This window comes from Tripterygium wilfordii, chromosome 9 (assembly GCF_013401445.1).
Source record: "Tripterygium wilfordii isolate XIE 37 chromosome 9, ASM1340144v1, whole genome shotgun sequence".
Taxonomy (NCBI): Eukaryota; Viridiplantae; Streptophyta; class Magnoliopsida; order Celastrales; family Celastraceae; genus Tripterygium; species Tripterygium wilfordii.
The window spans coordinates 10,399,497-10,471,585 of NC_052240.1; the positions used below are offsets into that span (position 1 = coordinate 10,399,497).

The 72,089-nt window shown below is 36.3% G+C and overlaps 5 protein-coding genes, 1 long non-coding RNA gene and 1 pseudogene across 7 annotated transcripts; 4 read left to right on the forward strand and 3 right to left on the reverse strand.

Annotated features, from left to right (window-relative positions):
• Positions 1-21,496: 21,496 nt before the first annotated feature.
• On the reverse strand, positions 21,497-27,616 carry LOC120006017. The gene is made up of 5 exons (XM_038855896.1): positions 27,534-27,616; positions 26,916-26,985; positions 24,651-24,750; positions 24,220-24,308; positions 21,497-21,945 (listed from the first exon to the last, which is right to left on the reverse strand). Exons 1-5 carry the CDS (start codon positions 27,614-27,616, stop codon positions 21,517-21,519), a joined length of 771 nt encoding a protein of 256 aa, XP_038711824.1. The 3' UTR covers positions 21,497-21,516.
• Positions 27,617-31,362: 3,746 nt separating this feature from the next.
• On the forward strand, positions 31,363-34,842 carry LOC120005722 (U5 small nuclear ribonucleoprotein 40 kDa protein). Its single transcript, XM_038855514.1, has 2 exons — positions 31,363-31,522; positions 33,522-34,842. Exon 2 carries the CDS (start codon positions 33,546-33,548, stop codon positions 34,587-34,589), a length of 1,044 nt encoding a protein of 347 aa, XP_038711442.1. The 5' UTR covers positions 31,363-31,522; positions 33,522-33,545; the 3' UTR covers positions 34,590-34,842.
• A 123-nt stretch (positions 34,843-34,965) lies between these two features.
• Positions 34,966-35,697, forward strand: LOC120005723. Its single transcript, XM_038855515.1, has one exon. It carries the CDS (start codon positions 35,045-35,047, stop codon positions 35,576-35,578), a length of 534 nt encoding a protein of 177 aa, XP_038711443.1. The 5' UTR covers positions 34,966-35,044; the 3' UTR covers positions 35,579-35,697.
• Positions 35,698-37,076: 1,379 nt separating this feature from the next.
• Positions 37,077-41,356, reverse strand: LOC120006018 (annotated as a pseudogene).
• A 5,325-nt stretch (positions 41,357-46,681) lies between these two features.
• Positions 46,682-48,622, forward strand: LOC120005724. Of its 2 annotated transcripts, XR_005469880.1 has the most exons (4): positions 46,682-46,803; positions 46,980-47,054; positions 47,256-47,317; positions 48,178-48,622. It is a non-coding gene; the product is annotated as an uncharacterized LOC120005724 (long non-coding RNA). The 2 variants fall into 2 exon arrangements; XR_005469879.1 differs by lacking the exon at positions 47,256-47,317.
• Positions 48,623-48,798: 176 nt separating this feature from the next.
• On the reverse strand, positions 48,799-53,845 carry LOC120006019 (serine carboxypeptidase-like). The gene is made up of 13 exons (XM_038855897.1): positions 53,819-53,845; positions 53,611-53,663; positions 53,405-53,497; positions 52,885-52,978; positions 51,153-51,436; positions 50,851-51,031; positions 50,283-50,402; positions 50,052-50,195; positions 49,852-49,978; positions 49,550-49,635; positions 49,195-49,447; positions 48,974-49,107; positions 48,799-48,885 (listed from the first exon to the last, which is right to left on the reverse strand). The coding sequence occupies exons 1-13, from the start codon at positions 53,843-53,845 to the stop codon at positions 48,799-48,801; spliced, it is 1,683 nt and encodes a 560-aa protein (XP_038711825.1).
• A 457-nt stretch (positions 53,846-54,302) lies between these two features.
• On the forward strand, positions 54,303-57,237 carry LOC120005721 (disease resistance protein RPM1-like). Its single transcript, XM_038855513.1, has one exon. The coding sequence runs from the start codon at positions 54,303-54,305 to the stop codon at positions 57,051-57,053; it is 2,751 nt and encodes a 916-aa protein (XP_038711441.1). The 3' UTR covers positions 57,054-57,237.
• The last annotated feature ends 14,852 nt before the right edge of the window (positions 57,238-72,089 follow it).

Consider the following 72,089-nt stretch of genomic DNA (forward strand, 5'->3'; position numbering starts at 1 on the left):
ATTAGTTTCTTAGGAGAAAATAAATAGGGTTTGGGGGGACATTTTGGTAAAAGGATGAAATAGGGTTTTATAGGGATATGGTATAAAAGAAAGAGAGATTGTGGGAGAGAGGGGGAGCCGCACAGCACAAAACAAAGAGCAAAAAGAAAAGAAAAAAGTCAAGAGGAAGCAGCGGCACAAAGGAGAAAGAGAGGAAAGAAAAAGGAGAAAGAGAGGTGGCGTGAGAGAAAGAAGAAGGAGGGGGATCGCCAAAGTGAAGAAAAAAATAAAAAGAAAAGAAGGAGAAGAAGGAGTTTCACTCTCTTCGGTTTTGTTCTTCCGAGAAGGTAATAGATCCACTCATATTTGACACTTCTTGTTCCATTTCACTATTTATGTTCCTGTAGTCCTACTTTGCATCTCTTTATTTCTGATTCCTTGGATCTGGCTTTCTTTCTTCGGATTTGATTGTTGGAGGTTTATGTCCTTGTTTGCTCACTATTGAAATAAGGTTTTTACTCACTTATGTTGGTCCGGCGGTAACATATGTTCTCTGGATGTTGTGATGTATTGTGTATATATACGAGTTTATATATATATATATATATATATATATGTGTGTGTGTGTGTGTGTGTGTGTGTGTGTGTGTGTGTATGTATATGTATATATGCTGGGTTTTTGATATCTATATGTATGTGTTTGTATATATACCGGTTTATGTGTGCTTGTATATATGTGTTCATATGTGTTTGTATATGTTTTGTGTGTATATATGGTGTGTCTGTGGGTATATATATATATATGTTGTGTGTGTACGTATAGATTTGTTGTATGTATATATTGTATACAGTGTGTATATGCACATATATATAGTATGTGTATATATGAGTGCAGGGTTTGTATGAGGTATGTGCATTAAGTGGTGTGGGTGTGTGTATATATGTGTACAGTGGGTGTGTGTGTATATATGTGTGGAGGATGTGTGGGTATACATATATAGTATGTATATATATGCGTACGGTGTGTGTGTATATATGTATGTGTTCGCATATATACCAGTTTATGTGTGCTTGTATATATGTGTTTATATATGTTTGTGTGTATATACCGTAGGTTTATGTGTATATTTGTACATGTGTTTATATATGGATTTGGTTTGATATTATATTTGACCTCATTTTTTTTGTGTTTGCTTGTTGGCCTTGGGTCGAGTAATACCACTTGGGCCAAGAGGCAATTTAGAGGACTTGGACTAAAAGACATACTTAGAAGATTTGGACCGGATTTGAGCAACGGGCCCCATGGGCAATATTCCAATTGTTGTATAATATTTGTATTTCTCATTTTATTATTTGTCATGCATAATTGTAAGGTGTAAGCCTTGTAATAGTGTAACAAAAATAGTAGATGTAAAATAGAAAATGCATACATGATATTCTAGGATGCTAGAAGCATATAAGCATTAGGAAATGATTTTTGTGAATGATGATTGCATTAGAATGTATGCTTAGGACTTTGATTTCTCACACTATGCCATGATGCTTAGATGTATGCTAGGATTGTTTGAATGCAATGAAAATGAATGCAACGCGTTAGTCATTAGAATTAATCTAAGCCGTCTCACTTTAATAAACACATCAAGATTAATTTACGGAACCATTATGTTTTCTTTGAATACCAAGGAGCCTTCAAGATATTGGGGTTCCATTGGCATTCATCCAAAACATTTGGATTTCGTGGACCCGGAAAGCGAATATGTTTTTAGGGATTAGGAGAATTTATTTAAGGACCCAAAAGGGGTTTAAAGATATTTGGCCCGTCCGATGGGCCTTAAATGGATTCTTTCTTTTCTCATGAAAAACATAATTGTGAGTAAGGCTTGAATTGAATCTTTTTCATGGATTGTGGGCCTTTTTGGTGCATCGACCAAGTTCCCAAAAAATCTCTTCTCCAAAACCATCAAAACTCATTCCAATGTTCCTATCTAAATAGCCTTTTTTCCAAATCATTCAAAACATCAAAATCCACTCCGATATGGACTTTTTCATCAAAGACCAAGTAAAACGTTTTCGGCCAAGCCGGGAATGGCCGTAGTGATCCCGTGCACCTTTTTATTTCAACAACCACTTCAAGTGGAATTTTTTATTAAATGTTTTCGGCCAAGCCGGGAATGGCCGTAGTGATCCCGTGCATCTTTTTATCCAGAACCACTTCAAGTGGAATTTTTTATTAAATGTTTTCGGCCAAGCCGGGAATGGCCGTAGTGATCCCGTGCACCCTTTTTTTATCAAAGACCACTTCAAGTGGAGTTTTTTAAAACGTTTTCGGCCAAACCGGGAATGGCCGTAGTGATCCCGTGCACCTTTTTCCTTCTTTTTTATCAAAACCCATAAAAATAAGATTTTTAAAGTCAAATCTTGGTCTAACATTAGTGGAATATTTCCACCCATTTGATAATATATGATTTTCCGGGCATATGGAAAACTCATTAAAACATTTGGGACATACAATCATTCCTCAAATCAAAGTAGAGCCAAATAGGAAAACATTTTTGAAGGTAACCGTTTTCGGGAGTTGTGGGGTGCCTAACACCTTCCTCACGCTCAATAGACCCCCTTACCCATTTTTCTCGTAGACCAAAATGGATGTCCAATTGCATCCTAAAAATCAATTGGTGGCGACTTCATTGTTTTTCAAGCCGGTTGCTTCAAGTTACTTACATAAGTTCTACCTTGGATCCATCTATCAAGGTAAAACTAATAGCTTTACTTCACGAGTTTCGTGATTGTTTTGCTTGGGATTACCAGAAAATGCCAGGATTGAATAGAAAGGTGGTAGAACACAGACTGCCTATCAAGTCAGGATACAAACCATACCAGCAACCATCTAGAAGAATGTCTTCAGAAGTGGAGTTGCGTGTCAAAGAAGAAATATAGAAGTTGGTTAAGGCCGGCTTCATACGGCCAACCAGGTATGTTGAATGGTTATCTAATATTGTACCGGTAGTCAAGAAAAATGGCAAAATTCGTATTTGTGTTGATTTTCGTGATTTAAACACTGCTACACCTAAAGATGTGTATATTATGTCAATTGCTGATATGTTGATAGATAGTGTGTCTCAACAGGAGTTGCTATCTATGATGGATGGTTACTCTGGATACAATCAGATATTTATTGCAGAAGAAGATGTTTCAAAAACGACATTTAGATGTCCAGGAGCATTGAGCACATATGAATGGGTAATGATGCCCTTTGGCCTAAAAAATGTCAGAGCCACCTACCAAGGAGCAATGAATGCTATCTTTCATGACATGATAGGCAGGAAACTGGAAGTTTATATTGATGATATCATGTCAAGTCAGTTAAGGCCAATGATCATATGGCCGATCTCAAACTTGCATTTGAAAGGATGAGACAGTACCAATTAAAGCTCAATCCTTTGAAATGTGCATTTGGAGTTAAAGCTGGAAACCTCCTGGGATTTTTGTTCCATCAAAGAGGCATGGAGGTTGACCAAAACAAAGCCAAAGCTATATGCCAAGCTCAACCACCGAAGAGCAAACAACAACTCCAAAGCGTCCTTGGTCAGGTAAATTACCTTAGAAGATTTATTTCTAATCTTGAATGTAAGACCAAGGTGTTCTCAGAATTATTGAAGTTAAAGAAGGAGGAGGCATTCAGATGGGAATCAAAACATGAAGAGGCCTTTCAAACCATCAAGGCCTACCTAAGCAAACCTCCAGTTCTCATGCCACCTACCAGGCATAAACCATTGAAGTTGTATATATCAGCAACTGATGACTCCATTGGGTGCCTACCTGAGTAGATTGCTGATAGATACTAAAGGACGATATTCTGTGGTAGAGAAGCTCTGCCTTGCATTATATTTTGCATGTACCAAGTTGAGGCACTACTTGCTTCAAACTAAGGTGTACGTGATCTCAAAGATGGATTTGATCAAGCACATGCTGACCAAGCCATTGCTAACAGGAAGGATAGGTCGATGGTCATTGGCTTTGACAGAATTCAACCTCAAATGGAGACCACAACAAGCAGTCAAAGGGCAAGCACTTGCTGATTTCCTTGCTGACCACCCATGTCTGGAAATTCCTGAGACTTTACAAGGCATGACAGATGCGCACACTACACCAACCTTTGAAGATGAAGGTGAATGGGTGCTAAAATTCGATGGGTCTAGCACTAAGATGGCTGCTGGAGCTGGGGTAGTCATTCAATCCCCAAGAGGTACAAAAACCACCTTAGCTTTTAATTTGGATTTTGATTGTACTAACAACCAGGCAGAATATGAAGCGCTCATCATTGGCTTGGAGATTTTGGTTGAACTAAAAGCCAAAAATATTCTGGTGGTTGGAGACTCTCAGTTGGTGCTAAAACAACTGGCTGGAGAATACAAATGTGCTAGTTTCACATTGGTGTCATACTACAGTACAGCCTTGCAATTGCTTGATGACTTCCAGGAAGTGGAGTTGAAGTACATTCCACGAGATCAAAATCAAGAGGCCAATGGATTGGCCCAACTAGCTTCTGGTTTAATACTTCCAGAAAGTTTGATACAACAAATCATCACAGTAGAAAGGCGATCTCATCCATCTATCAGGGAAAGAGGCATGGCACTTGAATGCCTAGCTCTTGACAATCATATGGAAGATTGGAGGAGAGATATCATCAACCATCTGTCATATCCCAATAATCCAGCATCCAGAAAGGTCAAAGTGATGGCACAGAGCTATGCAATGATCTAGGGTGAACTCTTCAGAAAAGGGGTTGATGGTTTCTTACTCCGCTGCCCCAGTTTTATTGAAAGTATGAAAATAATGCAACAGGTACATGAAGGTATCTGTGGTGCACATCAAGCTGGTTCAAAGATGAGATGGTTGATAAGAAGACACGGCTATTATTGGCCGACCATCCTGAAAGATTGCATTAAGTATGCAAAAGGCTGTCAACAATGCCAGAGATTTGGCAACATTCAAAAAGCACCAGCAGCAGACATGCAGCCTATCATTAAACCGTGGCCATTCAGAGGGTGAGCGCTTGATATCATTGGAAAGATCTTTCCTGCCTCATCTAAAGGCCATCATTTTATCCTGGTGGCTACTGATTATTTTACAAAATGGGTAGAGGCAATACCCCTGAAGAAGGTCGAGCAAGCAGAGGTGGTAGATTTCATCAAAGAACATCTTATTTTCAGATTTGGCATTCCAAAAACTATCACAACTGACCAAGGGACAATGTTCACTAGAGGGGAAGTCAAAGTATTTCTGGAAGACTATGGAGTCAAATTACTCACATCCACTCCATACTATGCCCAGACCAATAGGCAGGCAGAGGCTTCAAATAAGGTAATCATTTCTATCTTGTAGAAAACTATTGTAGATAATCCTAGAGCATGGCACAAGATACTACAAGAAACATTATGGGCTTACCACATATCCAAGAGAACAAATATTGCAACCAGCCGTTTGCCCTCACTTATGGGCATGATGTAGTACTACCTATGGAGCTGGTAGTTCCATCTTTGAGGATCATGAAACAACATGGTCTATCTGCTGGAGAATATTCAGAAGCCATGAACATGGAGCTGGAACAGTTGGATGAAAGCAGGATGGAGGCTCTGAACAGAATGATAGTACAAAAGAAGAAGATAGCAAAGGCCTACAACAAGAAAGTGAAGATGAAAGTATTTCATGAAGGCCAAATGGTGTGGAAGGTGATCTTACCACCAGGAATCAAGGATAGAGAATTGGGCAAATCGTCTCCAACTTGGGAAGGACCCTTCAAGGTGCACAGAATCCTCAAAGGCAATGCATACTGGTTAGCAGACCTAGATGGTCAGCCACATAAAAGATTTATGAATGGCAAATACTTAAAGCCATATTTCCCAAGCATTTGGGAATCTATATCTGTAATGGCATAAAGAATGTAAAAGCAGGCTATTTAGCCGCAGCCATAAGCTGGCCTTAGCGGCCGCATATTATGAATAAAAATAGTAGATGGCCACAGGCCACACAAAAGAAACTGTAAATAAATGATTAGCAATTATAAAAGATATCCGAAATTAAGGCCAAATAATGGCCAAGGTCAAGTACTAGAAGTCAATACAGATGGCAATAAAATAAACCAACGAAGGCCAAACAATGGCCAAAATTCAACAATTAAGTTAGCATATGCTTCAAGGCCGATCAGGTGTTCTGATGAGCTTGAAGACGTGCTTAAGTTAGCTGCAAATCTAAAGACCAAGCTTGAGCATCAGGTAGTCGTGACTTGATGGAAGAACCCAGAGTATTGAGGTTTTGCTGAGCCTCTTGGAATTTTTCATGCACCTGGCCTCTTGCATCATGTTGCTGCAGAATCTTATCTTTCAAACTTTAGATTTTGAGCTCCAAAGTTTCAATTTCATCTTGAGCAGCAATAACGTCTTTTTGAATACCAAGGTCTTCAACAGCCAGACTTTCAGAATCGGCAAGTAAAATTTCATAAGCAGCTCGCTCTTTAGATAAATCCTCTAACTTGTCAGATAAGGTCTGCTCCAGAGAGTAGTCTTGATGAAAAGCAGTGGGTAGATGATGCAAATCATGCTTCAATCGTATGAGCCTGCTTTTACTCTCTGGAGCTATCTGAGGATCTGCCAGTAAAGCCTTCACATGCTTTAAAGCTTCCTTACCATCTGGTTCTTGAATATCTGGAAGGTTTGTCTCAAAAAGCTAGACCAATCTATTGGTTGCATGCTGTAGTTCTTCTTCAGTTGGCACTTTGCTAGCAAAAGGAGGTGGAGTCAAGAAGGAGAAATCCAGACCTGCTAATGGATTTACTATGCTGGCTGGGAAGATAGAGGTGAGCACTTTAAATGATGTTGCTGCCTGTATACATATAGTATTGGCAGCCACCTGGTTTTCAATCCTTTCTCTGGACTGAACAATGGTCCTCTCCTCTCCAGGAGGGTTGTAATGGAAAAGACGGTTAAGAGGCACATTTTGGGTATAACCAAACTGCCTAGCACAGAGCTGAGGATTGTAGGCCTCAAAGCCATAAGAAGGGTTCATAGGATTATCAATATTGGCACCTTCATGGAGATACCTGGGTGTAACAAGACTAGCCCAGAAATCATGAAGGAGATGGTCCATTACCATAGAGATGGTAATTTTTGAAGACAACAAGGGCATCAAAGGATCACCAGGTAGAGTATCAATAAACAGAAAATATTCAGAATCAGGTCTATCTGAAGGCAGGGATAAGAAGAAATTGAAGATTTCTACAAAAGATCTATCACTAGTGCAAGCTAAGACAAACTGCCCATAGGAAGTGAACTTGGTAGGTAGTTGATAATGAGGAGAACGTAAAGCAGGGAAGTAAGTGAACAGCCAAGGGTGAAGAATCCAAAGGCTGCCAGAAAAACGATGGTAAAAGGGTTTTTCAAAGGTCAGTAAAGAAAGACAGTAATAGATACAGCCTAGCCAAATACTACCCAAAGCTACATTCTGACCTTCTGCTAGGGCACATGCAAGGGGGAGATAATCTTTGGCAGGTTGATTCGCAAAGGTACCAAAGACATACCTGCATAGCAAACACCACAGGAACAGAGTATGCTCTTTGAAGGTAGGTTCCCCAAGATGCCTTGTTGAGCTCAAACCTTGGTAGGAAAAAGTTTTCTTTTCCTCCATTACTCCTACTTCAGTAATCCTGACTGAAGAAAAAAGGCAGGGAGTATCCGGACCTGTGATGGGCAATCCAGTTAGGGCATACATATCCCTCAACGTGATGGTCATATGGCCACCGGGAAAGACAAAAGAGTTTGTTGAACGAGACTAGAAACAGCAGGCCGCTGAAATCAAAGATGGGTCAAAAGGGATTGACTCAAGGGACATGTCTATAAGCCGATCAAGTCCCTGTTTCATCCATTGTACACCGAAGGTAGCTCAAAGTCGACTGACCCAGTCTCTCCATCCTAGAGGAGGTTTGGGCCAGGAACGATGTCATTCCAATAGAGGTAACTCTTTTACATGATTAGCAAGAAGTTCTTCACGAAAGGATGATGAAAAGCTTGTCAGTCTTTCGGGAGAAAGGTGGGAGTCAATAGGAGCAGTATTTGGAAGAAAAGAAGCCATTGTTCAAAGAAAGAAGAAAGCTAGGGATTTCTCAAACAGATGAGGAAGTAAATAAGCGTGCGAGAGTGGGAGAAGCCCTAGAAGCAGCAGCTGATCAAATTAAATGAGGTAAGAGAACAGTTTGAATTTTAAATGGATTTTATTTGATAGTAATTGATATTTGAAGGATTGTTGAAAAGGGCCGAAAAATTAGCTTGAAATCCAACTTTGAACAGTTGAAATTCAAGCTGGGGGGGCAATTGTTGGCATCAAAAAATATCTTGGGCCTAATAAACCTAGTCCATATACAAGGCCCAAGGTGCAGCCCATACGGCCCATCATTAATCACAGCTCATAAGCCCATATTGTTGTAGAAGTGAAGCCCAAGTGGTGAGTAACTGCCAGGAGCAGTTGTGCTGAGAATGGCCCATGAAAAGAGGAAGAAGTGGAGGCAGTTATAACAAGATGGTCCAGGTGGCGGCACATGAGAGAAATGAGGAAAATTGTTGTGAGAAAATGGTAGTAACTTCCAACTTATAGAACATAGAGTAAATCAAGGATAACTGCAGTTTATGGAGAAGATTTTCGTGCAAGACAGAGAGTATATAAGATGGTAGACAGACAGATGCGAGAAGGGAACCAATAAAACAAACTACTCAAGCCCAAAGGCAATTTCAACTTTCAAACTTCCTAGCATCTTAGCATTTCAATTATATTTCCAAATCCTTGTCAATTTCAAGCAAACATTATGTTCATTCCAAATTCTCTTGTACTTATTTCCTATCAAGTTTCAATATCAACCATCGTTGTGTAAATTGTTATTGGTGTCTGTTTATGTTTCTTCATTTCCATCTCAACGAAGTGCACTTCAGTGGAGTTAGGGAACCTAGAACTATTGAGGTCACAAGATAGTTCGTTCAATCGTCTAGATAGAAGTCATATTTACATTCGGTGCAATTCATTCACATTAGTGTAGGAAACTATAATCCTTGGCACACCCGCAAATCATCATCACCTTGGGCCACATTTAGGTGACAACATAAATAAATAATATAAATAAATAATATATTAGTGACGGATTATTCCGTCGCTATGTTCGTGACACTTCAGTGATGGATTATTCCGTCACTAATATAAATTATATTTTTTTCCTCCATTTTTTCGCCGCAATAATTCCGTCACTAATATCTGTCGCAAACGAAGTCCATCGCTAATTAGCGACGAGGGTTTTTGTGACGGAATTATTTCCGTCACAAATTCGTTTTGCGACGGATTTCACTTTGGTCGTGACGGAAATTTCCGTCACAAAAGCAGTGTTTTCTGGTAGTGTATCAAGAAAACGATGATCTTTTCGTAGAGGGAAGAGTAGCCATGGCACTTCACGAGATGATGTAGAACAAGATGTGGATCTTTCGAATATTTGTTCTACATTCTTGTTTCCACCATGAACAAACTGGTTTGATGCGATATACATCCACAAAAGACAATTTTTTGAAGATGCTTTGGAGGAGATCGCCATTCAGATTAGCCCACTCAGGTTGGCTTGTTTTTCTCTTCTTATGGCACGGTGGACTCGCCATTATAGTGAAGAAACAGGAACTGTTCAGGAAGTTTTGAAGTATATATGTCGTAGCGAAGCTATGGCCAAATGCCGATTCTCAGGGCGGCAGGGGTTACTCTTCAAAACCTAATTAGGTTAAAAGAATATATAGAAGAGAAGTAACCGTGCATATATATAGATATAGTTTTTGGGTAATAATTAGGATTTCAAATCCTAATATGAGACTTCCACTGGGATGCCGGGGGTCTGCTGTAAATTTTTTTACAGCAGACCCCACTTTAATAAATAAGAAGTATTTAAAATTTTTTTAAAATAAAATAAAATTATGAATGTATTTTGATCGTATTTACGAATCTAACGGTATAATTTTCATCCCAAACAAAAATCAAATTCATCACAAGATAGACATATAATGTTAAGGGTTTATATTCAACGGTTCACAATTTTCATCTCTTTTTCATGTTCAATTTGATTTTTGTATGGGACAAAAAATATACCATTACACTCATAAACCTGATCAAAACACATCCATAATTTTTTTTAAAATAAATTTTTTTTAATCCCTTTAGATTAATTACAGCGGGACCTGCTGTAAATTTTTTACAGCAGGTCCCAGCCACCCCTTCCACTGCGTATAATGTGGTTTACAAAATATAAAACAGATAGGATTCCAAATATGCCGAGCTAGTCTTCCCCTCCAACAGCGTCTCTCTCCACTATGACCCAAGGCATCCTTCGATGTGAAGGTCTCTCTTGCCCTCTCTCTCTGCGCCTGCGTTTGACTATTTTTGTTTCTTTTTTTTTCAATCCACGAGGACTGGATGACCAAATGGGATTTGAATACATATATATATATATATATATATATATATATGTACGTGTTATCCAGTCATTTGCCTTGGCAAAACAAAGTCTTTCATCGATAAATACATGCATATTGACATTTTCGCTTTGTGTCATGATTCTTGAAGGTGCTTATTTTAATCTAAATCTAAATAGAATCGTGTACTTGTAAATACCAAATTTCGTGTGTCTCCATTTTAGTCATCCAGCAAAGGGCCCAAGCCCAAATCCCTTACTATCCTAGGCCGATTCAGCCTTAAGGCCCATACAAGGACCCAATTACCAAGATCGAAGTCCATGGGACCCACTAGTCATGAAACGACGAACAATGGCCATGACATCACTTCCGACATTGCTGATAGACATCATAGCTAAACATTACTGTTACTATGTGCATGACGTCACTCCCTGACATGTAACTCTTTCCTATCAAGTAATGGCGCCGCCACAACAAAGACACCAAGCTAGTTGTCCAATGTCTCATTCACAGGAGTGCACCTGATCTAGTTCACACCTACATTCTTAGACCTAACAGCTAACATATCTCAAGGTATGATCTTTTGGTCATATGATGTGAGTTCATTTATTTTGCTTACTTTGAACTCCCACTCCTTGACCAACCCATGTCCAATTCCCATCATTCCGAAACACATGCCCTAAAACTCTCTACTATTTTTCGTCTAGCAACCCTGACATTACCGTCTATATTTGACCTTTACTTGCATATACTCGAGGTTTTTACTAGAAAGGACACAAGTTGGTGGCACCTCCCTTGAGACAAACTTTACTCTCATACAAATATCCTTCTCCTATCTGGGGGAAGGGGATCGAAACATCACTAACGAGCCAGACATTTTTTCGACCTCCCACCAAATATCCAGCCAAAAGTGCTTAACCCCACGCTAGTCTTCCAACTCCGATCATTATAGCCACTGAATTGATTGTCGGAGCCTCTAAGACCTACACCCCTCAGTCCGATCTTAGAGCTTTCATGGTTGTTCATGTTATGATGCTTGCAAGATTCAAAGGTACAGACGAGCCTCCACGTAATCGAAATTGACTATTCAACGATTGTAGAAATTGCTCCTACAGTACTCAATTCAAATAATTTCCCTTTAACTTTGTCTTCTAAATTAAATATTGTGACATGATTTTTGTGGATGAGAAAAACCAGTATAGTATTCTGGCATGGTCCTCAGTGTCTATAATGATATCTATGCCTCAAATGGTTTATCAAGGGCTCAAACCGATCCAAAACTGAAAACACCTGTTAATTGCAATACACATCCAGAAAGAAATATTCAAGTGCCTTAAGATATGTAAAAATAATTTAATAATTGGAATAGAACTAATATCTCTCCATATAGAATAACCAATAACGTGCGTAGGTTGTGTATTTTTTAATGTCTGTATTTGTATGCACAAAACATGATACTGCCCTCCAACTTAGCTCAATCTTTTCTTTTTTTTCTTTTTTTTTTTTGAAACGGGATTCGAACCCTGATTAGCAGAGTGATACACATCATCATTTCCATCCCAACTAGTGGCTCGGATAAATCTTTATAATCCAAACTATGACCTTAAATCATAATTTCAGCAATTAATCAAATCCATTGAACTTCAAATTAATTGCAAAAAAATATTTTTTCAAATTTGTCAATACTTAATTAAGTAGTGGGGTATTCTGAATAATGACACATGATGTGGTATTGTACTCATTTTTTTGACTAATATAATTAGGTCTTCTGACCCTTTCCTTCAAAACAAAAGTAAGGTATTTTAGAAAGGTGAACTTTGAAAGACCAATATTTTCCATACACTAAATTACAATTACATTAATTCGTAAAGAACATTACTTTAAATTTTTTAGAAAGAGGTGCTTAAATTCTCTGCCAGTCTTTCCTTTAATATTTTAACACCTAATTAACCTGTCGAATTTTATGTACTTTTGTCTTCAATGATAACGTTGATCATAAATCATTAAGCATTGCTTACATCCAGTATTTAATCATACTAAGATACTTGATAGTGGACCATGCAATATAATTATTGTTCTATACAGTTCTATATACGAATTAATCAATCAATCACACAATCATCAATTGACATTTGGGTGCTGCTATTTAAACTCCTTATTTTTATTATATACACCCCTATTGAAAAGACATAATAGGCATTCTTGCAAAAATATACATATTCAATTGTGGAGGACCCACAGTGTTAATAAAAAGTAATATGGGCCCACATCTGTTACTTTTAACAAAAAGTAATATGGGCCCACAGTATTAATAATACATAAAATTGATGGATGATTTCATAACACACGAGTGTGGCCTTATTTAATAATATATATTTTATAAATTAATTATTAATTATTATTTTATAAATTAATTAATTACCTGTATTTTACAAATTAATTATCTTTATTTTTAATAAATTACCTTTATTTTATAAAAAATCAATTATCTTTATTTTATTTTAATTAATTATCTTCATTTTATAAATTTTTTTATATATACATTTATATGACTATGTTACAACTAAAATGCATAATATCCGTGCATGTAATTTGTCACAAAATATTACACAGCATAAATATTACTTTCAAAAGTTCAACCAAACACTACCAAACATTCATGCGCATATCTACTATTAAAATTGTCCAATTTTTTTGTTACCATTATTTCTGCTGCTAGCATTTCTGCTACTTTGTAAATATTTTATCAAATTAGTTCATGAGTTGGACTTGCTTAGAGGGTGAGTCTCAAAACAATATTTGAATTGACAATAAAAAGTAGTAAATTTAAAATTAACAATCTGACAGTGGGTGTGAAAAGTAACGTCGAAATTTAAAACGAAGGGTCTCTGACCTTTTTTCTTCTTCTTTTTTTTGGTAGTGTTTGAAGAATTTTGTTTTTGCTAGCCTAGTTATACGATTTGTGAATAAATCCTGAAATAGACAGGGTTTACAGTATACTAATTGGTGTAGGTCCGGTGCATCACAGGGCTTCATCATGCGTTTATATGATCTTTCGTATATTTCTTCCAAGGCCATTATTGCTGGCTCACTCTCATCAGTTATAGTTAATTTGATAGTTCTTTATAACATTTTGCACTTACACAACCATTTAAGTTTTTCATGCATCTTCTTTGAAGAATTTAGTTTTTTATTCAACATAAAATACAACATTATATTCAAAATCATTGAAATGTATCATATTTTTGAGAATTTTTTAAAATATTGGCATAAAAGGTAAAGAAAATAAGGAGCTGCAATGCAATATCCTGACCCGATTATACACTATGCATAATATTTTGACACGTTGATCGAGGTGGAGTGAATCTCGGTAATCATGAATCGAGATTTGAGGAGAATAAAAAGTAAATTAAGGTAAAAATATGAATATATTTTTAATAAATGGGGGATTTAAAAAGAAAATTTTTGGCACGAGAATCACTTAAATCGGATTTAAATTGGATTTATAACGAATTTTTGAAGTTAATTGAACATTGTATGTAGGGTGTTTTTGAAAGATGGGTGTTTTTGAAAGATTATATAAAAGTGAGAAAAATAAAAAATAAAAAAAATTTGCAAATATACCCTCACTCTCACACAACTTTCTCTCTCCTATTTCTCTCTCTTCTTACACGGGTTCAACGGCGATCTCTCATTTTCGGTGATGGTGGTGGTCGTGCTTGGTACCAAAAGGAGCGTATGGACGAGACGAGCATAACTCAACTTGAATCAGGTTGAACGGAGCTCCGGTTTGGGAGAAATCGGGGATTGAAGTTCCGGCCACCGTGAACTTCCTTTGGTCGATCCGGCCGATTCCGACGACGGTTTGGCTTGATTTAGGTACCTATGAGTTCATCTCATCGAGCTCTTCAATTTGATATAAGATTTGACAGGTTTGGGTGGCCAGATCGTCGGTGGTGGTGTTGAGTGGGTTTCGGTTGAGTTGACCGAGTCAGGCCAAGTTGACTTGGTTGACTGGTGTGTTGACCGGTCTGACCCGGTTTAACCCATTTGACTCAATTTAATCCGGTCTGACCCATTTCACCCGGTTTTGACCCATTTGACCTGGTTTGATCGTTGACTTTGACCTTTGACCATAGTTGACCGAATGTATTTTAACTGTATTTTCGTATATTGTGTTTCGGAGCGGGTTGACTTTCGGAGTTAGGGGTTTATCGGGGACGCGGGTGTGGTATTTGCTTTCCGATTTTCAGGTAGGAGTTTCTTTGTCTCTTGTTTGTGATTCTAGAGTTCTGGTTTCATTGACTCTTATTGTATTGTGGTTTTGTCGATTTCCGGGGGTGGAAATACGACCTGTTTGTATGATTTATACGTATTCTCTATTGATTATCATTGTTGGTATGTTTTTGGGAGTGGGGTGATTGCAGGTGGTTGATGTACACTGTGGGGCCCATGTAGGAGTCAATCTATTGGATATGGATTTATGATGGATAATATATACATTAGATCGGGTACGTACATGTAGATCGTCTGAGGTGAGGTGCATCACAGGGGACGCTCTCTGGTGTAGGCTATGCTATCGGGATTTTCGATCCCCATCCAGTTTCAGTGTGGACCTGAACTGGGAGACACCCTACGGGGATTAGGGTGGGTCCAGGGGTGGATTACAGATTATGGATTATGAATTATGTATTATCGGAGACCAGTGTTTGTGGTTACAATGCGGTATAGCCTTATCGGCTGTCATGTTACTTGGTTGGATTGCTGATGGTTGTATATTTACTGTACTTCTTATTTGTGTCATATTCATTGATCTCTTATTTCTGGATATCTGTGTTCCCTTTCTATGCCCTACTGAGCTTCTTGGCTCACCCCTCTTCTTGTTTCCCTTTCAAGTGAGTTGGATACAAGTGACGATGGTCAGCGGCGGGACGCATGAGCTTATGTGTAGCTTCGAGCTGTTTCTTTAGCAAGTTTTGAGGATTTTGGGTATTGTATTTGTATATGTGTTATTTATTTACTCAGTTTGATCTCCGGTAGATATGTCTTCTTATTTCCGCTGTTGTATGGATACTCCGACTATTTTGGGTGGGTGTATATATGTGGTATTTTGGAGAGACTGTTTCCACATTATGTTTCAGGAGTTGTTACCATTTTATATAATTTACATATTGGATTAAGGGTTGGTTCGGGGGATGGGGTCCCCTGCTGGTCACGTTCTTATGGATATAGGTACACTTCGATATACCTTAGGAGAAAGGGGCGTGACATGCAACATTTAGCATAAGCCCAATGTAAACAAAATTTTTGTAAAAAAATCACATTAATTGCTTTTGAATGACACATAGATAAAAACACAACAACTGATTTAGGCATGAATATAAAGCTGTAATTATGTAGCTGCTAAAACAAACATCAGGATTTAAAAAGTGTACAATAATATTTCATGAATTCAACCAGGGAAGGGGTCAAAAACTCCAAAAAATCCATAATGCATGGTTATACGAGTTGTTAGTGGCAACTTCGTGATTAAGGCGGCAAAGAAGGCTAGATTACAGGCCAACCTAGGATCACATGTAGTTGACTAATTTGTCATTTTCTCACTCTTTTCACAATCATGATGTGACAAGAGGGGGTGAAAGAAGTAAAAGGAAAAATTGTGGTGAAAATAGCAACGTCATTTTTACCACCGTAAAAGTAAAAGAAAATGTATACGTGTTTACTCGTGATTGAGTTTTAAATAAAATCCCATCAGACTTTCTCATTTTGCGTGTTTGTACATAAAAAGAATTAAAGTTGTTCTTGGGGGTGTAAAAAGAAAAAGGTAATTGCTAAATACACACATTTTTTTACTAAATGCACACAAATGACAAGACTGTTGAGAGAAAAAGACATTTGGTGTGTCATGTCTATGTATGGGTGGATGAAGGGAAGAAAGAGAAAAAGAAAGAATGATAATCATTTTATGGGCCCCACCTGTCTCCTCTGCTCTCCTCATTAATGCGCACCGTTTCCAACCAACCATTCAGGTGTATAATACCAAAAAAATAAATAAATTAAACCTAGCCACCTTAATGAAAACATGGAAATTAATTAGCCTCTACAATGCTATATTTGTTACTATAATTTGATGCAAATTGCATATGATCAACGTGACTACTACGTCTAACATGAAAAAAAAAGTCTATCACTAGGAAAAACATGTATTGTTAATTTGACTTTAGTTATACAATGTTCACATGTGGGAATGCATGTAGTAATATATATATATATATATATTCATAACCGACCTATAATTGAATCGACAATCAATTATTTAAACAACTCACATATTACATTACTAATCTTCTATCATAATGGTTTCAGGAGGAAACCTAAAACGAGTATGATGCATGCATACATCAAGTTATGCTATACATTGCAACATATTCATGTCAGAATGCGCCCAACTCACCTATCAAGTCACGACGGACAGTATCCCATGCATGTTCGCCTAAACCAAGACAAACAGCTATCGTCAGAAAGTCGTAATTTTCATCAAGTAATACATCTTGTACAGACCCAATGTAAGGATGCAATATTGACGGAAACTAACGAACATAAATATGTTCATGCGTAACGTTATTCGATCTGAAACTCTTTTGTGTAGGGAGTGGTGGAGTACTGTAGAAGGATGAGCAACCGTGTCTCCCTAGTTGTAACGAATTGAAACATACGTATGTTGGACTAATATTGTCACCTCCTTACAAGGGGATGATTATTTTGAGTATAGAATGGGTCATTTTGTAAGGGAATCCAAGTCTATAATGGCTAATATTGGGGTCACTTGTTGTCCACTGAGGCATAATTATAGGCATCGGATAACCCCCTATTAAGCTGTGGAAAAAAAAACAAGAGTTGCAAAATACACGTACATATGCTATAGTGGGGGCATGTGATGCCAATAGTGTGTGGGTGTCACATTTGCTATGGTTTATTTGAACCGTGGGATTACGCGTCCGTGAACTTAATTTGTAAACTAGTATGTTACATGTATGCATAAAGTTGTCCATATACGACTGCGCACTCATACATGGTAATTCCACTGCGCACTTATCTCTAATATAACTAACTACAACTGCATTAATTGAAAATTCCATTCTCAAATTACTCTATCATCCCTAAATAATTAAATATTAAGTTATGGGTTATAATGTACCAAAATTTTCAAAACCTAAAAATAAAAAAGAAAACAGAAAACTTGCTTTGGATAGTCCAATTAATTAGTAGAGCGAGTGCGCAGGCTGATGCCCTTGTCCCTCATCAGCTCACGTTAGGCTCCATCACAATTATTCTCAATTATCGAATCTCCAGATAGACCACGATCCCCCACGTGTCAAAATCACATACTTCTCGGCCCCACTGAACATGGCCCTACATTTTAAACACCACCATAGACACCAAAATCAACAAAACGGTCAGATCATCGATCTACGAAGTGGGGCCCGGTAAGAAAAATTGGTCTTAGTGTTTTTACACACAAAAGTTATTGTATGACTGACTGTTTTCAGTCAGGTCAAATCATGAATGACAAAAAATTCAATCATCTGTCCCATCTGTGTGCATTTAGTAAAAAAATTGTGTATTTAGATGCACCCAAAGAAAAAGGGTTGCACTATTCAAACCCTCCCTACTTTCAACCCCCTATACCTTTAATCAATTTTGTCAAATCAATAGCATGTCATGCCATGCATCCCATTATTGTCATTTGTCAGACTCTCTTATATATAAATGATACATTCACGTTTTTGTCTAGTTGTCTTCAGTCTTTGTCCCCGCTATATATATATATATAGGACAGAGAATATATTCTCTGTATAGGACAGAGAATATATTCTCTGTCTGTACATGTGTACACATATATGTCTGTATGTACACGCCAAGCATTATTAAAACCCCCTACTTTAACCCCCTATCTTAGACAGATAATATATTCTCTATATAGGACAGAGAATCTAGACAGAGAATATATTCTCTGTATAGTACAGAGAATATATTCTCTGTCTGTACATGTGTACACATATATGTCTATAAATTGAGAAGAGTTCGTAGAGTATTTGAAGAAGCTGTAAGAGATATCAGTAGTGTGTGAGAAAAAAACGAGAGAGAGTCTTAAAGTAGTTTGTTTTTGAGATAAAAGGAGACTGAACCTATTGTGGATATGGATTACTTTAGTGATATTTTCGACTACCACTTGTCAAGTTGTTCAACTGAACAGGTAAATACATATACTGATGTAAATTATATTGTCGTTTTTTTGTAAATACTCAGTGTAAATTATATTGTTTGTAGGGTGATTTTATCTCAGCCGAAATAAAGCAAGAAGACGAACATGCGGACGAGATGGTCGATAATATCAAAGTTAACAATAGATGTGAATTTGAAACTGATCAAGTGTTCAAATCGCGACAATCGATGATCGAGTGGGTTCAACAAACTGGACACAACTTGGGATATATCATCATCATTAATAGATCAGATATTGGTGGGTTCGGCAAAAAACACAGATTACAATTCAAATGTGATCGCGGTGGCAATTACCAGAGCAAGAAACCATCAACGAAACAGACTGGCACCAAAAAAATAGAATGTCCGTTCAAATTGAGAGGGAGGAAAATGAAGCTAGACGATGATTGGATGTTGGAGGTGGTGTGTGCGGAGCATAATCATGATCCTGCATTATATATGGAGGGACATTCATACCCCGGTCGACTTTCTGAATCTGAAATTCAAATTATGGTTGACATGTCTGCACAAAATGCCAAGTCACGGGACATATTGGCGGAGTTGAAAAAGCGAGATCCGAACAATGTGAGCACCATCAGAACCATATATAATGCACGCAAGAAGCACAGGACCTCTGAGAGATCGGGTCAATCACAAATGCAAGTTGTGTTCTCTTTCCTCAACGATAAACAATACGTTTTCGATTATCGAGCAAACCATGCAACCAATGAGCTCGAAGATTTGTTCTTCGCACATCCTGGCTCGCTAGGTCGATTGAGTGCATTCCCACACGTGTTGTTGATGGATGCGACATATCAGACCAACAGGTATGGGTTGCCTCTCCTTGAAATTGTTAGTGTTACCTCAACTAGTCAGACTTTTTGCATAGCGTTCGCATATTTACACTCAGAAAAAGAGCCCAGTTATACTTGAGCTTTGGAATGTTTACGATCCGCAATGCATGGATGCACTAGCCCACGAGTTATCGTTACAGATAGAGAGTTGGGGCTGATGAAAGCCTGTGCTCGAGTATTTCCAGAGGCTTCGAAACTACTCTGTAGATGGCATATCTATCAAAGCATTTTAACCAAATGCAAGCCATCAATGCAAGACAATAGAGTTTGGAATGCATTTTACCGCATGTGGACTACGGTGATCGAGTCTGAAAATGAAAACGCGTACATGAGTAATATGGCACGCCTTCAAGTAGTCTTACAGAAGTTCCCGGCAGTGATGAAATATCTGAAAGATGTGTGGCTGACACCATATAAAGAGATGTTTGTATCTGCCTGGACAGACATATATCTGCATTTTGGGAACCACACAACTAATAGGGTCGAGAGTCAGCATGCCAAGCTGAAAAGATATTTGTGCTCGTCACAGTCAGATTTGGAGAGATCCATGTCATGGATTCATCAGGTTATCTTGTCTCAGGACATAGCTATCAAAGCTAGCATTGAGAGAAGTCGAACCATCATCCAACACCGATTCAATATACCGCACCTTCGGGATTTATGTGGTTTTGTTTCAATCGAGGCGTTGAATTTGATATTTATTGAGTTTGAGAGATCAAAAGATGTTGGACAGATTGCTTACAAATGCGGATGTCACCTTCGTAGGAGCTATGGACTACCGTGTGCTCACGAACAAGCCATGTACGTGAGCGAAGGTCATACTGTACCGCTTGATGCCATTGATAAATTTTGGAGAAAGCTTGATCTAATGCAATGTCAGTCGATTGAAGAGGATGACATTGACTGTAACGCTGATGTACAAATGTTCACAGAACATTTCAAGCAGCAGCCAAGACATGTAAAAGTCAGTTGGCTAAGGAAATTGAGGGAAATATTCAGACCTTCATCAACTTCTCTTCGTGAACCGGCTGTGAAGATGAATGGCCCAATGTTCGGTATAACCTGATGGCAGAGTTGGAAGCATTTTGAAAACAATATGTTGAAATACTTGGCGGTGAAGAGAGGGCATACAGTGTTAAACACTCACTGAACTTTTTTCAAGATGATGTTGTAGCACCATTTGAGCATTGGATGACAATGCCAGATATGGGTCTATTGATTGCTTCTGCATACAATGTGATATTGCATGTTCTTCATCATGCAAAGAGTTGGACATATCTACCACTACGTACAGCTCCTCCATCACCCTATCTACGCGTTGCCATTGCTATAGGGCACATAAATGGTAATCACTACGTCAAAGTTGGTTTGACAAGGAATTATCCAATGCCTCCCATCACACCCGAATGGGTTCACTGTAGGCATACTTGTGCAGCTGCATGGGCGACTCCGTATGCGGCACGATTAGATGCGTACATGCACTCATATGGATTCATCAAATCTTCATCTGAAACTTTTATTCATGTACTTGAATAAATTATTGTCTATGTCTTACAAAATTATGAAATTAATATCAAAAAAATATAATTTCTCTTTTCTTTACACAAAAATTAAAAAAATAATAATAATTTAAAAAACCAAACAAAAAATCTTAATCAAACGTAATATATATATATATAAAAGTATATATCTATATATATGTGTGTATGTATGTATATATCTATATATATATGTGTGTATATGAGATGAGACATGATGAAAAGACATGATATGACAAGACAAATGCTGACAACCTAGGGGTGAGAGGGTTTAAAATAGGGGGGTTTGTTTATCAATTTCCAAAGAAAAAAAGGGGTGAAAAAAGCAATGTCGTTGACATTTTCAATTATGCGATTGGAACACCTTTTGCCTCTCTTTCTCTCCCCTTTGACTTAGGCTTCCTGTAAAATTACAAAACTCCCCCACCCATCAAATCTCCTTCCTTCAATGTCCCTTATCTCCATGCTTACCTCCTCCATGTGCACTTCCCCTTCGTCAACCCCACTGCACGTGACCACTAACCTGCACTCCACCAACTCCGCTTCCATTCCCAATCCTAGCTGTCCATATCCTACCATGATAGTCGAGTAATACAGTCGGAAGTTTCTTGCTATATTGCAAGGCCATTCTACCGAAATCGGACTCCTTGAAGACACATTGGCCGCCCGCTTCACAATCGGGTCGATCACGATCCAACTCAAGCTCAAATTCTCTTTTAGACGCTGAAGAATCTCCTCAATCTGTCCTTCATGCTGCATGGGAATTGAAATGGCATAGTTTGACCCGTTGTGCATTTCGATGTGGAAAGGAGAACAACGAAACTTCCAATATAACACGACATACCATTCAAAATGACGTGTTCTTTACAATTTTTACACGATCACGCCATCGGTTTTGAACGTGTTCTTTACAATTTTTACAAGATAACATCATCACCGATGGCGTGATCCATTCACGCCACCAACGGTGGCGTGACTTATATATATATATATATATATGTATATATGTATATGTGTGTATATATATATATATATATAATACGTGTACATGAATTCTCCTATGTGGATTAAAAGTGTGGATCAACTTTGTGACTTGTTTTTCAACCATAGATATGATGGGTCCCATAATAAATGTGTGGCCCCCACTTATGTTGTGCTTTATCACATCTATATACATACATACATACATACATATATATATATATATATATATATATATATATATATATATATATATACAGAATAATTCTCCTATGTGAATCAAAAGTGTGAACCAACTTTGTGAACTTCAAATCCAATGGTTGTAATAAAACAAAACAAAAATGGGGATCATAAATTTTCTATGGGACCCATCACATCTATGGTTGAAAAGTAGGTTCACATAGGAGAATTATTCAGTATATTTATGTATGTATGTATATAGATGTGTATATATATATATATATATATATATATATATATATATATATATATATATGCGTGTGTGTGTGTTTATTTTGTTCATTCACGCCACTCCGATTAGCATGAATGAACAAAAATTACTTTCACGCCATCTGTGATATATATATAATACGTGTACATGAATTCTCCTATGTGGACTAAAAGTGTGGATCAACTTTGTGACTTGTTTTTAACCATAGATATGATGGGTCCCATAATAAATGTGTGGCCCCGACTTATGTTGTGCTTTATCACATCTATATACATACATACATACATACATACATACATATATATATATATATGTATATACATAATAATTCTCCTATGTGAACCAAAAGTGTGAACCAACTTTATGAACTTCAAATCCAATGGTTGTAATAAAACAAAACAAAAATGGGGATCATAAATTTTCTTTGGGACCCATTACATCGATGGTTGAAAAGTAGGTTCACATAGGAGAATTATTCAGTATATGTATGTATGTATGTATATAGATGTATATATATATATATATGTATGTGTGTGTGTTTATTTTGTTCATTCACGCCACTCCGATTAGCATGAATGAACAAAAATTACTTTCACGCCATCTGTGATGGCGTGAAACAAAAATTGCATTACTCACGCCATTGAGAATGGAGTGACTAATGCAAAATAGATCATGCCATCAGATGGCGTGATTGTATAAAAATTATAAAGAACACGCCATTCTGAATGGCATGTAGTGTTATATTGGGAAATATTTTCATCTCAGTGTTCTATTGGGAAATATTAAGTTTGACAGTGTTATATTGGCAAAAAACTCTGAAATTTAGTGTGTGAGTTTGGGGATAGTGTCCCCTATTATTTTATTTTTTTTGAGTTCTATATATATCATTGTTAATATTATGATGAAAAATAAAAAATATATCCATAAATTTAATAAAAAGTTTACAATTACTTTTTTTGAGTTCTTATTTTGATACGGAAGCACTATATATCGATAAAATAAACATCCATAAACTTACATAAATACGTGGCATGCCCATGTGGCTTCTTTAATAAAGTTTGTTTTTGTTTTAATCTATGTGGCATGCCTATCTGGCTTGTCACCTAGATTATGAAAGTTTATGGATGGAAAAATTATGGACATGTATCATTTTGGATTTTGATAATATTACATGATAACCTCATTGAGAATTAAATCAAATAATTCTTTCTCAAAGTATATAACTAGATAATTATTGAGTCATTCATCTCACATTCGATTTCGCATCGCTGCTTCACAATCTTCATAACTGAAAATGCCCTTTCCACAGGTGTAGATTCCCCAGTAAAGTCAATGCCAGTGTTATTAGAGCACTGTTGGTACAAATTCGCAAGTATACGAAATCGTGCAAGTAATAAAGAGATGATAGAGTATCGTCCCACAAAGATTTTGACAATTTAATTCAATATCAATCAAATCTACAATTATACTAAAGTGGATAAGCGAATTGGTTTTGATTTGGTTTGTTCTAAACTAAAGCAAGTATTAAAAAATCATTAACAACTAAATTAAGCGAGTAAGCAAGAATAAGATTGAACTCAAGAATGAAAAGTACTATGATACCTAATTTCACTATCCCTTATCCGATTCAACTCCCTTTGCTCCTTAATCTCCTAAATAACTACCTCATTGTTGACAATTGGTTTCTCTATCCTATCCGATGCTCCATTCCTGGTTACATCAAAAGTGCCTCTATCCCCAACCCTTGTTATTCCTAACAATAGGGTTCAAGATACAAAGACTCATTAAGATTCGTGGATTAATCGTGTAGCGATTGCATAGGTCATGCTCCCATATTCCCATGGTTCATGCAACCTATGATGTCTATGGTAAGATGCAAATCCTAGAAATCTCTTTCCAGTCTCAATCTAGGCAACAAATCAATTGAATAATGGTCAAACATCCAAAAGCATTAAGCACACCCATAAACAATCAACAATAGATAGAAATCAAGTCAAGTTTATTGAATCATCAAAGTTAGGTTACATTAGGACCCTAACAAGAGAATCTAGCCACTCATGGAGTCAAAATACATCATAATAAAATGAAAGTAAACCATACAAGCCAGGATAAAATAGGAGAGAAGAAACCCCCTTGTAAACCCCATTTTTCTCCAAGCTCCAATGGTAGCCTCCAAGGTCGTGAATGTGTCCAAGCTTCAAGAATGTCTCTAAAACCCTGAAAACTACCCTTTTATACCTTCTTAAACTCCTATATCGTTTCTCTAACAAGTTGGGGTCGTTTTGGTTCGGACCCACTTGAATTTGGAATTTTTTCACAAAATTTGATGTGCTATGAATAGTAACTCCGATCGATCGTGAATATTTACGATCGATCAGAAATTGCTATTGTCTCCCAACCTTCAAAATTGCTTCAGGAGGTTTGATCGATTTGATCGATCGAAAATTGCCACTGTCTTAAAAAATGGCTAATTCCGACTTTATTTTGCTCCTTTTCTTCGATGCATGCCTCGAATACTTAAAATGTGTACAAATGGAATACGTAGGGAATATCAATCCTCAACTCACTCAAAATGACAAGAAAAAACATGTAAAGGGGTACTTAAAATATACATATTCTAGGCATAACAAGCACCTACAACAGATTATCTTAATAGATTCCCTAAATTACAAAGAAAGAAAGTACCACTTTTCCCTATTTTACATATTCTCTATCCAATCAACACTGCATTAGATTACCTATCATATTCTCTATTGCGTTAAAATAATATTTCTTTCTCTTTTCTTTGTTTATTCTATTAATATAAATTACTTCTATTTAAAATAATAAATTAATTCCATTTAAAAGAATAGATTAATTATATTTGATATTAATCAATTATTTTTATTTAAAATAATAAATTAATACTATTAAAAATTGGAGAAGATTTTTTTTACTTGATTTCATAATTTGGGGGCAGAAAAGACGTTGCCTAAGAGAGAGAGGATTGAGGAGAGAAAAAAGCTAGGAGAGAGAGGGGAGAGAGAGGGGAGAGAGGGGAGAGAGAGAGAGGAGTGAGGAGAGATGAAAGAGAATAAAGTAATAAAAAGTATTATTTTAAGTTTAGGGAAGTGAATAGTAGTTCTCTAGATGTAGGGAACTACTGTTCATTCTTTGTAAAATAGGGAACCTATAGGTAATCTGATGCAAAGCTATAGTTTGATAAATTCTCTATAATTGTTCCCTATTTTATAGACATATTCATGTTTAGGTAATCTGATGTGGATACTCTTAATCTATTATACACAAGGAAATACACCAACTTGCAATTTATAATTTTTTTTAACGACAGCATAGTTAAGTTAAAATATTTTTTTTATATTTTTTACTATTAAGGGTGCGTTTCGTATGGGGGTAAAAATTTAGAGGTATAATTTGTTAGCCATGTAAATGTTATAAGGGTAATAACAATTATGGAGAATAAGTGTTACTCTTGTTTGGTAAAGAAGGGTAAAATTTATCCAAGTATTCATTACTCTTGTTTGTTACTACTATACATTACTGGTGTAATACCATTACCCTTGTTTGTTATTATTGTAATGAACCAAACTAGAAAAAAGTGAGATTATGTTTTTTTATTGTTACGACTATCATGTACCAAGATTTTAAAAATATAGATACATATGCATATATATACACACACAGCCAAACATATATATATATATAACAATCGTTAACAATTTCAACAAAATAATTTGATAACAGTCAAATCCATGACAAAGACGTAACACAAGAGTAGGGGTCACCATTTGACCCACGGGCCTAGGTCCGAGCCCGGCCCTGCCCAACCCCTTGGGCGGGCATGGGCTTCATTTATATAATATGCATATTTTTATATTTATATTTATATAAAATATGTATGTATATATATATAATATACACACATAGACAGACAGTGCATGTATATATGTATATGAATATATGTATGTGTATTATGTATATATGTATGTGTATTATATATATATATATGTGTGTGTGTGTGTGTGTATAATACATAGACAGTGCATATGTATATATATATATATATATGTGTGTGTATGTATATGTGTGTATATATATACATATATATATATGTGTGTGTATATATATGTGTCTGTGTATATGTGTATATTTATATATATGTATATATAACTTATAGGCTTTTAGAATTTTTTATTTAAAGGGGTAATAGGTTAGAGTAAAACTTCTCATTACTTTTTATTACCCGGTCCCCCCATTAGTAAACTTTATGTGTAAAAAATAAGTTCAACTACTAAAATTTATTACAGGAGTAAAAGTTATACTGACATAACAAACACAAGTAAACTTAAAATTCAATTACCCTTATAACTATTACACCCATTACCCTCGTACCAAACGCACCATAAATTTTATTAAGATGAGGCGACTGCCTGCCCCATCAAGCATTTTCACTCGAGTAGAAACAATTGACCTAGAGACAAGAGCTACCTTACCAGACTCCATTGCTCTTGAAGAGAGTCTTACTAATGGCATACTTCTTCAATCGAATGCTCCTGGGCATTGAGGCTTCCTTCTCACAGTCGAAACGGTACAAGAACTACTCTGCTTTCTCTACAATAATAAGATCTCGATCTTGATCCGTGCCTAGGGACTATGCTACTGGCTATCGAATTGCTTCAATTGCTGCTAGGTTCCGATCAGCCTCGTAGTCATCTTGCTCCTTCTTCATACTCTGCCTTGAGCCTTCTCCTTAGTAAAGGGTGGTTCCGCACCTAACAACATAGTCTATTGTTGTTATTTCTCAATGCCAGTGTCCGTATTTATTCATGAGTCGACTTGTGAATTCAAAAAGATGAACCTTATTTGCACCCCACCGTTTACTAAGTATACCCTAAAAACTTGCAAAAACCTAATCTATTAGCACCCCCACTGACCCTACCATTCTCAGCCCCAAATCCTTCTCACCCTCTTCACCTACCTTCCCCAAATCCTTCTTTCCCTCTTCCACAAATCATTGACAGCCTCCACAACACCCAATTCGCTATGACCCAGCTCATCCATGTTTGTGCCACTTCTCATTTCAGAGATATTTGTTATGCAATCTCACTGTTTGAATCCATCGAAAACCCCAATTTGATACTCTGGAACACCATGATTCGAGGCCACTCACTTAACTTGTCACCTGTTCGAGCTGTGGAGTTTTATGTTCTCATGATTCTGTCCATTGTTGAGCCAAATTCATATACTTTCCCTTTCCGTTTGAATTCTTGTGCAAAATTTGGGGCTGCCCGTGAAGGCAAACAGATCCATGCACATGTTTTGAAGCTTGGGCTTGACTCTGTTGTCTTTGTGCACACTTCTTTAATCAATATGTATGCGCAGATTGGTGACTTGGGTGATGCAAGAAAAGTGTTTGTTAAAAGCCCTATGAGGGATGTTCTTTCATTTACTGCTTTGGTGACTGGTTATATATACTGCTAGGGGTTTTGTAGATGAGGCTCGTGTCACAAATGTAGCACCTAATGAGAGTACATTGCTTATTGTCCTTTCATCTTGTGCTCATACGGGTTCCCTTGAACTAGATTCTTCTTCGACTTTGCAAAGAGGAACATCTATTGACAAACAATTGGTAATCTGAAAAGATAGGGTTCTAGGGGTGTAGATTGTATTTTTTAGAAAAAAAACACAAAATGGGGCGCATTCATAATTGTTATATTTTTAGGTGGGGTTTATTTAGAGTGGGGTGTCCTCAGTAAATAATGAGATACAAATAATGTTCATCTTCAAAAATGGGAGGTCCGACACACCTAAGACCTAGGCCCAAGTCAGCAAGTCACCTACATAAATTAGAAAAAAAATTAAGTAAAAGTTCAAAATACTCATTATAAATTTTTAACACTATAAATGTCTCTAGAGCATTAGCCCCTAAGGAGAAGCTGGGGTGGTGCTAGAGCAAGGTCAAGACAGTCTTGATGGTTTGAATCACTAGAGTCGAAACCTCTAGATGAGCAGTAAGCGCAGTAGTATCCAGGGGTTGGTTTAGTGGGTCATTTTTTGCCATGGCTCTGGTTTTAACCAAGAGAATCAATGCCTCTGATACCAATTTGTTATGCGACTCAGAGTAAATAAGATAAATAATTGGACAGATGATAGTCTTTGTAGAATATTATATAAATCACAAATAAGAGATGTGATAACAAGAGCCTCCAAAGAAGGATCACACCAATGGAACATCACAAATGAGAAAGCAGCAATAGGTATGGGCGCCGATTTGAGAGAGTGGACGTAGGCTTGCATTGGGTTGAACCACTATACAAATCTATTGTCTCAATCTTTTTGATTTTCACACTGTACTTTTAGAGTCTTACTTTCAATCATTACATATTCATCTTATACATTGAATATTATCGTAATCGGGGCCACAACGCATAGGTGTCATCACACACGTTTGAAGTCACCACCAATTGGTATTTAAAGACGTAATTGGACGTCTGAAAATCAAGGCTGAACTGCATGTATACCTGAGATTCAGAAGAGTTAAAGGGTTTGATTATGCGTGGAGAAGGTGTTAGGCACCCCAAACATTTGTCTTGATTGAATAGTTACCACCTGAGACTTGAGAAGTTTTGAGTAATACTGTGCTATGAACACAATATATGCACATATATTCACAATATCAAGCATGCAAGGGAAATGAATTGTGAGTTAATTGGATCGAATGTTCCACTCGGTCTGTGCAACTTGATGAAGAAAGCGTATGTGACCTATGGGTGATGGCATAAAGCCTTGTTGTTGGGAGAAAAATATATTATAATGGATGGAAATGCACATGATAAGTTGCACAGAATACGGTCAATGCAGAAAATATGTATGCATGCAAAAATCGTGAGGCACTAACTATTTTTGAATGGGTAAATAGATGACATGGGTGCATGTATTACACTTATTGCATTATTTGTTATGATGCAATCGAATAGGGGACACGGACAGGTATGCGACACATGAAACACTACTGCCTATTCCTAATGGATGCCACATTATCAGACACTTTGATGTTCCTATATACAATTCTAACGATTATATGAAGAATTTCATGAGTTATGTGATGAGATGATATGTTCTCATGACATGACGGTTAACGAATATTTCAACATGCATGCAAAGGCTCAAAAGAAGATGATATGCTGATTGAATGATATCAATGAGACCTAAGCTGAAAGGCATAAACAAAAATTTTTAAGGATACTTGCAACTCCCACTTTCATGATTCCCCTTTTTATATCTCGAAGGCTACATCTTGTCGGCTTAGAAAACATACCTGAATATGGAGATGTCTAGTGTTGTCGCTTCTATGTGATGGCTCCAAGGGATCTCTTTAAGGCCTTGTTTCTCTTGGCAATCCTCTATTCTCCCCGAAAATCCTCCCCTTCTCCGATTTTTCCTCCTAAAAAGGTCCCCTTTACTTGATTGATTCCCACCTTTATGTCCACCTCCTCGATTGTCTTGTTATCTTTTATTTTTTCCCCCTTTTTTGGCTTGTTGTTCCATACTTTTTCTCCTTTTTGCCAACTATGCTTTGAGGTCTTTCGTAACTGAGCCCAAGGACAACAATTTTACACTCTATTGCCATACTCTTATCAGATGGTCGCCTGTCCTAAAATGCTACCCATTGCCTTAGCTATCTATTCAGACCGACATGATTGATCTCGTGGTCTAGCTTCCTCCCTAAATTTCGTGGGAAGTCTTGCTTTGTTCTAAAGGAATAAAAAGTGATTGGGCCTAATTCTTGGCTCCTGGCACTTTCTTGGCTTATTGATTTCTTAGCTTGGTTTTCTTGGCATGAGTTATTTCGCCGAGGGAGATCTCTTCATCTCGTTTTGGAGAATGAAAGCGAGCAAGGAAGCAAAGTATGTGTGTGGGATTTTTAGAGAGAGAAAAAGAAATTGATTATTTTTTGAAATTTAAAATATCAGCCATTAGATTTAATAAAATTAGATCTGATCATTGGTTCATATTACAATGTGATTTGCCCACTATGTTTTGAGGCCTTTCGTATCTGAGCCCAAGGAGAACAATTTTACACTCTATTGCCATACTCTTATCAGATGGTCGCCTGTCCTAAAATGCTACCCATTGCCTTAGCTATCTATTCAGGCCGACATGATTGATCTCGTGGTCTAGCTCCCTCCCTAAATTTCGTGGGAAGTCTTGCTTTGTTCTAAAGGAATAAAAAGTGATTGGGCCTAATTCTTGGCTCCTGGCACTTTCTTGGCTTATTGATTTCTTAGCTTGGTTTTCTTGGCATGAGTTATTTCGCCGAGGGAGATCTCTTCATCTCGTTTTGGGGAATGAAAGCGAGCAAGGAAGCAAATTATGTGTGTGGGATTTTTATTGAGAGAAAAAGAAATTGATTATTTTTTAAAATTTAAAATATCAGCCATTAGATTTAATAAAATTAGATCTGATCATTGGTTCATATTACAATGTGATTTGCTATAATATTTTTATAGCATACCCCGGAACCCCCGCAAGAGGCCCAATTGAATCAAGAAAGAGAGAAGAAAAGGCTTAGAAAGTTAAGTACAATTAGCAAAGTAAATGTATCAGCCCAACCAAGCCCACGTATGAGAGATACTTTGCAAGGCAAGCAAAGCCCAAAAATAGTACAGCCCTAATAAAGCCCCGGCCCAAGATCGAAACCGACAGAAAATTTCGCTTATCATTTAACTGAAATTTTAGACAGCCCCAACTGTTTTATGGTGGTTAGGGTCATTCATAAAATCTCGAGGGGAAAAGTAACATTTCGAAAAATTTGAGGGGTGATAACTGTATTTCACTTGAAGTAAAAACCCTTGTCGAGCTTTCATAGCCAAAAAGAAAGGTCGAGTCTTCCACCGCTGCGCCTGGCCTCGTCTACCACCGGTTCTTCAAGACGTTCCCGGCTTCCCCCTCAAGAGGCTTCGTCAGGTATCCATTAGCTGTTCATTGTGTTTTTCATCAAATTCAGTCCTAGAAGGTTGATTTTTTTTTTTGTGAGATAGCTTTTGTACTTTATTTGTTTTGTTCCTCAAATGTACCTCATTACAGTCATGGTGCTGCCACCGTCGGTCTGTTAAACCCTTCTCCGTCTAGTTTTGAGCTACTTATGTCAATTTTTGTCTCCTTTTGGGAAATTGATATGGAGATGCGCCAAAGCTTTGATTTGGTTTACAAGTCTGTGAAATTTGTGAAACATCTGGCCGTGGTTTATCTGGGGAAATAGATATAGAGATGTGTTGAATGTTTAATTTGATTTACGTCTCTGAAACATGTGAAAACATCTTGACATGATTGTTGCCGTATGAATCTTCTGGTTTTTAGGGTTTCGATATTCCTCATTGCCCGATTACTATTAGTGGTTTCTCTGTTGTCTTGCCCTTCTATTCTGCGGGCTCTTTAGGTTGTTTATTGGCCTCTCTGCCTTGTTTATTCTAAGTAATTGGTGCTTTAAGTATGATTACCTTACTTCTATGTGAACAAGGTGAAAATCTTTTTGTTTTGTTTCTCAGTAACACCTCTAATCTCTAACTTGCTAATTTTAGTAATGAACTCACAATGACAGCTTTTATTGATTTATCTTTAGGGTGTTAACTTTTACATCGATGCACCATCTCTTGCAACTCTAGTGTAGCTAATTGCATCATGTCATGATCTGTACGTGGGTAGTACATTGGATTTTTTTCTTAACAAAAGGGATGGGAAATTGGGAATGGCCTTGGACCAATTGTGTATGCATGTTTCAAGTGAATTTACTGTTATTTTTCTCATTCTAATGAATCTATACCAATGTAGTATAGAAATTAATATGTTGTCCGTTGCCCTAGGCCATGAAGAGTACTGGGAGCATCTTGACAGGATGTTCTCTACTAATTAGCTTCATGGTTCTGCGATGAAAGTTTCCGCAATTAAGGCTGGAGTTTTAGTTGCAATGTCTTCATTAGGTGTTTCTTTAGCAATCAATGAAAGAAAGACATGATTCTCAAAAGTCGTCTCATATATTTTAAATTTTATAAAAATTACATTTGTAGCCTCTCTCTTTTTTGTCTCCACACTCAGGTTTTGAAACTTTTGTCAACTTAGATCCTTGAACAGAGATTTGATCTACACATTATATTCCTTGGCTTTGTTTCCTTTGCATCTCATTCCTTTTTTGTTTTATGTGTTAATATCTATGGTTTACTTGTCGATAACATCTACCGCTAACATTAAATGTTGGGGGTTGCACCCCTTTGGTGCTTCAATAAAAATTTTACCATTCAAAAAAAAAATCTACTGCTAACATTAAATGTTGAGTAATGGGCGTTGTTTTGATTTGGGTTTGCCTTCTTCTCCAACTGTTAGGGTGGGTAAATGGAGGTGTTGCATAAGTCAATATTATCCCTTCATATTTCATTATTTTGACCTTAGCAAACCATTCAGTTTAACGTATTTCTGTTCATTAAGTCAGTTTTATTCTTGGTTTTCTTTGCATAAGTCTGAAATGATACCTTTTGGAATTGAGGTTTGATGGTGTTTACGCAGGGAAATAACTAACCATGGACAATTGATATTCACCGTGTGAGTTTTAAGTTTTAACCGAAACATTTAGTTATCAGTGGGAAGTTTCTCCTTTTTTTTTTTTAATCTTGGTGGTAGTCTATAGGCTATATTACTTATTTGTTATGCTAACTACACTGTCAAATTGTTAGTGGAGCTTGATGGTGGCAATTGAATTGGTTTTTAGGGTGCCATATTGGCAGTTGGCCTCATGTCTTATTTTATAGAATGCTAGTTGTCTAATCTGGGTTATATTTATGTTGAGTGACTTTTGTGGAATGATTTGATTGCATCGTTTTGTCGCCGTCGTTTAATTAAACATAATTCTTCCTCATCATCCAAGTTGATAATTCCTAGTTTTGTTTTCTGGATTGTTGCGATATTCTGTCAGTTGTGATACCAAGCAAAGGACAAGATGCAAATGCAATTTGTACCAAGAGATAGCGAAAATGCTTTGTCCGTGTCTGGTCCAAGGCCAATGGAATGGTCTACTGTTCCATATAGTGGGTCCCAAGCACCTGGACCAAATGGAAAGCAGCGGACATCAAGTTTGGAATCGCCTATAATGTTGTTGACCGGTCATCAGAGTGCTATATACACAATGAAGTTCAATCCTGCTGGGACTCTTATTGCATCTGGGTCTCATGACAGAGAAATTTTCCTATGGTATGTGCATGGGGAATGCAAAAATTTCATGGTCCTAAAGGGACACAAGAACGCAATATTGGATCTTCACTGGACTACTGATGGATCCCAGATAGTATCAGCCAGCCCTGATAAAACTGTGAGGGCATGGGATGTTGAGACAGGCAAACAAATTAAAAAGATGGCAGAGCACTCCTCCTTTGTGAACTCATGCCATCCTTCCCGGAGGGGGCCTCCTCTCATTGTCAGTGGGTCTGATGATGGAACTGCAAAACTGTGGGATATGCGTCAGAGGGGTGCCATTCAAACATTCCCAGATAAATACCAAATCACTGCTGTCAGCTTTTCTGATGCGTCGGATAAGATTTATACAGGTGGCATTGACAATGATGTTAAGGTATGGGACTTGCGCAAGGGTGAGGTTATCATGACACTTCAAGGCCATCAGGATATGATTACAGGTATGTCATTGAGTCCGGATGGCTCCTATCTACTCACAAATGGCATGGACAGCAAGCTCTGCATCTGGGATATGCGCCCGTATGCACCACAGAATCGCTGTGTAAAGGTGTTTGAAGGGCACCAACACAACTTTGAGAAAAACTTGTTGAAATGTAGCTGGTCACCAGATGGAAGCAAGGTCACTGCTGGCAGTTCAGATCGGATGGTTTACGTATGGGATACAACTTCTCGCCGCATCTTATACAAGCTTCCTGGCCACACTGGATCGGTGAATGAGTCTGTCTTCCATCCTACGGATGCTATTGTTGGATCTTGTAGCAGCGACAAACAAATATATCTTGGGGAGATCTGAATCTTACTTTTTCATCTGCAATGCTTTCGGAATCAGTTTAGGGATCGCAATGAGATGTATTTTGCTGAAAATAGTCAATAACATTTTTACAAAGATAGCATCTTCTTAGACATGTGATCTGATTGTGGGGATTAATATTACCACTTGATAGACCCCTTTTCTATTTCTTTATGCGTTTTTGAACTTTTTTTTCTTGAATATTGTTGATTATTGCAGGCTACTGATCTGAAATGAAAAAACTAGCCGTTGGACCTCTTTTGTCTTTTTTCTCTTCAAACGGTCATCTAGCAGTCTTAAATCTCTTTTGCTTTTCAAAATTAAAGAAAAGCAAATGCCCGTTAACCCACTTGTGTATATATTCTCCTCTTACTAAGATTTCCCACAACAAAGTTCTCTAACTAGATTTTCTCCAAAACAGAAGTTTCATTACAAGATCTCTTCATCAGTTCCTCTACATGGGTTTATCAATCAATATGAACCCATCTTCTCCTGAGCCTCAATCTCTATACCTAACCCACAAAATCTTCCTCCTTTGCAACTACATTCTATTGGGTGCATCTTCTAGCTGCATCTTCCTCACTCTCTCGCTCCGCTTAGTTCCTTCCGTTTGTGGATTCTTCTTTATTCTCCTTCACATAATCACAATCTCCGTCGCCATTTGCGGGTGCACGGCGGCCACATATGGATCCAACAAATGGTATGCTGCTAATATGGTGACCACCGTCCTAACAGCCATATTTCAAGGCTCAGTGTCCGCAATGATCTTCATGGAAACAAGCAATTTCTTGGGATTTTTGAAGTCTTATGTGAGGGAAGAGGATGGTAGGGTAATATTGAGATTGGTTGGTGGGTTGTGTGTGTTGATTTTCTGCTTGGAATGTGTGGTCTTAACACTTTCATTTGTGTTAAGATACCATGCCTTTGTGGAAGGAAATTTGGGGTCTAAGGGTTCTATGGATGTAAGAGGCAGGCCTCTTTTTAATGTTTAGAGTTGCATATTTGTTCTCTTTGTGGGTTTGTATGAGACCAGACAATTCTTTCACTCTAAAATGTGATAAACTATTTGTACTATTTTTTCATCAAATTAATTTTCTTTCCCCTTCTAATATTTCCACTTTTGGATGCAAAAGTATGTCTTATGATTCTTTCAGTCGCTCTATGACCGCTTGGCTTATGCTAACAACTCTTTTGACACACAGTATGCTATGCAAGACCTACAAGTTAATATACAAATATATATATTCTTTTAAAACATTGTGAAAAACTAAAACCAGTTAAAACTTGCCAAATCGGAGAGACTGTCTTGCTGAACCAGTTTAACTGTACAGGCTGGCAGTTCACTTAGATTTTATATTTCTAGAAGTATTAAGATAATTTGGGAAACATTTGATTGTCTTCTTGTCCACCTTTTTCTTAATTTCATGCATATATGTGTGGTTATGATCATCTTTGTAAAAACAGGTTAACAACTCCTTTGTACACAAAGTTCTTTCAAGGGGTGGTATTGGGAACATGTAAGATGTAAACAGCCTTCTTTCGCATAATATCGGGAAGACTATTGTTGTGGGCATATCCAATGAACACACAGTCGACCGTTCTACGTCCTATTTTAATCCTTTTCGGATTAGGGATTGTAACCTTTGCTAGAAATCTCCATACTTTTAAGAATTTGTAGGAAGGTGCTCGACCTTTCCAAAATTCATATGGAGTTTTGTCCATCTTTTTGTGAGGTATCATATTTAGAATGTAATTTGCAGAGAGCAAAGCTTCCCCCCATAAATTCTAGGGTAAACCAGAATTTATTAACAAATATTTCATCATTTCCTTTAACGTTACGCTATCCCATTTTGTTGGGCCGTGTACAACATTCTAGTTTTATGATTGACTCCATGTTCGGCACACAGTGATTGAAATGGTGACTCGTATTCACCACCTCTATCACTTCTTAACATTTTGATTTTCTTGCTGAGTTGGTTCTCAACCCCGATTTTGTAGTGCCTAAAAACTTCCACAGCTTCATCTTTGCTTCTTAGTAAATACATATAACAATACATTGTGCAATCATAGCTGAATGTGATGAAATATTTTTTACCACCTCTTGTTTGCACAAATTTTAAATCACATATATCAGTGTGAATGAAATCCAAAGGTTCATTATTTCTTTCAAATTGAGTGAAATGACGTCTTTAACAATTTAGCTTATACACATGTTCCACATTTTTTATTCATGTCTAAGTTAAATTTAGGTGTTAGGTTCATGTTAATTAATCGACGCAATGTCCCATAATTAACATGTCCACTTCAAGAATTTTTGCCCATCCCCCCTTTAGCGCATTGTATACATCCTTGTTCAACAAAACAAATTTTTTATCCGACACGCCTAGAGCCCCTTTATTGATGGCCCATTTATAAACAATGTCAACGTTGAGTAGTCATTAATAGTTCCACGACTCTCTCTAATATACAAAGAAGTCGCCTTAGGATTTCTCACATCAAAATTTCCGCTCTCAAGAGTTTGGTTGTATTTGAATTACAAGTATTTGAATTACAAGACTTACTGCCTGTTTGGCAGAGCGGAAGTGGAAGCGGATCCGCTAATGGATCCGCTTCCCACTTCCGCTGTGCCAAACAGCACAGTGGAACCAACAAGTCCATTGCACCCTTTTTTTTGTTTTAATTTTTTAAAGTGTGGTCTCACACTTTTATATAAAATATTATTATTTAATGATTTAAATATAATTATATTTTAATAAAAAATATAAATTAATTATAATTACGCATTTATAATTATTATAACAATAAATTTAATATTTAAATAAAATAATTAAAATTTAAAAATACAAATAAAATATTTAGACTTTAAGACTTTTAATTTTAATACATAATGATATTTTAAAAAATACAATAAATGTAACAAAATTTATTTGATTAATTAAATATAAATTAAAAATACAATAAATGTAAGTTTAATTAATTTGATTAATTAAAAAAATACTTAAAATTAATTTTAAATATAAATTATATTTGATTAATTAAATTAATACTTAAAATTAATTTTAATAAGAATTATATTTATTAGATTAATTTTAATATAAAAATAAAATTAATATTATAATATTTTATTTTAACCATTTTTCCGCTAGCGTCAGTTTTTAGTTCACCAAACACCTCACAGCATATTTCACAGCTTTAAGCTCAACATATTTTTCACAGCATTTCCGCTAGCATTAAAAATCCAGCTTTACACTCTGCCAAATAGAGCCTTATAAGTATCCAAACAAGCATTATCATTACCTGTGCCTAACAACGAGGCAACATCAACAAATTATCCACCAAGTACATTTTATTGTTTAACTACTCTTAATTACTTCAACAAATGCCAAGAATATATCCATGAAACTATTCTCTTCTCCAAAGACCAAATCTCCTACAAATGTAGCATAACATGTACAGACAACATTATATTCAAAAAAAAAAGAAGTAATTGGATGTCAAAAATAATACTCACGGCACGTTCTTATTCACATAGTAGCTTCAATTCATTTAGTTGGTTGTATCGGTCTTCTGTAATTAGTCCCTGAGACCAAGCATAATATGGTAATGATGGGTATTGAATTTTTAAGGGATAAGTATTGAGATAGCCCCTGAACTTTCGTGAATGAATCAATTTAGTTCCTAAACTTCATTTAGGATCAATTTAACCCCTAAACTTTCAAAATTGTATTTCGTTACAATTTCCATCTATTTAGCTGATGTGGCAGCAAGTCTAAAACTCACGTGTCATATAAGTAATGAAAAACACTTGCCACATTAGCAAAAATTGATGAAAAATGGGCTCAGGGGCTAACGGACTACATTATTTGAAGTAGAGGGGCTAAATTGGCCCTAAATGAAATTCAGGGGTCAAAATGATCCTTTCATTAAAGTACAGGGATCATTTGAAAACTTCTCCCAATTTTTAAATCTATAAGTCCATTACCAACAGCAAATCCCTCTTTTTTTCTATTTCCTTTATGTATCCGAGAAGCCAAATAGGAGCATGGTGGTCAACATAAGATTGTCCAGTTATGAAAAAATCGTTATTAACAAAATTAGGACATTTTTCAGCATAAGATTGTCCAGTGATGAGCAAGGTCTTTCTGGTGAAGGGTATGTATCATCAGGCAGAAAAGGAAACTTAAATTCCTTCTCAATTGAAGAGTTATCCTTGAAGATGCCAACATCATCTTCCAGGATGAAGTTAGTTGATTTTGGAAGCTTTTCTTCTTGTTTTTTTGGATGACACGACAATTGTTGTTGAAGGAATCAAGCGGTTGGTATATGTGGCATATGTAATCGACTTACGAATATAAACAATAAATATAAAAACACATTAATAATATTTTAAACACATAATAAACTACATTATAATTTATTACAATTTTTCTCTGCGAGTTTTCATATTTTGAAAGTGCGATATTACAACATCATTAGTAATAGTTCCGAGCAACTCCTTTTCTATGTAACATACTAGACAGTCATTCATAAATTGATCACTGATCCGGTTGCGCAAATCTATCTTGACAATATTCATTCCAGAAAAGCATCTTTCAACACTTGCTGTTGCTATAGGCAAAACCAATGCTAACTTCAGAAGTCGATACACCAAAGGATATGAAATATGCTTCCTTGTAGACACTAGCAGTCTAGAAAGATCACCAAGCCCTTTTAACTGACTAAATCTTTCATCTGTTCATAAATCTGTAATATATGTTTCTAATTGACGCTCAAGAGTCATGCAATCAATAAGAGAAAAGTCATCAAGATAAAATTGAGCCAACCTCATCAATTTTGCTGAATCAAAATCATGAAATAAATCACAAGGATTCAAGCTAGCCACGCAAAGAAGCAACTCAGAATTGACCTCATTGAAGCGGTCATTAAGCTCCAAAAGTTGCATATCAACAATCATATAAAAGCATTCCACGTGATAGTGATACGAATTAGTAGTGTTACTTTTTCATCGTGGATGATAAAAATCGACATACTCTTCCTCCATGTTTACCATTGAAATCTTGTTGGCATTACAAAAGGTATAAATCTTACCTAAGAGAGATTCTCATCCTTCGTCCCTTACATTTTGCAAACGCCCCTTGGCTACTTTGACAAGTGCAATAGCATTCAATATGTCTCCATCTTTCTTTTGAAAAGCCAATGACAATTCATTTGTAATCCCCAACATAGTCAACATCAGTTGCAAATTGAATACAAAATCAAATGATTGCAAATATCTCAAAAGGCCACGTACTTGAGCTTTTTTTGTAGAATCTGTAGCATCACATGAAACAATTTCTAGCACTTCAATAACAGAAGAGAATAAAGCAACCAAGTTCAACAATGATTTGTAATGAGACCCCAAACGTGTGTCCCCAGCTCTTTTGAGAGTTAACTCTTGATTCAACCGCTTTCCGGTTTCAATCTCACCATCACTAATTTTTTGTGCAATTTGTTCTGCTTGACTTTCTCGAATCATGTCTCGACGCTTACACGATGCTCCCACAATGTTCAACAAAGCAGAGATCATATTGAAAAAATCCGCAATACCAATATGCTTTCTAGCAACGGCCACAATAGCTAATTGAAGTTGATGTGCAAAACAATAAACATAATAAGCAGACTCATTTTCATTCATAATCAAGCTTTTCAAGCCATTGAATTCACCTTTCATATTACTTGCTCCATTGTAGCCTTGACCCCTAACTTTCATCGAACTCAACCCGTGATTAGCAAATAAAGAATCAATGGCAACTTTCAAGGACAAAGTTGAAGTCTCCATCACATGAACAACACCAATAAACCTCTCTTTAACAAGTCCATGTTCATCTAAAAAACGCAAAACTATAGCCATTTGTTCTTTTCCAGACACGTCGCTAGATTCATCAACTAATACTGCAAAAAAATCATCCCTAAGTTCTTGAATGATGTTTTGCACTACTTGATGTGCAAAACAATGAACAATGTCTTTTTGAATCTTAGGAGCAACCATTTGTTGATTTTGTGGAGCATTTCACAACACAACATTACTAATAGTTTCATTCTGTTCAGCAGCATATTTCATCAATTCAATAAAATTTCCTCTATTAGTAGAGTCCTCGGACTCATCATGACCACGAAATGGCAACCCTTGTCGCAACAAAAATTACAAGCATCGATAGAAGTATTTAGGCGAATCCGATACTCATTTCTCAAAATTTCTGATTGCTTACGAAAAGCAGTCGCAATGGATTGCTCTTGTCTCATTAGATCTTCACATTTCTTCAATGATATATGGTGAGCACTATTGACTACGCCAACATGGGCAACTAGTCTCTCTGTTTTATTCCAAGAAGAAAACCCTTCCGTTACAAATGCCTCACTCCCACCTTGTTTTCCAAAATGATCTCTAAATAAGTAACAACATAGACAATATGCTTTGTCTTCCTTTATGCTATACTCTAACCAATTTTCATATTGATCAAACCACATAGGATTAAATCGACCCTACTTGTTTGCAATGACTTTTTTTGGAAAATCATGGCCACGGGGTTGACAAGGCCCCTTAATCAAATATGCTCTCCTGATTTCATCAATTTGATTTGGGTGATATTCTGAATTTTTTTCCTTTCAGCGGGATCCGAAGGGAGGTTATTCAAATCAACCTCTTTTGGGATCGAAGAAGAATTACCACTTGAACTTCCACTTCCACTTCCACTTTCATGTGTCAGTTTCCTTTTAAAAAATCTCTCCATTATATTTATTTAGTAAAAATAAATAATAAATTTTGATATCAATTGAAAGAATCCCATTCATAATATAAATTAAGCAAAAATTCTATTCAAAAACACAAGAATTGTCGGAAGAATCTCATCATACCTCTCCTCTATTGGCTCTTGCAGCTCTTTTTATCCTCCCAACTCCCAAGTTGCCAGGACACAGGACATCTAATTCACATCAAATATAATAATATCAAATTGACAAACTATATAACACATATTCAATAAGACAAAACTGTGGAAAACAAGTGAATCAACTGTAGATAAAGCAATAGATAAGACAAAATCGAACAAGAATATAACAATATCAAATTGACAAACTGTAATTACGTTGGCTGTTTAACTATCTAGCGTATGTTTCCTAAGACACATCAATTACGTTAGCTCTTCAAACTCTGGCCATAACCAAAGTACACCTATTGAGAAGAAGTTGTCTGATACTCCATCAATAAGTGATCCACTCTCCCAAGAGCTGTCTCACGCCAAAGTTCTTCTTCAACTATCAAAACATATGTAACCAAAACTCAGAAACTCAAAAGAAACTGCTTTGCATTTGTGCACTTGACTTCGGTATCTTTGAAAGTCTTGAATGTCAAGTATAAATAGTCTTTCAGGAACCCTAATTGTCATAGACTTTAAATCTTCTGAGATCCAAGTTTCCTAAGTTGACTTCAATCACACAACCTAATTTTAAGGAACTTCCTTAAAACCGAAATTAGAAAACTTACAATACAAGTATTCCTTTAATTAAAACCTAGACAAAGTATTTAATTAAAGATAACTATATTCTAGTATTTAAAAAAGATGCAATAGCCCATAAATCTTCTAATCCATGTCATTGCTGAGCTGGAATACTTAGACCGTGTTTGTTCTGATCCCAAGCATAGTGACTATAGTCTACATCAAGTTACTTGAAACTATTCAATAAAATAGGCTATCTCAGTATACATCCTGACAAAAACAAGCAGAAAAACACAAGACATAGATATAATAATCAATTACCACATAATGCCCGAACACTCCAACTGTCATTACTAGACGGGGTAAAAACCCCTACAGTGTCTGTACGGCAAATGCACAAGTCGATAAATTTGGAAAGGCATAAGTTGGTTTCAACCACCCCATCTTGTAAAACAATTTGAATAATATTGATGATGACCTATTTTGAAGTTATGTATTAATAGTTTATTTAACATTTGAAAATAGCAATGTAGCAGTAAGGAGAAACGAGAAAATTTGTATAATAGAGAGTAAAAGGTGATAAGAAAAATCTAAAAAAACATAGCTTCAAGTAATAAGAAATAATAAGTTAATAAGAGTGAATGAATGTATAATCATGATAGAAATGAATAAAGAAAACAAATACGCTTGGTATATTCTTATTGATATTTTCATAAACTTATGTAACCGACTCTAAATTTTTGGGACAGAGAATTTAATGACGATGAATATTTGTGAAGCAAGCGCATATAGAAACAATAATTTTGGCATTTTTGAGGAACGATGTCGGGTACTACATTAATAGCCTATATATATTTCACATGAGAATTCACGGCTACTATCCTTCTGACCAGTGTAACTAAACTCAGCAGGGCCAGTGTGTAAACCTAGATTGAACCTTTTTTTTTTCATTAAAAACAGGCCGATTATAATATCAGCCCATTTAAGCACTTGGCCCGGCCTTTGGGTTAACTGTGAATCAAGAGGCCAGCATGAATTAACGAGCAATTATCCTTCACTGCTTTACCCGTGAAAGCAACACCATTGAGAAGTCTCCTTCTACTGCTTTTACAAATAAAAAAAGAAATTTTATTTACACACCACAAAAACATTATATTTATACCACTTTTTAATTTTTTATAATTTACATAAATATCCTTGTATACAATGACATATTAACCCTTAAATTAAAATTTTAAAATAAATAATTTTTACATATTTAATTAGAGGCTACTAAGTTTACACTATAATTCTTCAAAGGAAAAAAAACAACAGGACGATATCGTTTTTTTGGAAGAAAAACAACTTTGGCCTGTCATTTTTCTGGCAAAAAACCAACACGATCGTACCGATTTCTAGAGAGAAAATCAGACATGTTTGTTGATTTTCGTTTCAACAATTTTTAACACAAAATCAACACATGGGGTAAAATTATACACACCCACTAATGCTATGAAACGATTATTTTACCGATCTTGTTTGATTTGAGAGATTGTTCAAAGTTATATACATATTAGAGAAATTTATAAATCAATGGACTTTTCCTCTACTCAATCTTTGACTGTTCGAACTTGATATTGAGCGTCTTCTTGGTTGAAATTACAAATCGATGCTTCTTGGTCGAAAATGAACTTCGAATTTGGTGTGGAGAATTGGTGGCAACAATTGTCTGGGCAGTGGTAAAATCAGTAAGAGAGTGTGAAGATTAATTTGGGGTTAAAGAGACTTATAATTGATCTTTTCACTATAATTTTGTGTGTAAACGTATAATTTTTGGTGTAAACTTATCATGTTCAAAAAATGGTGTAAAGATAACGTTTTTGTAGTGTATAGATAAAATTTCCCGAAAGGGATAAGTATGGATTTAGCCCCTGTACTTTGAATTTTGGATCAAAAAAACCCCTAAACTTTTTTTTGGATCAAACAAGCCCTTACACTTTGGATTTCAGATTCCGTTAGCCCTTATGATCAATTCCTGTTAAATGTTGCTGACATGGCAAAAAAAAAATATAATTTATATCTTAAATAAATTAAAATGATGTGTAATATACTAATATGTGAAAGATAATGACATGGCAATAGAAAACCCATGGTCAAAAATCTCAAGTTGCTCAACCTTTTGTTCTATTACTCATCTCCAAAGGCAGAGCAAAATCAATCTCCGCTGGCTCCTCCGTTTTGAAAACCCTTTGTTTTCTACCAATGTGCAAAATCAATCTCCACCCTCCTACACTGCTTGCAATGATTTGGGGATTTGATGGCAGGATTTTATTTGGGTTTCAATTTCTCACCAAACCCTAGTTCTACATCATCTTGGAGATCCAGGTTCACATGATTTTTTAAAGCATAAGTTCTTGATTTTTGTGATAAACCACGGTTGTCTACAACAAAAATTGAAAGAAGGTGGGACTCTGCAACAACAATTCAAAGAGGTTTGCCGGAGATGGAGCTTAGCTTGGGGCTATTAGAGGCCTCTAATAGTGTGATGTTCTTACTTGCTTGGCTTGGGGCTTGGCTTGCTGGCTCTAAATCAATTGAAGCAAGAAGATAGAAGGTGGGACTCTTAGCTTCCTGGCCCTAAATCAATTGAATCTGAGGATTGCAGGAGATGGAGCTTTGCCCCAGAGACGACGATTCTCATTTTTTAAGATTTTTTTTAATTATTCATTATTTGATTATTTTAAATCAGCAATTAAAAATCACATGTGTCCCCATTTCATTGGTCAATGCCACATTTATGCCATGTCAATAATTATTATAAAATAAAATAAATACATGATATATATATAACGGCCACGTCAGCATTTTTTAACAGATCTTTGACAGAAGGGCTAACATGTTCTATTCTGGTAAGTGTGAGGGCTTATTTGATCCAAAAAAAGTTCAAGGGCTTATTTGATCCAAAATGTAAAGTACAGGGGCTAAATCCATATTTATCCCTTCCTAAAAAAAAAATTACATACCAACTTCTTTTTTCTTGTTCAATGTCGGATTATATTTTTGTCAAACTTGCCAGATCAAGTTTTCGGTCGCATGCCCACATCCAGTCGCGATATCACAGCTTTGCTTCAAAAAGATCAAGCGCAGTAGGCGATCCCACAAATACAGATTTGCTTCAAAAAGGTTGCTCAAATGGGTGTTTCGTCATCAACCCCATCGTTTCTTCGTGGGATCGTCTTATCAGGTACTCCATCAGATGACATTGTGAATCTATTGACTACTTCTGTATCTTAGTTTTGGTAATGATGACCTATGGGGTACGAAGAAGCCATTGTCTTTGTTTGGAAACAAGTCCACCACGCTTGATCTTTTTGGGCTTGGCTGATTTTGTGCTTTCATGACTTGAAAATGGAAATGGAAATGTTGGTCTTTTTTCTTTTTTTGAAAAGCTCACAGGTCATACACACGCTAAGCCATGCCCGAGGGGCATGAAAGCCACCACAGCGGATAGAAAACTACCCAAATCCATGAAAATGGAAATGGAAATGGAAATGTTGGTCTTTTTTTTTTTGAAATGCCCACAGGTCATACACACGCTAAGCCATGTCCGAGGGGCATGAAGGCCACCACAGCGGATGGAAAACTACCTAAATCCCTGAAAATGGAAATGTTGGTCTTTTTTTTTTTTTGAAAGGCCCACAGGCCACACACACGCTAAGCCATACCCGAGGGGCATGAAAGTCACCACAGCGGATGAAAAACTACCCAAATCCCAAACCCCCCTGACGAGAATAGAACCCTGGATCTCAAGGTCCTGGGCAGACAACCTGACTAACCAGACTACCTCCTATTCTTATGGAAATGTTGGTCTTGAGAAGAGATAACTTATCTTAAAAAATAATTTATTTTGAAAGTTCTTATATTATTTGAATAGTATTATTCATGGTGACTAATTATGTATTAAGAGTTTATATACATGTTTTTCTTTGAAATTAGTAGCCTTTGATTATTATATATTTTTAACTTGAGAATCCAAGGTTACTACTTGCATTGACATTTTTATAGGCAAATGTGGAATATATATCCATCCGCTTGTGACTCTCCGTTATATTAGGGCCTTGAATGCATGACTAGTGCGCTCCTAATTTGTAAAGGCCCAAAGAATAAATTATCAAAAATGTTAGGGATATCAGTAAATGAGATCTCAGTCATCCCAGTAATTCATCTTGTATCTTAATTGATGTAAACGTCGGAGAGCACATAACCCGATAATTGAACCAGAGAATGACATGTCATTCACTAGGATGACTGAGATCTCATTTACTGATATCCCTATCACTTTTGATAAATTATTAGCTATACGAATACGAGTACCATGAATGGTAAAGCCCAATAAAAATCAGTAACACCATAAGCCTAATGAACATAACACTTTATATGTAATATCCCGTCCCAAAATAAAAATAAATAAAATGCAGAATAATAAAAATAAAATGAATAAAAAAGACCTAGTGTATGAAATGAATAAAATGGGGTGAAAAGAAATTTCATATGGACATGAAGGAATATGGGAAATTATTTTGGGGTCAAAAATTTAAAAGAGGAAAAATAGTTGGGTTTAAAAATAAAAAAGTTAAATGGGTGAACCTTCACCCGTGCATATGAAAAACAAAAGAAAGGGGTTTAACCCTTTTGCATATTCTCCTCCCCACCTCCGGCCAGCTGCTTCCGGCGACATTCCGGCGAGTCTTCCAGCCGGCAAGGTACTCTTCTCTCTAAGACCACACACATGCTTCAATTTCTTACAAGAAAATAGAAGAACTAAGGTAATTTTTGAACTTAGGGTTGTGGGTATAAATGGGTTTTGAGGATTTTGATTCTTTGGGAGTTTTCTTTGTTCAATAGCTCAAATTAAACTCTAATCATATTGTATTACTAGGTTCAAGTGGGGGTTTTGAATCAACTCTAGAGAAGAGTTTGATTTCTTGAATTGAAGACACTAACAAGCTTCAAGGTAAGTGTTATTAATTTTAAGTGTTCTATTTAAGGTTGGGTTGGCATAAGAAATAATATATGGTGGGATTAGATTGTTTAACCTTTGAATTTAAGGTAGAATGTGGATTTCTAAGAAATGGGTTGAATTTTAGAGTATAGAATGTGAGACTTGAGTGATTGGTGAATATGGAAATTTAATGAAGTTTATTTTATTGAATAGGTTAGTGAATTTACGTGGAGTATACGTTGAATTTGTGGTAAGAATTTGCAGTTTGCTTTGAGGTAGGGAATTTTCCCAGTTTTGTTGAATTCTTCAAGTTTCATAAAAATATCTTGAATTTCCTCTTCTTTGATATCTTATCATTATTTGGTTGATGAATTCATTTGGGCTACTCTTTATTTGTTCCAAAGAGGGCCAAGCCCCTATTTTATCCATGTTATTTGTCAATTCTACATTCGATTAGTCTTTGTATATTAAACCTTGAAAATGTCAAGTTTGATTGACATGTTTAAAATGCTCTTCATGAAACGTGTGTATGTGGACATTGCACTCTTTTGTACATTATTAGTGGCATGGTGGATCACCGAGTATGGACTTGGGTGGTTCACGTTAGGTGTTGGTGGATTGGAGATTGCTATGGTTTTTGGGCCAAGAGGGTGCCCCGTGAGATCGGGACTCTTGTGTCGGATATATGAGATTGCCAAGTACTAGAGAACTGTGTGGCGGCTCTAGTGTGACTTTATGTGATCGACTCGGTACTAGAGAACTGTGTGGCGGCTCTAGTGGGGTCTTATGAGATTGCCAGGTACTAGAGAACTGTGTGGTGGCTCTAGTGTGGCTTTATGTGATCGACTCGGTACTAGAGAACTGCGTGGCGGCTCTAGTGGGGTCTTATGAGATTGCCAGGTACTAGAGAACTGCGTGGCGGCTCTAGTGTGGCATTATGAGATTGGCATGGTAACATTGTGATAATGATTGAGGAGTCATTGGAGGTGAGTTTGGAGGTTCGGATAGGTGACCGGATGCATATTTTTGCATTGACATGTTGTTGCATTTACTTTCTTTAAATTCAGCCTTTCGTTACACTCTATTTATATCCCTACTGGGCATTCGGCTCATTCCCTCTTTTCTATCATTTCAGGTGAGTTGTTTTTGATGCCGGTACTACTGATCAGCAGGAGGGGACGTGACCGTGGTGGCCTGGACGAGTGATTAGCTTATGTGTTGGACTTTGGATGTCCTCTGTTAGTTTGGGACTATACATACATACATACATATATATATATATATGTATGTATGTATTATGAGATTGTTTTCGGAATTTATGTTGGATGACCAGGAGGGTGCTCCAGAATATTGGGACTCCTATGTCTGGTAGCATGGTTGTGGCAGTGGACCCTGAGGGTCTTGACTGGATTGATTCTGATTGTTGTTGGATGTTATTAGATTATTATGAACTGGTTGGGTTTTTTGTATATGTGCAGGATGGCATTCTCCAATTTATGAGGAGATGTTGTCTGCTCGATTTTCTCTCAACTCTATTGGAGTGGTGTGGGATTAGTAATGTCGTGGTGTCATTTGTCTTCTTCTTTTCTTCTCCTCACGCTCCGAGGGTCGGGGCGTGACATTATAGTTCTTACTGAAATTAGGGAAGAATAAAGGAGAAAAAAGAAAAATACTAACATAACACACCATAATGGAAAATCGAAAATGAAAAACAATGTTGCCCAATGTAAGACCACTTAATTCTAAGAGACAAACATTAGAGATCTCCTTGCATCCAGTTTTTTATCATATGCAGAGCAACTTTCGGCTGATCCCATGGAACATTGTGTCCAGAATCATAAACCTGATAAAGAGTAAGAGTTACCAAAATCATACTACATTAGTCATTAGATACTATACATTGATGCATATGCACATACAGATTCACAAACCTTTATGAAAGTGAGAGGTTCATGCCTAGTCATCAATCCTGAATTACTTTCTTCAACTTTAAATGTAACAACTTCAGAGTTTATAAATTTTTGTTTGTCATACCATTCCATATTCAAGACCCATCGAAAATTTCCTAATCAAATAGAAACACCAATATATATAAAGACCAAATACAAAATAAATTATGAATACGAGATTTGTATTGGATTGTGAATTTTACCAAGCCTGTTGGCAATAAGATCTTTATCTCCCGCATAAATAAGAACTTTGATTCGATCCTTAAGTAGAGTTGGAATGTACACTTCAAGATTTTTTGCCCAGTCCCCCCTTAATGCAGTGTATACAGGCATGCTCAACAAAACAAATTCTCTATCCGATACGCCCAAAGCATCCTTCACTGTTTGCTTATTCATAAACGATGTCAGTGTTGAGTAGTCACTACTAGCTCCGCGAGTCTTTCTAATGTCTTTGGACTATATATCACACACACATAGAAGTTGAAGTCATGTTTCATAATTTCGTTTGTATCAGCAAGTGTATATATATGAAGACATAATTGCCTTCAGATTTCTTACATCAAAATTTCCAGTCTCAAGTGTTTGTTGATATATTGAATCACAAAACGTATATGCGTCCAAACAAGCAGTATCATTACCTGTGCCTAATAACAAGACAACATTCATAGGTTATCAATCAAGTAAATTTTATTGTTTAATTATTCTTAATTGCATCAACAAATGCTAAGAATATATTCGCTCGTCTAGAGACTAAATGTCCTAACAAATGAAACACAACATGTACAAACAATATAGATTAAAAAAAGAAGTAATTGGATGTCAAAAACAGTACGCACAACAAATTTCAATGTATGATTCACATCGTGGATTCAATTGCTTTATTTGATTGTACTGCTCGAGTGTAATTATTCTCTCAGACCAAGCATAATCTGGTATTGATGGGTGTTGAATTTTAAAATCTGTAAGTCCATTACCAACAGCGAAACCCTATAAAAGTATAGAGTTAAACAAATTGAATAAAGAACAACATAAAAAATTATCAATTATGTCAATTCAATACCTTAAGATTTATATGAATTCTCTCTTTTTGTCTATTTCCTTCTAGTATCCGAGAAGCTAAAGCAGGAGCATAATGACCAGCATAAGATTGTCCAGTTATGAAAAAATCGTTATTAATAAAATTAGGATATAGTTTAAAGAATTCCTGTCATGGTAAAAAATAAAAAACAATGTCAATTACCATATTTTATTAATTGAATTAAGATTAGATAGGATGAGAGAGAAATTAAACCTGTAAAAAATCATACAAATCATTGCTGATACTAGTTTGATTGTGTCTTATATCATTATTGTTAGAAGTATAACTCAAACCTGTTCCAATAGGTTGATCAACATATATAATGTTTGATACCTACAAAAAAAAAAATTAAAATATGTTTAAATATTTAAACTATAATATGCTTATTAAAAAAAATAAGGAGGTCATGATATAGTGATATAAATTCTTGACAATTTTGAATGAGATCGAGTAAGGTTCAAGGTCTCCTTCGTGCTTAAATAACTAATAAAAACGACTTTATTATTTATCGATCTTCTTTTAAAAAAATCTAAAAGAACGAAACAAAAGCAGGACATTTTAATGAAATGACATGTCAATTAATATAACATTTTGAGACTACATATATTTTGTTTTGCATTTAATTTGACCATTAAACTGTAATACATTGTGTTCTACTAAAAAAATATCGATCTAATCAATATAAATTAACCATGCGAGTTGATTTTAACTAGCGAATAACAATTTAAGGTCTACTTAATTTAGCCCTTTAGATAGTGGAATAATATGAGTGACACAGTACCATATCCCAACCATAATCATTCCATTTTAGGTAGAGGTTATTTGAGCCATCTTTTTCAATACGAAAAGGACCATTTCCGTTAAATATTGAAATTGCACTATTGCCTCCTGGCCCTCCAGTCAACCATATAACAACTGGATCATCTTTACTCTTCCGTGAGTGAAAGAAGTAGTAGAACATCCTACAAAACATGCAAAACAAAAATAGCAAAACCTTTAGGTTAACGGTATATGTCAAAACTGTACAACATATCGCACTTATTTGAAAAACAACAATAGAAAAATTACTTGATTAATAATTACCTTGAATCTGTAGTATGCGGAAGGCTTAAGTAACTGACATGACGAGCAAGGCTTTCAATTAAAGGGTCCGAAGCAGGAAGGAAAGGAAATTTAAATTCCTTCTCAATAAGGGATTGAATATCAACTAAAGAGTTATCCTTGAAGATACCAACATCATCTTCAGGGAACAGGTTAGTTGATCTTGTTAGCTTTTCTTCTTGGTTTTTTGGATGAGACGACCACTGTTGTTGAAGGGATAGAGTGATTGGTATATCCGGCATACCCAAGTGAGGATATGACGATGACTTCAAAAAGAACAAGAGCAATGAAAATAATAGTTGAAGCCATTATTGTTTGTCTGTCTATATGGAGCTAATGTATACATATGTGAGCTAATTTGGGGTATTTATAGGGTACTCACTAACCCCTAAAGACAATTACATAGAGAGAGAGTTTACATCCTAACCTTTTCTACTAATTGTTTATTTCTTTTTTCATAATAGGAAAAATATATAAAAATGAATTTTTGATACATTTATGAAAACTCCAATTAGACTGTCTACTCCTAACACAAAGCTGTATTTCTTGTCTATGTTTGGTTTTGGTATATTTGGCATACGCAAGTGATGACGTCAAGAAAAAATAAATTAAAAGGAAAATGAAATACAAATATATTAGTTTAAATTATTTCCATTTGCCTAGATATATGAGATGAGAGCTAAACTGGATCCAATTGTCTGGATCCTAATTTTGTTTTTCTACTCATGAATTAAATTAAGGAGATTTACATCATCTTCAACTAATGATTAGCTTATTGTTTTCTCTTTGTTGTTATTAATTGGAGATCATCATATGACCAAATGGAATTTAATTATATATGTTTCCTATTTTCTTTTGATTTCGTCTTACCTGTCCCTCTTTTGTTTCTTAATGATCGTATGTGTTCATTTGCTTTATGTCTTGTGAATAGTTTGTTCACATAGAAACTCTTCAAACTTTATAACGATATTACTGACAAAATATACGGTGAAGGCAATGTGTATGACAAGAAATTTTTAGTGTTTTAATCAATAAATCTAATTAAACAAGGATGGATGAGAGTTGCTACAGGCGATAATTAGCTCTGTGTTTTTTTGTTTTGGGCAAAACAATGATGGATGGATTGTACCCTTAAGTATCATATATTTCTTCCTTGATTCTATTCTCAAATTATAGTTTTGTCAATGTCCTTCCACCTAATGAATCCTTCATTTTTTGATAGTTAATTTTTTTTTTTTTTTATCTGGATAGCCAAGTTGGCTCCTGACCTTTGGGGTCTTATACACAATAGTATCGATGCATTATACATGGAATTCGCAAACTCAATTTTTAGGTGTTTGGATGACATCCAGAAGTTAAAAGTGATTCTGAGTTTGGTAAACCTAACAAAAGTGCTTCCTTTTCACGAATGAAAATTTAAACTTGATCCCAAATGAAGTCTTAGTCATGGATCCAACGCTATAATTTTAACTTTGGTCAATAGTATCTGACTATATTGGCCGCTTCACGAAGAATATATAAGGGGATCCAACAAAATGGTATGCGACTGGCCAACAGATTTTCTTCTGTAGATTCACTGGTGTTAATTTAATGAATAGATCTTCCACTGGCCAATGGCATCTTTGGCTAAAATGATAAGCTACATCCTACCCTTGTCAGCAAAATATTCTGTCTCTTTTCTTTATTCAATTTAGTTGTATATCTAATGGATCACAAATTTCTTTGCAACTTCTTCTTGTCGTTGATAAATCAACCTCCTCATACCATTGTTGACATTGAGATAATCCATGTAAGCTCTATTGTGTTTTCTGCGAAAGTTCAATGGAAATGTAGTCAATAAACTTTTTGAAAGCCTTTTTCTTTTCATTATGATGGTGATAATAGGAGGCCAAGGTAAACACACAATGTGGTGTTAAAGGTAACAATCTATTTGTATTTTATTGTTGAATGGGTCTGAATTTCTGTTGAAAACACTCATGAAGGTTGCTTGCATTAGTTAATGACCATGAAAACCCACTTGACTTTTTCAACTATTTCCCTTCTTCAGCATTGCATACTTAATTTCTCCTCTTGTTCAGTCAATATTTTGTGGTGTTTCTGTGTTAATAGTATCCACAAAGCAATGTAGCCTTCATCTAAAAATTTATGAGAAAATCTCATTGACAATCATGCATAAGTTTGGGAAAATTTTACGCGATCTAACGCAACTCACCTCCTTTATCTAGGTCTGGAACCGGTTGCAAGAGTAGCCAGAGTAAGTTTGGCACAACTTTACACTGGCTGCCGACTTACTGCAACCCTCCTCCTTTATCCGAGCTTGGAACCGGCTGCAAACATAGGGTATGCTCTGCATCATGAAATATTCTTGCCGAGAAAGTAACAGAATTTCCAACTTCCTAGTATAAGATTAACATGATTTTCCTTGCCGACGTATACTCACAGAGTCACAGTCGTCATGAAAATGAAAGCTTCAAGAGTTTTGACTTCAACAATCTCCTCAAGAAATTACATTAGAAAGAAAGAAAAGTGAAGAAAACAATTGATAGTGGAAAACATTGGTGGATGGGGGGTCGAAATCATGGAAAAGGAAATGCCTGATAATTGTTGAATTTCATTCTCCATAGCTAGATTTTTGCGTGCTTGGTTACTTCATCTGCACTGTCACGAAGATGCATAGACAGTTAATCAAGTATTAAAATATATGAAGTGAAACAGATAGATAATCTTCGCAGATGGAGCAGAGCAAGTAGCTTAAACTTGCAAGCAATGAAGTCGTCCGACAGTATGTAATAAAGAATTCATGATGAATACAACAGATAAACCTGCAGAAAGTTATTATATAAGTGGACTTTCAGAAGAGAAACTATGGAGTTTAGCAGTAAGAGAGAATCCGTTGTTTCTCAAGTCTAAACGAAGTGGAAGCTTGACTTTGAAATTCTCTTAATGATCTCCTGCTCTCAAACTCCATCTTGAATCACATCCCATAGAAGGAAAAGCTAATAATAACGAAGATACGTGCATACTAGGTATGGCTTAATATATTCCACTCTTCAGTTTTGCGTTGAACTGCATGTCTGTGTTTTAAGGACCATGCTAATTGAATTGTTTAAAAGTTTCGGATCTTTCAGGAAAATGGCCGAAGCTGCTGTGAATTTTCTACTAAAGAAGCTTACGTCCTTACTTGAAGATGAGGTGAATCAACTGAAAGGAATCCGCGAGGAAGTTATGTACATCAGAGATGAATTTGAGCACATGAAGGCTTTTCTAAGAGTTGCAGATGCAAAAGAAGAGACCAACCTTGCCCTAAAAGTGTGGATAAGGCAAGTTAGAGACGTTGCTTATGACATCGAAGATGTTCTTGATGAATACAGGGTTCGACTACCACATAACTGTAGCAATGGATTCTTTGCATCTCTTCAAAGGAGTTTTTCCTCGCTTGAGCATTTTAATGTTCGCAACCAAATCGCTTCAGAAATCAAAGGCATCAATTCTAGAATCAGCAGAATAGTTGAGGCGTACCAGAGATACAGAAGCACATATCAGGTGATGGAGCAAGACTTGAACTCCACAGGCATAACACTGCTGGATGGTCAAGGGGATGCCCTTCTACTTGAAGAAGCTGATCTGGTGGGGATTGAAAGGCCTAAACAGCAGCTGGTTGAGTGGCTAGTCACTGGCAAGTTTGAAAGCGAAGTGGTTTCAGTTGTAGGCATGGGAGGTTTAGGGAAGACCACCTTGGTGAAAAAGGTATATGATGATGTCAATGTGAAGACATGCTTCACAATCCGAGCATGGGCTACTGTTTCTCTGTCTTTCAAGACAGAGGAGCTCCTCAAAGACATACTCCAACAACTATACAAAGCATTGAGGAAACGAGTTCCTGAGGAAGTGGACAGCAAGAACTATGATCAGCTACTACTAAAAATCAAGAAAATCCTAAATGATAGGAAATACCTGATTGTTATAGATGATGTGTTGGGCTTCGATGCCTGGAATGCTGTCAGATACGCATTGCCCAATAATTATCTTGGCAGCCGAGTACTACTCACCACACGGGATTCTGAAGTTGCCACTACTGCATGCACAGAATTCCCTGGTAACATCTATAATTTGAATCCATTATCACGGGAAGAGTCTAGGGCATTATTTTGCAAGAAGATCTTTAAGAATGACTCTTGCCCTCCACATCTAGAGAAAATTTCAGATGAAATTATGGGAAAATGTGAAGGATTGCCACTAGCCATAGTTGCAGTTTGTAGTGTCCTGGTGACCAAGGAAAAGAATATAGATGAATGGGAAATGGTTCGACGCGGCCTTGGTGCTGAACTACAAGAGAATGACAAGCTTAAGAATTTGAAGAAAATATTGTCACACAGTTACTATGACTTGCCTTATTATCTTAAATCTTGTCTTTTGTACTTCAGCATCTTTCCAGAGGGTCTTCAGATCGGGCAAACGAGATTGATTCGATTGTGGATAGCAGAAGGCTTTGTGGAAGAGAAGGAAGGACATACATTAGAAGAAGTTGCAGAAGGCTACTTCAAGAAGCTTGTGAACAGAAGCTTAATCCAAGTGGCTGAGACAACCAGTGATGGAAAGGTCAAAACATGCCGCATCCATTATTTGCTGAGGGAGATTATCGTTTCCAAGGCTAGAGCACAGAATTTTGCAGCAATCGCTAAGGAGCAAAACAAGTCCTGGCCTGCAGTACGGCGAATATCAGTGCATAACACCCTGCAAAATGCACATCATAGCCTGGTTGTCCCGAAACTCCGTTCTCTAATGTTTTGGGGCGTGGATTCTGTAAATGAATCTTCTAAACTTCTATTTCCTTCTGGCCACTCACGGCTGCTTAACGTCTTACACCTGCAAGATGCATCCTTGAAGCAATTCCCAAAACAGGTAGGCAGCCTCTTCCTTTTGAAGTATCTGAGCTTGAGGAATACCAAATTAAAAAATATTCCAAGCTCTATCAGGAAGCTCGGTTACCTTGAGACATTGGACCTTAAGAAAACTCGTGTCAGTAAATTGCCAGTTGATATTCTGGAGCTCAAAAGGCTCCGCCACCTCTTGGTTTATCGTTATGAAATGTTGTCCAATTATAATAATCACTTTAAATATGGTTTCAAGGCCATGAAAAGAATAGGATGTCTACAGTCACTACAAAAGCTCTGCTTCATAGAGTCATCTCAGTGTGGCAACCATATAATGGAAGAACTTGGCCTGCTTCGACAACTAAGAAGGTTGGGCATTATAAAGTTCAGAACAAGAGATGGGAAGGCGCTATGTTCTTCCATTGAGAAGCTGAAGAACCTTCGAGCCTTTTCTTTGACTGCACACAAAAATGAGATCATTGATATGGAACACTTGACTTGCCCTCCTCAGTTTCTTCAACGGTTATACTTGAGCGGACATTTACAGAAGCTCCCGAAGTGGATATCTTCACTTCAAGGTTTGGTCAAGCTACTTTTAAGGCGGAGCCGATTAACTGGTGACCCACTTTCTCCTCTCCATCATTTACCAAATCTGGTGCATCTTGGATTCTTTCAGGCTTTTGATGGAGAGAGCCTGCTTTTTATGGCAGGAGGGTTTCAAAGGCTCAAGTTCTTGGGTCTAAGTAAGTTAGAGCGACTAAAAAGGGTAGCTGTGGAAAAGGGAGCACTGCCTTGTCTTGAAAAGTTAGTTGTTGAGGACTGCGGATTACAGCAGGTTCCATCAGGCATTGAAAATCTTACTATGCTTAAATTACTGGTGTTTCAAAAGATGCCTAGCAATTTCATATCGTCACTTCATCTTTGTGGTGGTGAAGACAATTGGAAGGATTCACACATGCCGGAGGTTTACTTCCCTGATTCTGAAGATGGCATTACAGATGATGTCTAAAAGGACAAAGCTTCCTCAGGCTTGACGCTGTAATAAGGAGACAAAAGCATGAAAGTAATTTCTAGATAGTTTTAAAGGTTCAGTGTAAATAAATAAATAATGGCCTCACTGCTATTTGTATCTTTTGCTTTCTGCATAAGTATTATCCTTCCTCACTGTACATAAGAAATCTACTGTAATTAAGTTTCTGTCTGTGCCCCATATTGTCTGTGGAACATGATATTTGTACATAGGTTTTCTGTACATATATGTTTCTCTTTCCTGGTTCTTTTGTAATTTACTTTATTCTTTCTTATACGCACTCACTCTCTTGTTTCCTTCTGTTATTTCTTTTCCTCTTTCTCTCTTCACCATTTTCTCTCTTATTTTGCAGCTCCAAGCCGTTGGTTTCCACGGCCAATGGCCAAACTCCTCCATCCAACCACCATACCTACTGCCACCACTCCCAAAAGAAGCATCATGTCCCCAGGAACAAAACTCATCCATCATAAGCAGTGGACAGTTGTGGGAATAGCTAGATAATCCCCCGCAATGTCGTGGCCGCCGCCGCCACCTAAATGAACTAGATCCGACCAACTCCAACGACTTTTTGGCCAACCGTTGGTGCCTTTTGACTGGCCGAACCAAGGGTAACATTTCGCAACCATTTTCGGCCATAACAACCGTCAAAAGTGCCCAAGCCAATTCCAGACCCAAACGAGTATTTTTGACTCAGTTTGGTTCTTGCTAATTTTTTTTTTCTTGCGATCATGAGAGCAAATCATAAGATGCTCGAACAATGTAATAAGAGGTTGAAACAACGTAATAAGATGCTCGAACAATGTAATAAAATTTTAAACAACGTACTGTTTGAGCTCTGCTTTGTAAAGTTCATACTTTTGGGTATTTGGTTCCTACAAAAACAATGGCCAAATTTATTAAACAATGTAATAAGAAGCTGAAATAATATAATAAAAGATTGAAACAATGTAATAACATAATGGATCTTGTTGGAATGAGTTTTATATGTTGATTCTAAAAATGAAATTTTTTGAAAATCCGACATGTACTTTGAGAGATAAAACGTTTTGAAATTTCGATTTAGGAAGGAGAAAATAAAAAACATGTGAGAGAAAAAAATGTTAGACCCACTTTTGAAATTGCTTTATCATTTGCACATGTGACTTGCCACATGTATTATGTAAGGCTATGTACATTTTTATTATGTATACCTAGCACTGCCGATTTTCTTTTGCTCTCTTCTCTTGTATCATTCTCTCCATTTGTTGTGATAAAATTAATACTGTTATGTCCACCAAATGGAGAACAACATAATGAATTAATCAATCACAATTGGAAGAAATTATTTATGTGGTTTCGCACACTTTCTTGAGCTTCAACGATGAGTATAAACCAAAGCTGTGCTCGACTCACAAGATATAAATATATTAGACTATCCAGCAAAAGAATTAATGTGTGTAAAAGAACTCTTAGCATATATAGCTTCCTTCTCAGAGGAAATAAAGCAAGGAGCTTGTTGATGTAATATGCTCCGCCTCCGAGAGAAGAGAAATAAGCTCTTCAATGGCCTCCATTCACAGAAAGCATCCACAACATCTTCTTCTAAATCGTTAGATCCTTTATTCAGAACTGATTCAATCAAAGCAGAAAATAGTATTTCATCTACCTATCAAAGTGCAGGCCCCCGCCACTCATGAAATCCGTGGGTTTCGATTGTGTTTTTTTTTTTTTTTTTTGACTTAAATTTAACTAATCATTTGTTCAGTTATTGTTGGTTTCGATCGATTGTTTCGGTGTTTCGATTTTTAACATAAATTTCTGACGTCGATTGGCTAACTGTTCAATTAGTAAATTTTTACAGCCCCGTCACCAGTCAACTGATATGATTATTTCTTGATTTTAAATAATAAATTTGTTATTTGTTGTGGCATTTGTCCCTATGTTTATTATATGTGATTGTTATTTCGAACGGATCAATTTAATAGAAATTGACGATGAGTAGTAGTTTATTTATATGGGTTTAGTTTACTATGATTACATTTAGGAGTGTCCATTCGGTTTTAACCATAATCGAAATGTCCAAATCGATTCGGTTATGCTATTTTAAAATCCATAACCGAACCATATATGATCGAATAACCAAACTGAAATAATCATATTTTTCGGATCGGATCGGATCGATTTTCTATTTTCGAAGAAATGGAAATCTTAAATAGAGTGAGAAAATAGCTCATGATCGACTCCAACTCCATCTAACAAAGTTTGATAAAAATTCATGAAATGATAATAAATATATTATCTCATCAAAATTTAAAAAAAATAAATTTACAAGACCGAGAGAAATAATATGATCAAGAAAAGAAAAGAAAAGAAAACATACATGAAGATGTCTCCCCACTTTCGGTTTAGTAATAATCAATCTTAATTTATATGAATTTTAAAATGATAAAGCTATCATTTGTTTCATCTAATCAATCTTAATATATATTTATAATTTGTTATGAAGATATAATCAGAATTTTACAAATACTACTTGGCCTCCCATAGTCTCATATTCATATTATAATATGTAACATATATATATATATAATATAATATAATATATCATATATGATATATATGAATATTATTCGGTTTTCAGTTATAACAATAACCGTAACCGAAAAAACCATAACCGTAAAAATATTCAAACATTTACTCAGATCATAACCATATCCGAAACCATAACCGAAAAACCATATCGAAAAATCGAATAACCACGGTTATGGATCGGTTTCTCGATTGCGGATCGGTTGTGGACACCCCTAATTACATTTATTAGTCCATCAAGTTTAGGAAGTTAAAATTCTGATTTTAAAGATTTATTTTGAATGGGGCATATATTTTGTGGAAAATTTGTAATCCTTAAGTTGTTAGACTACTAGTTCACCATGTAAGCGTATGATATTAACTCAATGTGGTTGTAGAAGGTCATCAATTTTTGTTAAGGCAAGTTAGTAAACTCTTGAAGGGTCAATTTGGTATACATTTTTTTGAACTTATTGTTGATTTTGTTTTGTGACATTAGTGATAGCTGCTTTTGCGTGTTGAACAAGCAAGGAGTGAGTTATTGCAAAGAGAATTACAAAACCAACAACGTCTAAATATTGACCTCACCGATAGCATTGCAGAGTGCAAGAGGTATCGTCTAAACCTCTCAACCCTCCTTTTATTTTGTATCTTGAATTCTTGATGCTTTGTTGTTGTGCTCTTTTATACTGTGATTGTGTGTTGGTTATTTACTTTTACTTCTTTGACTTATCCATTGGTTCATGTTCTATGACCTAAGTTGCAGGGACACACTTTTTTGGGCTGAGTGTCAATATTCGACACGTGTCGAACACAGATACCCTCCGACACGTGTAAAATACATCTGGGACACGTGATTTAGAGTATCTGATTATTTATTTATTTTTAAATTAATGGACACGTAACTGACACGCTATGATACATTTTGGACACTCTATTTTGACTTTTTAATAACATCCCTTATATTTTAATAAGAGTCCAAATAGACAACAAGTAATATATGTAATCGTATGTTTGCAACATCGACTTCAATAGAGAACGATGAAGGTTTTTAGACAGAGAACGACGAAGGTTTCAACAGAGATGACTTCGATTTCAGACCAACAAGTTAGTCCCTTTGTTTCAATCCCTTAGTCCCTTTGATTTCAAACACTAGGTCACTTCGATTTCAAACCTTTGAATTACTGTGTTCTCTCTTTGCGTTACTGTGTTTGTTGTCATCTCTTTTTGTTACTGTCTTTGTCTTTTTGCATTATGATTTCAAACCCAAAGTTATTGTCTTTGTCTCTTTGTGTTATTGTCTGTCTCTTTGCATTACAATTTCAAACCTTTGTGCTATTGTGTTTTGCTTGTTTATTGTCCCTTTGTTACTGTCTTTGTCTATTTGCAACTATTATAATTTTTTTTGATATTTTATGTTTATTGTTGCATGCCAGGTGTTTGTTATTTCAGATTTCTCTTAGACTTTGATTTTATGCAATGGCTTCCATAAATACTAGTGGTGCAGCCTCAGTTGAGACACCATCTGTTGAAGATTCAAGCAAACCACTTTGGAGGTATATTGTCGAAAGGCTTAAGCCTGGAGAAGGTGGAGGAAATATTACATGGCAGTGTAATTTTTGTCATGAGCAGAAAAAAAAGGTTCATATATCAGGGTAAGAGCACATTTGTTGAAATTACCTAGTTGTGGGATTGGAGCTTGTAAAAAAGTTAATACCAAAGATATTGCGGATATGAAAAAATTGGAGGATGAAGTAGAGGATAAATCAAGGCAAAATGCACCAAAGAGACTACCATTACCTTCGTCTAGTATTGTATTTGGTGGTATGGTTGATTTTCAACAAGGGAGGTATGAGTCGATCAAAAGAAATGCAACTGGAAGTTCTTCGACAATTGAGAAGGCGTTTAATTTGCAAGGGCGAAATCAATTGCATGATGAGATTGTGAGGTTCTTCCATGCATCGGGATTACCATTTCAGTTGGCCAGAAGCCTTTATTATGTGAATACTTACTCATTTGCTGCTAACCATAATTTATTGGGTTATTTGTCACCAGGGTATAACTTGTTGAGGACAAGTTTACTCCAATAAGAAAAGGCAAATGTGGAGAGATAACAACCAATTAAAAGCACATGACAAGAGAAAGGTCTAAGCATTATGAGTGATGGATGGAGTGACTCACAAAGAAGGCATTTAATTAATTTTTGGTTTGATGAAAGAAGTGATTGAAGAGGTTGGTCCTCAAAATGTGATTCAAGTGATCACAGACAAGACTAAAAGTTGTGTAGGCACAGGACTTCTCATTGATGGATTGTATCCTAACATCGTTTGGATGCCATGTATGGTACACACACTCAACCTTGCCTTGCAAAATATTTGTATGGCAAAGAGTTTGGAGAATAATCAAGTCACATACGATCGGTATTGTTGGATCACAAATATTTCAAATGATATTGTGTTTATCAAGAACCTTATCATTAATCATTCCATGAGTTAGCTATTTTCAATGAGTATGTGCCTTTGAAGTTGCTATCAATTGTTAGTACTCGATTTGTTTATGTGCTTGTGATGTTGAAGAGATTCAAGCTTATAAAAGAAAGTCTCCAAGCCATGGTGATTACTGATTTGTGAGTAGTGGAATTCTTATAGAGAAGATGTGGGTAAGGTTAAATTTGTGAAAGAGAAGGTGTTAGATGACAATTGGTAGGACTTGATTGACTATGTACTTTCCTTTACGGTTCCTATATATGCCATGCTTAGGGCTTGTGATACGAACAACCTTGTCTTCACTTGGTCTATGACATGTGGGATTCAATGATAGAAAAAGTGAGACTTGCAATATATAGGTATGAAGGAAAACGAGTTGATGAATCATCAAGCCTTTATGACGTGATGCATGAAATTCGATAGTGATGGTGTTGGAGAGGGTGATGATGATGAGGCAATGGAAATTTGATTGCATGAGCAATCTATATATGATATTTAAGCTTTGTTTAAGACTATCTTCATGTAATGTATTGTTATTTTGGACTATCTTAATTAAATTATGGTATGTTTTAAAAGTATTATTGATTTTAGACTATCTTGATTGAAATATCTAATATCTTATATTCTAATTTATTGTTTTGCACTACATTGATTGAGATGAAAAAAATAAATATATAATATAAAAATTTATACGTACCCTAACATATCCATGTCGTACATTTTTTAAAAATAATGTATTCGTGTCCGTGTTCATGTCCTTGTCTAGTGCTACATAAACTATAACTAACAAAAATGTTCAAATTTTCCACAAATGATTTTAATATGTTGTGCTATTGATACTAAAAGTATAATGTGAAGAATAATATTTATTTTATTTGACTATTGTTAAAATTGCTTACTCTAGCTAATTTAGTACAAGTAAGACCTTCAATTATATGAAACGAATATCACTTATGGTGCGTTTGGTACGAGGGTAATGGGGTGTAATAGTTACAAGGGTAATTAAATTTTAAGTTTACTTGTGTTTGTTATGTCAGTATAACTTTTACTCCTGTAATAAATTTTAGTAATTGAGCTTATTTTTTACACATAAAGTTTACTAGCGGGGGGACCTGGGTAATAAAAAGTAATGAGAAGTTTTACTCCAACCTATTACCCTTTTAAATAAAAAAATTCTAAAAGCTCATAAGTTATATATACACATATATATTATATATTATATATATGTATATATATATACACACAGACACACACACATATATATATATATATACATATGCACTATCTGTGTATATATCTACATATATATATATATATATATGTATGTATGTATATATATACACACATATACATATACACACATATGAATATATACATATGCACTGTCTGTGTATATATATACATATATATATATATATATATATATATATATATATATACACACAGATAGTGCATGCACTGTCTGTGTATGTGTGTGTATTATATATATATATATATATATATATACATATTATATATATATAAATAAATAATGCCGGGCTTGGGTCGGGCTGAGGTGTCTGGCTTCGAGTTGGGCTGACCCAAAAAATGGAGCCCATGCCCGCCCAAGGGGTCGGGCAGGGCCGAGCTCAGACCTAGACCCGCGGGCCAAATGATGACCCATACTCTTATGTTACGTCTTTGTCATGGATTTGAATGTTATCAGATTATTTTGTTGAAATTGTTAACAATTGTTATTATATATATATATGTCTGGCTGTGTGTGTATATATATGCATATGTATCTATATTTTTAAAATTGTGGTACATGATAGTCGTAACAATAAAAAACATAATCTCACTTTTTTTCTAGTTTGGTTCATTACAATAATAACAAACAAGGGTAATGGAATTACACCAATAATGTATAGTCGTAACAAACAAGAGTAATGAATACTTGGGTAAATTTTACCCTTCTTTACCAAACAAGGGTAACACTTATTCTCCATAATTATTATTACTCTTGTAACATTTACATGGGTAACAAATTATACCCCCAAATTCTTACCCTCTTACCAAACGCACCCTAAGGCTTAAAGTGAGGCATGTTTCAATCATTATATGAAACTGAAATGAAGTATGGAATCAATGTCAAATAAAATTGTTGAGACAACAATATTAATTTTAGTTGGTATTTCATTAAGAATTTGTATTTACTATATATTGCATTATTGAGTATTATCCTTCAACAAAATCATTCTTATAACCCCAACTAGCGATGTAATTCGTGTCATCAATTGTAAATAAGAAAATTTTCAATCTATTTTTTATTATTATTGTTCATTTTTAAATTTCTAAAATAAAAAAGTATAGGAAAATTTGGATTGGTTTAACAAAAAGGATTCATTATACAAGTACTCGGAGTAATGCATTGATAAGGTCATATGATTTAGGGTTTGATTCTTGTTGTTTGTTTGGGTTTGATTGAACAAGTTACGTGGGTTCAATCTTTCTGATTTAGGGATTTTGGTGCTTCTACTTTATTATTGTTTTAATCAGTTTCTTGCCTTTTGTGTTTATATATTGTTCGATTTATTGATATTAGTTTAAATTATTCATCTTTATTTTCTAAATTGTTTGTTATTTATTTCAATATTTATTTACATATGTTAAAACTTAAATGCATAATACCTCTTTAAGTAATTTGCATTACATTTTCAACAGCGTTATGCTATTAGCATAAATACAACCAAACGCTACCAATATTTCAGACAACATGTCACGCCCCAATCCACGGAGTGTGAAGATAAGGACAAAGACACAACAACCACATGCACCCAACACAACCACATGTATCTCACGTGTTACGTCTCAACCCAATATAAACTTTATCAAAAATTTCGGCAGCATGTCCTCATAAATTGAGAAAACCCACCTGTAATCAAGACACAACAAATAAACACTTCTATTATATCCAAATCCACTGACCCTCAGGGTCCACCATTAAATACAAATTCCATCATTCAGTATAAACCATCCAAAAATCACAGAATACCACTCTCAATCATCCGTATACCATCCATATCCAACCATACACATAATTCTTCATACTACAACTAATACACACAAACTTGACAATGCAAAACAATACGTCATGCATATATAACCATATCCATGCATATTTACCACTAAAACATAACCATACATGTATATATAAAACATACACAAGTACTACATAGATACACAAAACAACTAATGTCCAGGCCACCTCCATCACCCGTCCTCCTGTTGATCCGCAGCCTGTGCACTAGATCCTGTCTCACCTGTGGGGAGTGAAAGTAGATAGGGTGAGTGGAATGCTCAGTAGGGATAAATAATAGAACATAAAAATAATAGTATGGCTGGAAATTTATAACGAATCATCAATGCAACAATTTGCAGTGCAAAGCTAATGCACCCAATCAACCGAACCTCCATATCCTCCACCAATGACACCCAAGCCGGCGAATCAGATTCCCGCCCTGCGGCTATAAGCCGACGAGAATCCACTGCACTACCTCTCTCTCTAGCATCCAATCCATACCACAATCACGTATCCGTCAATCTCAAACCGCTAGAGAGAAGGTTGGCACGCATGTGGTCGCAACCACTCACCGTTGCCCCATGGTGATATCTCAGCCTGTCACGCCTGGCCTAGCATTACATACTAGCCAGCGTGTAGCGACAAATTCCGCTACAGAAATCCTCTGGCCTAGGACTATCACAAAGCTCCTAACCATCATCCACGCACGTGCCCAAATCATTCAACAACTAACGTGAGCCCCGGGTCCATCATCGAGACACACCATGCATCTAATAGAATTCCTACAATTCATGTCATTTACGCAACAAATATAATTACAACATCCATTTATCATGATTCATGAAGATTTCATAATGTCCGATTTATGACCGAGCATTTCATGGGTTATAATGCATAACAAGAATAAACTTTTAAGTAAAAAAAATGATATGAATACGAATTGGGCTACGACCTTTCTTTGGAACAAGCAAAGAATGGTCCAAAAGAACTTACCAAATCAATCGAAATAACATTCAAGACTTGTCTTTTTTTTAAAGATTGAAAATAACGAAGAGAAAGGGAAAAATCCCTAGCTCGAAGTGGACTCGAAATTCTCACCAACAAGCAACGTACACTCCACGTCAATTCACAAACCTATTTAATGAAATAAACTCCACTTAGTTCCCATATTCATCAACCCATTCAAATCCCACATTCCATACTCCACAACATCCTCATTTCCACTAAATTCATATTCTACCTTAATTCTCTAAGGTTAAACCATTAAAATCATACCCCAACATTATTTTCCATCCTAACACAACCTTAGTTAAAACAATTGGAGTCAAGAATCCTTACCTTGAAGCTTGGTAATTCCACCAAATCAAGATAACAAAGGATTCTCTTGAATTGGTTCAAAAACCTCACTTGAACCTAGAAATATAAGAGGATTAGAATCACATTTGAAGTTATTGAACAAAGAAACTCTCATTGGGACAAAAACCCCAAAACCCATTTAACTCTTAAACCCTAAAACCAAAACTTTACCTCAATCCAACTCTTTTCTTGTAGAAAGTTGAAGTGTGTGTGTGTGTCTCTACCCAAAGGAAACCCTTGCCAGTCGGAGCTTCGCCGGAAGTCGCCGAAAATGTCACCGGAAGTGACTGACCAAAGGTGGTGGAGAGAAAGTGCAAAGTGTAGCTCCCTCTCTTTTTTTTTTAATATACACGTGACCTTCACCCACTTTAAAATATTTTTTTTTAACTCAATTATTTATTTATTATTTTTTCTCTCTTTTAACTTTTTGCCTCAAAAATAATTTCCTATATTCTTTAAATCCTCCCAATAATTCTTTTTACCCTACAATTTTATTCTTTTTATAACTAAAGTCAATTTATTCATTTTATTTTTATTATTCTATATTTTATTTATTTTTATTTTGAGACAGGGTATTACACAACATGTATACTATTGATAAAATTATCTGTCAAACGGACCCTAAATATACCATAATCTCGATCACCATTGAATCTTTCTTATTGTTCACGATTTCTCTCTCACAATTGCACTTTGTTTCAAGCTTCAGTTGCACTTTGCTGAACAATTTTTTAATGTAAAAAGAAGATAGTTTGTTTACCTTTTTAAATAGATAATAATTTTTTTTAGTGTTGAACATGTCAATAAATTACTTGAAATGTTGAACAATATATATTTTATCGTTTATTTTTTATGATGATTGCACAATACCTCTGTATGTAATTTGTCGTAGCATTTTGAAGAGCAGTAATGCTTCCAGGAAGAATTGAACTAAATAATCACAATATTTTAGGCAACATATATGCTAATATTTAAAACAACATCTTTTTTTTTTTTTTTTTTTTGATACCAAGGAGGGGATACCCACAAGAACAAACAAACTAACTACTCAACATTCCTGACTACACGCCTAGGCCAAGATACTCCAATAACATCTTCTCTTAACATCTCTATAATATCCACAGGAGGTTGATGAAGGACCGAAACTCCACGATCATACTGAAGAGCCAAATTTGCTAACAGATCTGCACATCTGTTTCCCTCCCGAAACACATGACAAATATTGACCTCCCAATCTTTCTTCAGAAGATCACAACACTTGTAAATCAAATTAGAAATAGGAATATTTGGAACACACCCATCCTGCAGCCAGGAGGCCACAACAAGTGAATCTGTCTCAAGAAAAACTTTTCGAAATCCATTTTGCCATGCCAAAGAAAGACCCTCTAATACTGCCCAAAGCTCAGCCTCAACAGCACTACAAATCCCGATATTAATGGTGAACCCAATCAACCATCTCCCTCTAACATCTCGCACAAGGCCCCCACCTGCAGCTAAGCCAGTCATTCCTTTACAGCAGCCATCTGTATTAAGTTTGACCCACCCATCAGGAGGAGGAGACCACCCAACAAGCTCCAACATCACCCTTTTATTAACACCTATACCATTCAGTTGCAATTGATTAGCAAAAGCTCTTTCGATTTCAGCCATATGAAGTTGAAACCACTCCACTTTCAATGCCAAAGACGAAACTCTCTCATTGAACACATACTCATTTCGCCACTTCCAAAGACACCAAAGAATTACAGCAAACATCGCGGCCCAATTAGAGGATAAATTGCGAGCATCTCTCCTACATATATTATAATGAAGCCAATCATTAAAGCCCAAATCAGCTTGAAAACTCAATTCTTGATCTGGAAGAATGGCTTGCCAAAATTGTTTAGCTCTTGGGCATCTCCTGAAAATATGATTGACGTCCTCATCAACACCACTACAAAGCTTACAGCTAGGATCACCTGTAAATCTTCTCTTAAAACGCTCTGAGTTACACATTATACGTTGATGAGTAAGCTGCCAAAGAAACACTCTAACTCGTTGGGGAGCATTAAGTCTCCAAATTTTCGGCCAAAGAGGATCTACATTCAACCCATCTAACCCAACCGTGGCCATATAAGCAGATTTTACCGAGAATTTTCCATTATTTGATAAACCCCAACAAATACCGTCTTCCATATCATCCTCCTCACGCACCATGAATGTCGTTAGTTGCTGCACTATATTTTCAGGTAATAAATGCTGAAACTTCACCCATATCCAACCCAGTCCTCGCTGCCAATAACAAGAAATCATCTTGTGCTTTTCCACCAAAGAAATATCATGCAAGCATACATCAATGAGAGGGCTATCCCCCATCCAATGATCAAGCCAAAACCGTGTTCTCCGACCATTCCTCACCAACGCCTTCACTCCCTTATGCAAAATATTGCCAGCTTTCACAATACCACGCCATAAGTTTGAAGATCCTTGCTTCCCTTTGAGATTCACAACACTAGGATTCCCTCTCATATATTTACTTGAAACTACCTTAGGCCACAATTCTTGTTTCTCATTGAGAAGCCTCCAGCCCACTTTAGCCATAAAAGCATGATTAGTTTGCTCCAATTTCCTAATCCCAAGTCCTCCCACTTCAACTGGTCTGGTAACTTGCTCCCAACCAACAAGACTAACCGGTCTCTTATCTTCACTACCTCCCCACAAGAAGCGGCGCACAAGCCTCTCAATATGCAAACAAATTTCCTTCGGAAGCAAAGCCGTTTGCATTACATACATTGGAATAGTAGTCAAGACAGATTTCGCCAAAGTGATACGACCGGCAAACGATAAGTGTCTAGTTTTCCAACCTTCCAAACGAGAAGAAATACGATCCACTACATATTGATACTCCTTGGAACTTACCCGGCCATGGATTGAAGGGGTACCCAAATATTTGCCCAAATTATCAGTGAGAGGGATCCCTGACATTCTAGAAATATCAGAAGCAACACCCTGATCCACATTCTTCGAAACATAAATACTAGATTTCTGGAAACTAACACGCTGCCCCGAGCTTGCACAAAATAAATTTAAACAATCCATTACCACCTTTATTTGATCCACCGAAGCTTCAGCAAATAACACCATATCATCCGCAAAAAACAAATGAGATAAAGCAGGTCCATAAGGAGACAGTTTAATAGCCTTCCAGGCTCCAGACAAAACAACATTATTTATCAGGTGACCCAGCCTTTCAACACAAAGCACAAATAAATAAGGAGAAATAGCATCGCCTTGACGAACCCCTCGACTTGGCTTAAACCAATCCAACTGTTGGCCATTCCAAACTATGGACATGCGGGAAGTAGAAACACAACTCATAATATTTCTAACCCAAGCATCAGTAAAGCCAATCTCCTGCAAAGTATCCTGGATAAACTCCCAAGAAAGGCGATCGTACGCCTTCTCCAAATCAATCTTAATAGCCATATACCCCTGACCAGTCTTTTTCCTTCCCATAGAATGCAACACCTCCTGATAAATAATAATATTATCTGTAATCTGTCTCCCCGGGACAAAACTGCTTTGATTAGGAGCAACAACATGAGGAAGAATTCGCTTAAGACGATTAGTCATGGTTTTAGTAATAACTTTATAGCCCACATTGCACAAGCTAATCGGTCGAAACTGACTCACCAGTTCAGGCATAGGAACTTTTGGGATAAGGACTAATAAAGTATCATTAATACCTTGAGGCAAGTGGCCAGTCTCAAAAAATTGCATAGCAAGACGACACAAATCCATACCAATAACATCCCACATCCGTTGATAAAATCCTGCATGAAACCCATCTGGACCCGACGCTTTGAAAGAAGCCATATCAAACAAAGCTTGCTTTATTTCCTCATGCCTAAAGGAAGCAGCAATAATCTCTCTATGTTCAGGATTCAGCTCAGGGAAAGAATTACGAGCAGCCAAAGACATATCACAACTCCCATCTACCGTAAATAAAGATTGAAAATAGCAATTAACCATTTGCTGAATTTCCATGGGATTTGAGACCCAAATGCTATTATCTCCCATATCTCTCAAAGATTCAACTTTGCTCCTGCTCCTCTTAATTATAGTTGAGGCATGGTAAAATTTAGTATTTCTGTCCCCAGATTTTATCCACTCCTCGCGAGACTTTTGATACCATAAAAGTTCTTCTTGATATAAAACCATATCCAACTCTTTCCTCAACTTTAACTCCAAACGGTGCAACCGAGTAGAGAAACTAACAGCCAACCGACTTTGGACACCACCAATCCGAGCCCACAATCGTTTCTTTCTTTTAAAAATACTTCCAAAAGTCGTTTGATTCCACCAATGCAACGCCGCAGCCATACGCACATTATTCTCCAAGAAAGACTCTCCCTCATGCCAATTATCCTTAACCACCATACTCAACCCAGGATGCGTAAGCCAGGCTGCCTGAAATTTAAAAGAAGAGGACTGCCTAACGTTACTATTCTGGTTAAAACGGATCAAAACCGGAGAGTGATCTGAGTGGAGCTTTGGGAGATGAACAACAGAGGCATTCTCAAATCGTTCTCTCCAACTGCCATTACAAAGAGCTCGATCAAGTCGCGCCCCCTTGAAAGTATCACTCTTCACTCCTCTAGTCCATGTGTAAATTGGCCCGGAAAAACCCATGTCAATCAGCTCCTGATCAAAAATCCAATCCGCAAATCCAGAGCATCTGTTCATTGTAGTTCTATTGGTTGAACTAACCTCATCTCGAGAAATAACGGAATTAAAGTCTCCAACGACAATCCACGACCCCCTTATCTCCAAAACCTCCTTATTCAAATCTCGCCATAATAATTTGCGCAAGCTAGAATCAGGACTTCCATACACCACAGAAAGTAGCCAAGGATGAGAATTGCCGTTTTTAACACTCAAATGAAGAAACTGCGGATGAGTCTTGATTACTTCAACTTGATAATAATCCCTCCAAAACACCCAAATTCCTCCACTAAAACCAGCCGCTTCCACTCTAACCCAGTTATCAAAACACCATTGCTTACACAACTGATCTGCGTGACAACCACTCACCCTCGTCTCTAACAAGCCTAAAATTCCAGGCTTATGCACACGCAGCAAATCCTTCAGAGCACGACTAAATTCCCTCGAAGCCGCACCTTGACAATTCCATATAATACAATCCATAAACATAATTAACAAAGACATAATAAACCCAAACTCCAGCATCTACTCCAATCAAACATCCCAAAAAAAAGCTAGTTACAGGCGTCTCCATTAACACCTTTACTCTCCATGCTAGAACCCGAACACTTTTCTCCATCCCGAACTGGCATAATAGCAACATCCTCATCTAAGTTAGCTTCCTCCCCTACTTCCATGAAGTCGCCTTCAAGAATTGGGGAATTGATCAACATGACAGGTGGATCCTGATGATGTTCCAGATTTGATAAAGGAACTCCATAGGAATCAGCTGCTTCACTCTTCGACTTGGCTTCGTTCATTACTACCGAGCGCACAATCTGCTGACCACTCTGGAACCCCCGAACCACCACATGACTCTCC

What these genes read in the sequence shown, in the direction of transcription:
- LOC120006017 (XM_038855896.1), bottom strand. Translation starts at nt 27,616, where the DNA reads ATGGATGAGCTGGGTCATAGCGAATTGGGTGTTGTGGAGGCTGTCAAT. An exon ending in GAAAGAAGGATTTGGGGAAG is followed by an intron (nt 26,986 to 27,533) that starts GTAGGTGAAGAG and finishes TTGATGGGGCAG; the next exon opens with GCAGTCGCCTCATCTTAATA. An exon ending in AACCAATTGTCAACAATGAG is followed by an intron (nt 21,946 to 24,219) that starts GTAGTTATTTAG and finishes TTATATTGGAAG; the next exon opens with TTTCGTTGTTCTCCTTTCCA.
- LOC120005722 (XM_038855514.1), top strand. Translation starts at nt 33,546, where the DNA reads ATGCAAATGCAATTTGTACCAAGAGATAGCGAAAATGCTTTGTCCGTG.
- LOC120005723 (XM_038855515.1), top strand. Translation starts at nt 35,045, where the DNA reads ATGGGTTTATCAATCAATATGAACCCATCTTCTCCTGAGCCTCAATCT.
- LOC120006019 (XM_038855897.1), bottom strand. Translation starts at nt 53,845, where the DNA reads ATGCATCTTCGTGACAGTGCAGATGAA. An exon ending in AAGAAGTTGCAAAGAAATTT is followed by an intron (nt 51,437 to 52,884) that starts GTGATCCATTAG and finishes TTCTTTTTGAAG; the next exon opens with TCATCGTCATATCCTCACTT. An exon ending in ATGATTATGGTTGGGATATG is followed by an intron (nt 50,403 to 50,850) that starts GTACTGTGTCAC and finishes TTTTTTTTGTAG; the next exon opens with GTATCAAACATTATATATGT.
- LOC120005721 (XM_038855513.1), top strand. Translation starts at nt 54,303, where the DNA reads ATGGCCGAAGCTGCTGTGAATTTTCTACTAAAGAAGCTTACGTCCTTA.